The 72,089-nt window shown below is 36.1% G+C and overlaps 3 non-coding genes across 3 annotated transcripts; all 3 read left to right on the plus strand.

Annotated features, from left to right (window-relative positions):
• The first annotated feature begins 26,318 nt into the window (after window positions 1-26,318).
• Window positions 26,319-26,401, plus strand: Trnal-cag (transfer RNA leucine (anticodon CAG)). The gene has a single exon. It is a non-coding gene; the product is annotated as a tRNA-Leu (tRNA).
• A 223-nt stretch (window positions 26,402-26,624) lies between these two features.
• Trnal-cag (transfer RNA leucine (anticodon CAG)) lies at window positions 26,625-26,707 on the plus strand. Its single transcript has one exon. It is a non-coding gene; the product is annotated as a tRNA-Leu (tRNA).
• Window positions 26,708-34,743: 8,036 nt separating this feature from the next.
• On the plus strand, window positions 34,744-34,826 carry Trnal-cag (transfer RNA leucine (anticodon CAG)). Its single transcript has one exon. It is a non-coding gene; the product is annotated as a tRNA-Leu (tRNA).
• Window positions 34,827-72,089: the final 37,263 nt, after the last annotated feature.

Consider the following 72,089-nt stretch of genomic DNA (forward strand, 5'->3'; position numbering starts at 1 on the left):
TCAAAAAAATTGTTTATGGTAATTATAACCAAAAATTTAAATGTTACGAAAAAAAATTTTTTAACCGACATTTATGTATATGACTAACAATTCGTCGTACCCAAAAAAATTAAAAGCTTAATCATCTATGTTGTAAGTATAAGTCTATCTTTGCAGCCACCTCTTTCTTTTCTTCTTAAAAATCTTGAAATTTGAAAAAAAATATTAAAAACAAATTATGAAAATAAAATATTCAAAACTACAATCTACATTTTTTATTGGATAGGACGGAAAAGCTCCTATTGAAAACATGTATTTAGTTTTCTCTTAGACCGACAATTAGCCAAAAATGGTTTGAGTTCCTTATATCTTCGCAAGCTCCCTTCTGTTTGAGCACCATTACAAAATATCAAATATGAAACGACTTAAAACAAAATATGAAAAAAAAAGATAAATTTTTTTAGCGGAAAGTGCGAAAATAAATTTCTGTAAATTGAAAAATTTAAAACAAAAAAATTGTGGTTAAATGTAAATCTTGAAAAGTGTAAAAACATCCTATAGAAGAAAGAAAACTTGGACAAAAACTACTGGGTAAGACTCCGTCAGAAAATATGAGATTTGCAAGTGGTCTTTCGATTTCTTTGAAACTTTGGGAAATATTAGTTCTAGGTAAGATACATTCGAGCCTAAAAGGATTTTGAAAAATTTTCAAAATTGAGTTCACTACGCCATGTTGAAAATCGGGACCGTGTTTTTTTCAAAAATCAATATTTCTTGAACCGTTGGATGGATTTCAATGCAATTTACAGACAATATAGAAACAAATAAGTAGTTTAAATTAGTATTATGTTAAAAAAAAAATTTCGAAATTTTGACCAAAAAAAAGTCAAAAAAATTTTTTTAATCAATTTTTAGTTGATTTGGCCAGTTTTTTAGATTTTCTGTTATACACGTAACGATTCCTTATGATTTAACCTTTATTTTGAAAAAAAAAAATTTATGGTGTCTATAATAGTTCTCGAGATATTGCGATTTTAGTGGAAGCGCGCACCGTGAAGTTCGCGGTTACGCAGCGCGGGAGTAGAAAAACGCGCACAGACCTGCAGCAGTCTGCTCCAGTCACTTCATACAGGAACACATAACGCAGCGCGAACCGTGCGTGACTTTTTTTTGGTCAAAATTTCGAAATTTTTTTTTTAACATAATACTAATTTAAACTACTTATTTGTTTCTATATTGTCTGTAAATTGCATTGAAATCCATCCAACGGTTCAAAAAATATTGATTTTTGAAAAAAAACACGGTCCCGATTTTCAACATGGCGTAGATGACTCAATTTTAAAAATTTTTCAAAATCCTTTTAGGCTCGAATGTATCTTACCTAGAACTAATATTTCCCAAAGTTTCAAAAAAATCGAAAGACCACTTGCAAATCTCATATTTTCTGACGGAGTCTTACCCTACTCAAAAAAAATTTTACCATAAAATTGTTTTCGAATTTTCTTTTGAGGTAAACTTTTGTAGCAGAAAGTGCCACAGAAATCCTATAGGAGAAAAAGAAGACTTTTTTGCGAAAAACAAATTTAATTTCTTTTTTTGCACATATTTGGTCTTCTCTTGCAACAACAATTATTTGACTTACACTTCAAAGAAAAAAGTCTTGCCCAATAAAACCAAATTTAGAACACCTGTGTCTTGGTAAGAACCCTTTCGTTTGAGTACAATTAAAAAATAGCAAATATGCAAAGATTAAAAAAAATTTGAATTTTGTTTATAATAAAATTTTTTAGCGGAAAGGGTGAAAATAAATTTCTGTATACTAAAACGGACTTACCTACACAAAAAACCAAAAATTTCAACGCTTATTTCTTGACAATACATCTATACTCGTATCAGATACAATATTCGAAGCGCTAGATGAGAACCCAATCACCCAAATTGGTAGCTCATTCAAATTTTGGGGTATCTAGAGTACACCGATGATGCTAACATTCAGATATGCAGACCGCCATCGACAAACTCAGTGCCTAATCCAGAAAATTCAGCTTCAACTTTAATAAAGCGAAGACAAAAACAATTAGCATGCATGGAAGTAATTAAACTAGCCTGTGCATGTATAAGTAATGTTCTACAAGAGATAGATAACTTTGAATATCTAGCAAGGAGTGTCGGCGTTGACGAAGGAACTGCAATTGATATTGAACTATGTCTCTGAAAGGCCAAAAATGTGTTAGCACAACTGGCTAAACTGTGAAGAACAAACTCAATACACTTGCCCACGAAATTGAAATTGAAATTTGAAAAGGTCTAGCCAAAGAGGACCAAGAGATTTGGTGGCTCCTAGAACACTCAGGCTAAAAAGCCCATTGTAGTTAAAGCTCTGGAAAGGGGGTGGATAGACGAGGAGGGAAGGAGAATAGTATCAAAGAAAGAGACAGGAAAGAATAGAGACAGAGATAGAGATAGTTAGTCTTGTGAGAATTTTCCAGATTCTTTGGCAAATCTGTAAATATCCTCCAGTTTTAGAGAACGAATATTACTCATTCTCATGATATCGGAACCAAAGTTCGTAGCCGTGCTCTAGCAAAGGCAGGACACTCACAGAGAAAGTCCTCAGTGCTATCCGCCTCCTCCAAGCATGACAGGCATACCGGGTCCTCGATGATTCCAATGGTGGTCATATGCTGACCCCATGGGTTGTGTCCTATAATGATACCGACCATCAACCGAATGTCTTTGCTTCTAAGTTTTAGTAGAAGGTTTGACAGTTCTCTGTTCGGACTTGTAACAAAACACTTTGCAGTTCTGCAGCGTTCTAGACCGGACCATCGTTCTTTATGCATATTGCCGCTGATCCAGTTCATGATTCCTGCGGAACTGATTCCGATTTTTGGCCCTGGCCCCTGTGGGGGCACCGCTGATCCACGCTTGGCCAATTCGTCGGCGATTTCGTTTCCTTGAACACCGGAGTGTCCCGGAACCCATATAAGTGCAAGCCTGTTTTGTCTTGCGACAGAATTGAGCTTCTTCTTACATTCTTGAACAATCTTTGAGGTTTGCTTCGCGTTCTCCAGGGCCTTCAGTGCAGCCGGACTGTCTCTGAAAACTCCAATCTGTTTCCCGCTCCATCTCTTCTCGATTATCTCTTCGGCTACTTTCAGGATGGCGAAAACTTCCGTTTGAAAAACAGTTGCCATTTCCCCCATAGCATAGTGATACTTATTACTATCGTTTAAGTACCATCCAGCTCCAGACCCTATTACATTCTTGGACCCATAGGTAAAGAAAATATCCGTCAAACCTCCCTACTCGCATTCTGGATTGCTCCATTGTTCACGCAATGAAAATTTGACATCAAATTTCCTTCCACTTGCCCACATAAATCCAGGTTTTTAAGATTTACATCAAATCGATTTTATTGTACGAATGTGTGACCTGGTCAACCACAAAGGCAAACTTAAAGACGCTACAAACTGTTTTTAATAGTTCCTCAGGAATATTCAGCAAATATGGTGGTTAACGAGGATCTCGAAAGAACACTTATAGCAGAGCTCTCAGGAATTGCCAGTAAAGGTAGAGAGCAAAAAGAGAAATTATGGGTGGCTGGGTCATATATTAAGAAAGAGCAATGATGTGGTGCCGCCTGCAGTGTTAAATGGAATCCACAAGGACAAAGAAGAAGAAGGCGTCCGAAGACAAAGACGCGCAGAACCATTATCAGCGAAACTAATATATCAATGAATCAATTCAGATGTCTAGCAAAACACAGGGAAGACTGGAAACTTTATGTAAAACAAATTTGTGAAATTAGAATTTAGTAATTTGTGATATTTAATTCTAAATTACGAGCGTTTCATAATAAAAAAGTAGCAGTTTCTTTGCAATCAGTTTTACCTTTAATTATAGAGAAATAAAAAGATCATATAAAAGTGTTTGCTAACCAATTTTCCTAATTTGTTTTGATATTCTTTATAGAAAAGTACGAAAAGAAACCTTAATAAAACTTGAAAATATTTATTTTCTTTACTTTTAGACTTACATATAAAATATTTGACTTATAATTCAAGCAAAAAAGACTTACAATAAGAAAATCAAATTTTTCAACCCTCAAATAGGCAACCACCTTTGAGCATAATTAGAATAAACATAAAAATATAGAAATTTAAAACAGGAAACTACAATACAAAGTTTACCAATTAAAATTTTTTGATATTTTCTTTTATATTTTGAATCGAAAAGTACAAAAATGTCCTCTTTTTTTGACGGGAAGTTGGATAAATCACTACTACGTGTGTGGTGATTCCACTAAAAATGTTGCTCCTTTTCTCTTGGATGTCCTATTGAAAACAATTGGTTTATTTCAGCTTAAACCGAAATTGCTGGACTTGTAATTCGAAGAAAAAAGATTTGCTCAAAAATCCCAAACTTTGCACCCCTATATCTTGTAAAGCACGCTGTTCTTTGAGCATAAATAAAAAAAATTGTAAAATTAAAAAAAAAATGTTGTAAAATTTTTACCGAACAAATTTTTCACATTTAGATTTTAAGAAAAATATTCCAAATCATGTTTGCTGAATAAATTTTTCAAATTTTGTTTTTAATTTTTCTTTAAGAAAAAATACGACACAAATCTTATTTTCTTTTCTAGTATACCGATAATTATTTTGCTTAAAGAATAAAACGGTCACGAAAAAATTTAAATTTTTAATCTCCATTTATTAGGCACAACTCAATATTTTCGCCTCCTCGTCCACGCTGTTCTTTGAGCATAATTAAAAAATATTTTAAAATTAAGAAAAAAATGTTTGTAAAATTTTTGCTGGACAAATTTTTCACATTTAGATGTTAAGAAAAAATGTAAAAACATGTCTGCATGATTCAATTATACAACGTTAAGTAAAGTTTGACAACTGATTTCGGATGCTACTTAATCCATTGATGCAATTTGGAAGCAAGGGAAAAAAGGGCATAAGTTTATCCCCTTTCTGAAAATGTAGTAAAAAATTGAAAAAGGTCGTTGCAAGCTATAGAATAATTTTATGTTATTTTATAAGTGGTACTTAATTATTTATATTTTTAACTTAACTATTCCCATGGATTTGTGTCATATACCTATACATATATGTATTTTGACCATGCATCGGGTTGGAATCTATATGTGCCACTTGTAAATCTACACTGAAGTAATAAATAAAACAACTTGAGAATAGTGGAAACTCTTAACGAGGAAAACCCAAAGTTACAAGTATAGAATCTGTGTTAAAAAAAGATAAATTTATGTATACGCAGAAACACAAGTAGACGCCCCAAGCATTGCATACTTTACTTACAATTATCTTATCGAATGCTCATTGTCAACTAAATGAGGGGCTGTCTCAGGCTCATTCCAACAATGCAAAATTTCGATAGGCATCGGAAGAGCATCACTATACAATTTAGCCCTTTTCCGATCTGGTCCGATCTCGAAATCTTTTGCCGAAAAGTGATACATGCAAACTTTTTCGCCTGGCTTCAACGAAGTGCTGCATGATTTTACCCAATTTTTTCTTTTCACTTCGTCTTTGGGAACATGAACAAACTTAACTTTCTCTTTTGTCGACGTTTTGTGGCACAAAACACAGCTTAGTTTTGGCATATTTCGTCTGTTAAACGATTCAATCCAAAAATTAATAGTAAAGAAAACACAGGCATTTTTGATAAAATCTTCCCCGAAAATTGTTAAGAAAAATGTAGTGTTTTGAGCGTTTTCCTTTATTGTACTTTAAATATAAACAAAGTATTCTTAAAATCTCAATTTTATTAATTTACTTAAAATCTTAAGCTATTAAAAATAAAGCACTTCAAGAAATCTTTTTTCCGTTTATTTTCTTATTCTTTGGCATTTTTTTTTTTATAATTTACTTAAATGATTACTAAATATATTAAGCCGATAAAGCAATGTTTTTTTTTTTGAAATGTCAAACTGCTAAAAACTTTGTAGACCAGAAATATTAATAGCAACCCTCGTGGTCAAAAGATGCTAAGTGTCAGTGTTATTTTTTGTCACAGAAATCATGCTTACGTGGATAAATGCGTGTTATTTAAAACTGGGTTCTTTTTTTTTGATGAAACGCAAAGTATTGGTGGCAGCAACGGGCTCTAATCACACCTGTGTATATCAATTTTAAGCAGTTATTAACAAAAAATCAGATTGATAATCTGCAACGAAAGACGTACCCAAATGTGGGTATGTGGCAGCTATTTATCAAAAATCCCAAAACTTCAAATGCAATTAATGCAATGTAATTTTCAAAATGATTTTCACAGAACGTTCAATAGAATTGAAAGATGCGAAAGTCGAAGCAAAATGGAATAGGCAAAATAGTATTGCCTGCTAACTTTTTCAGCAAAAGTTTTAATTTCTACGCTTTTGAGTACTTTTTCTTTAGAATTTGCTCTGAAATAAAAAGTAGCTTTTCCAAGAGGACAACACGGATTTATTAAGTAGCTTCAAGATGGCTAACACAGGGTGAAAATTAGGCTACTTACATCACCTTTAATTATTGCTTCATGCATGTTTGCTGAACAAATTTTTCAAATTTTGTTTTTAATTTTTTTATCGGAATGTCGTATTTTCCATTCCATTTACTGGACACAACTCAATATTTTCGCCTCCTCATTTTGCAGAATGCTGAGACTTTATAGTAGAGTTTCTTCACCCATTTTCAACAGTTCCCACGACAGTCGATTCTACATAACCGGAACGACCCGGATTTATATCAGGCCAAGGACTGTCACGTCGGCAGCATTCCCCGTATATGTATGCGGAATGTTTATGCTGCTCAACAACAACCACAAAATGTCATCAAAATCGAAGAGATGAAGCTTTCAGGCACGTACGCCTGACGTGTTTTGTCCCACATACTTACTCGTACAATAATTTAAAATTCAATACTGTTGATTGCCTGCAAATTTACTGCTCGACTATGTTTATTAAACACAAAAATAGCAATGCCAGACAATAAATAAATAAATACCTCGATAAAAAGCCAAAGTATATTTGCAAAGTTATAAATGAGCCTCTTTGTCACTTATAAGTATGTGTGTATGTATGTACCTATACATACAGACAAATATAAAGGAGGCCAGTATTTCCATTTAATAACACTTTCCGAACAATTAAAGCTGAAAATGCATACATACATACATATACATTTAATGCTATAAATATACTTACATCTACGTATGTGTTTGTGTCCATAGATTTACTCACATAACGGCAAACCTTGACATGTGTACACGTACTATGTGGCAACTCACATTGGCATGTTATTTGTGTGGTTGCTTGCCACGCCGGCTAGCAAAGTAGCAATTGCATTTCACCAACAAAAGTAGACAGATATAGTATATTCGGAAATGACCATATGCAGAGTGGTTCACATGCACAGACCGCCTCTCGATATTGTTGCATGCTGCAAATGTCAAATGCAGTAGCATAACCACAGTTTTACCAAACATATGCGGAAGGCTTTCACATGCCACAACACACTTTTTATTAGAATTTTCGGCATGCGGACTTGAAGTACGCATACATATCTATATGTGTGTAAGTATACTTTTACGTATCTGCACTTATACATATCTATATTTCCGATCATGTGTAACAATAACTACTTTACCACAATTACAGTAATAAAGGCAAAAAACAGAGCACATTTTCGTAACAACACTTAACCAGACGGTGTGGTAATGTCATTCAAGTTGAATAGCAAGCAATAACAAATTTATTATATGTAGACATAAATATATACTCTACTTATATACGGAATGTATAAAGAGTTAGGTATGTACGAGTACTAAATAATTTACTAAAATACCTACAGTTTGCAATTTGTATTCACTATTATTTCTGCTTAGTGATGTGCCATATATTTTTGTTTTTGTTGCTGTGGTAGTATTAATTGTTACTTAACTAGCTGCTTTCATTATTATCCAGTAACTAGTTTTCTAGCTTAAATATACATACATTTTGGTGATGCTGTTACATGCAGACAAAGTGCTGCTGGATTGCGACCTACAGGTCGTATGAGTGACATGTGAAAATTTACAAAATTTAATTATTGTTTAGGGCACGCCTGGTGAGCGCGTGTGTTTGTGCATGGCTATTATCAAATTAGGCCTAGGCTTGATGCCCACTGTGGACCTGAAACAGTAAGACTTATTATATAATTGAGTAGAATTTTTTCCCCTATTATAAAAGCCAAGCCCAGTCCCATGGCTGGCAATGGAAAATAGGCGAGTACATTTTGCCTAGAAAAAGCTTCTCAAATAAAGAATCTGCTCTTCAGAGGTGGCCTAAAACTGTTATATCAGAGCATTTAGCACAAACTGACTAATATATACTTATATTATATATACAGTTATTATATTCTCTGTAGCTTGCATTTCCTGTTGCTGACATGTAATTTCAAGAACGAGCTAGTATAAGCATCTATCTTAATAAACACACAATTACAGTTATATGCAGCACATTTTGTTGTCTTGACCTAGGCTTTGGCCACTACATAACATATCTGAATGATTCAAATGGAGTGTAGATGAAGGGTGTGGACATTTCAATAGATAATACAAAAATTAAAATTATTTAGTGATTGAAAATTAGTGTTGAGGGTAAAATAATAATAATTATTGAGAGTTTAATAATAATAATAATTGAGACATGCATATATTTCTCCACTACGGAACGAAGGTGAACAAGAAAAGGGTTTACCACTAATTAAAATAATTTTAAATAAATACTTTAGCATGTAAAAGAAATTTTATAAGACCCACCTAGATGTTGTTTTAAAATGAATTATGTACAAACTTAAATTCTTTCAGGTTTTATTATTTTTACTCAATTATATGTGAAAAATTACATTATTTAAGTGTCCATCATGATCACGCGTACATTTACAATCTGCCAAGCATTCGATTGTTGAGAACTTCAAGATATTGATGTTGCAGGTTGTTGAGCAACACTTTGCGCTACAGGAGCCATATTCTTAACAGAATGTTAAGTTTTTGTCAGTCAGTCCTTTTTTATTTTCCACAGAACCAGTTCCTTGAAATTTTTTGAACAACTTTTGAATTGTCGACTCATTCCTACGCTCATTTCCATAAAAAAATTATGAATTTTGCGATATCATCCATTTTCCTAACAAGTTTCAATAAGTTGTATGCGTAGTTCTATCATGTAAAATTATGCATCTGTCTACAGGGTCCGACACCCAAAGTGTAACTAACTTCAGACCGCTCGCCCTTGTATTAGCTGTCTGTTAGTTGGCTAAATGACAGTCCGCAGTATTGTTTACAAGCGCGCGGAAGCATTTTGCCGAGAGTAAACGTGAAAAAAGAAAATCAAGAATGAATTTCAAGCATAAAAGTGTGATTGCATTATATTATATTTGGCTGACAAGTCAGAAGCAGCGATTGTTCGTGAGCTCGAACACTTTAAACTAAATAAAGTTTTTATTTATCGCACCAATACTCCTTACAATGGAACTGGTAGCATCACGAAACGTCATGCTGGTGGTCATCAGAAGACGGCAACGTCACGTAAAATGGTTCAAAAAGTGAAAAAGAGACTTGAGCGAAATCCCCAATAAGTACCAATCAAGATCCAAAAGTCGCATGATCTCACACCAAAGCAGCAACAGGTCAGACTTTAGAGAGCGAAGGAATTGCTTCGCTAAGCCGAAATCGGTCAATTTCCAAATATTGTGTTTTCTGACGAGAAAGTTTTTTAACTTAAGCAATTCGTAAACTCTCAAAACGCTAGGGTTTATTTTTCTGACCATTCATGCAAGAATTTGAGTCATCAATTGACTACCAGGAGGCAGTACCCCCCACAGGTAATAGGTTGAGCTGTTGTAACCTCAGATGGGCGCTCTCCAATCGTTTTCATCGTGTCTGGTGTCAAGGTAAATGCGAATTACTATCAGAAAAGTATTCTGGAGGTTGCTTTGAAGACGTGGGCAGACAAACATTTCAGTGTAAAACCATGAACGTTTCAACACTCCTCAACACCGTCTCACAAAGCTCGAGTGAACCAAGAATGGCTAAAAAACAACGTTCCGAACTTCATACCGACCACGCAATGGCTCTCTAATTCCTCAGACGCGAGTCTAATGGATTATTCTCTTGGGGATATTTTAGAGAGCAAGGTCCATACTAAAAGATTCATCAGTGTCGAGGCGCTGCACAAATTCCATTGTCTACGAGTGAGCCAAATACCTGCAAGTCACATTTGGCTGGCTTGCGATTCGTTTTTGGACCGTCTTAAGGTCATAGTCAAGCCAAAAGGTGCTCATATTGAGCAAAAGTAAATTGATTCTTAATTTTGTATTATTTTCACACATTTTTTACTTTGAATTGAATAAAAGTAAATTTACAAACTAAATTTATGGCCTTTTTAATTGGTTACACTTCGAGTGCCGGACCCTGTACTTGATATGTGACAAAGATGACAAAAAAGGTACCGTTTATGAATTATTCTTTACTGAAATCAAGGCGTCACTTTTGATAGATCCTTTATATTTCAACTTAGTTTTAATTAATTTATTTGTAAGTGAAGTTTAGCAATGCGCAAATTAAAAACCCAAAAGCAAACTGGTTTTTCTGAGGGTCTCCTTATCAAACCCGATAGCACAGGGTGAAATGAAAAGGTTGGAAAAATGATGTTCAACTTTCCACAAATAACTATTCAATTAAAAGAAAACGCAACAACAAACTTGTTGTACAAAACTTATAGTATATAATAATAAAAAAATTATAATATTTACCAGCATTTTGATGGTATCTCCGGAGGGTTTCTCATGCACAGATTTACTTGGCTATGTTGGGAATTATCTTTTACTCTAGGCGGATTTCTACGTTTCGTCAACTATTTAAAGGCAAGAAAAATGGTGTTTTAAAGCAATTAATGAGCGCTCACGAATATATCTGTGTAGCACAAACTTAACAAAGCCTACGCTTCGCAGTAATATTTCAAAAATTGGGATTACAAAATCGATCAAAAAAAATATGAACCTGTGACACTTGAAGAGTAGTCAAAGATGTGATATTTTGGAGGCTAATACACAACTATGTTCATTTCTAAATGTATTATACCAGCAACGACGTGCCATGCGCTGCTCTGCCTCTAAGGCAAATTATATCCGAATGATTAGCCATTTTTGATTTGTTGCAGTTTGAACACCATTTTTATGACTTTTTAACATATTTTCGTTCATAAGCACACCTCTTCTGTAGGTTTATGGAATGGAACTTAGTAAAGATTAAAATCAAAATTAAAAAAATGTTAGCTGTACCGTCTAAGAAGATTAAATCGCCACTTATTCATGAATGTCTCACTACCATCTTACGAACCAGAAATCACGATTTTACCGGGCTGAACCAGAACAAAGCCGCTCGCCCGGCGTAGCAAACTACACTGCTAGTCTTAGGTTAGACGCACCATCTTTTTTTTAAACAAAATCAATTATTTATTATCATGCGTGTTCTAATTGTCCAAAATGCTTTTCTTATCAAAGTGCGAATCTTGATCGAAAAAAAAAATGCTGACAGCTGGTTGACTTGCGAAAAAATAACTGTACATTCGGAGATTATAGAAATTTCTATGGCAATCACACGTGTTTTCGGTTGGTCATTAAATTAGACGCAGCTTAAATTTCTTCGTATTGCGTGGACAAGTGTAAACTTTCGTATTGAAAAAATATCAAAAATAAACAAATAAAGTGTTTTCGAGCTACATTTGAAGAAAAAAATGGAAAAAGCTGCTGTTATGAGCTTATTGGAACGTCAAAAAGTAGACTTTTTTCATTCGCAAGGACTGTCCAATCGGAACATTGCCAAACAAATAAATCGCAGCTCCAGAACTGTTGACAGATATTTGAAGGATCCAGAGGCATATGGAAATAACTTCAAATGGAAAAAAAGGCACTATCAAAACAAGCAGTACGCCAAATTGTTAGAATTGCTTGGAATTCGACTAAATCTGCTGCTAAGATCAAGGAATTGACCAGAGTAAAAGCAAGCCTATCAACTGTTCAGCGTACGATCAGAAATGCAGAACACCTGAAGCGTCTAAAAATCAAGAAAAAACCCCCTTTGAATGCAATACGCAAAGAAAACCGGCTTCAATTCGCGAAAGAATACATGGCGTGGACTGTCCAATCTGACACTCGACTAAATGATTGGCATTCAGTTGTATTTACTGATGAAAAACGTTTTAATTTAGATGGCCCTGATGGATTTCAATATTATTATCACGATTTGCGGAAAGATGAGCTATATTTAAGTCGCCACCATAGCCGAGAAGGGGGAATAATGGTGTGGGGTGCTATCAGGTTTTATGGAACAATTGAGTTGATTTTTATAGATCAAAAGATGAACGGCGATCGCTTCAAAACATTGTTGGAGTCCGTATTTCCAAAATTAAAAGATCTCTTTGGACCAACTCCTTGGATTTTTCAACAAGACAATGCTCCCATTCATAACTCTCGAGTAGTACAATCTTTTATTTCGAGTCAAAACGTTAATATCCTGACCGGCCACCATATTCTCCAGATCTTAACGTAATTGAAAGTGTTTGGGGCTGGCTAACATGGAAAGTATACGAAGGAGGAAAGCAATACGAAGATAAGGAAACATTAACTGCAGATATTAAACGTGCTTGGAGCGAGATTTCCTTGAACTATATAGATTCCTTGTAACATTCTCTGAAGGACCGGATTTATGAAGTTATTACTAACAAAGGAGGCAGTACTCATTACTGAAATTATTTTTTTTTTATTTCAAATAAATCAAATAGTAATTTAAGTTAAAATTCAAATACTTTTCTTATAAAAATTAAAAGGCCAAAGTGCGTCTATTCTAATGACCAAGAAAAATTCGCCTTATTTTGAGTAGCTTTAAGAAAATGTTTGAAAAACACAATTTTGTTAAATATGTATAATCATTTGAATATTATATTTAAAGTATCATTAAATAAGAAATGTTTTCGCATATCAACTTCTTTTCTATCGTCCTTAAATAAATCAGATCAATTTGCTTTGCACTTGGCAAGGACGGTCCTTTTTTTGCAGCAGTAAAAATTCGTGGAACCCATCATTCTGATTTCTTCGTATATCCAAGATGATCCCTAAATATTTACGGTATGAATATGGCATTCACAGTCATTTTCTCATCAATAAATTCCTTTATCAATCTTAGATTTTTGACACCCGTGCGACCTATACGAGAATTGTTTTTCATAGATCTTGTCTAACATCTTTGAAATCACTTTGACGACGTGGTTTCCATGTTTCCAAATATTTTTAAAATAGTTCCCATATGCAGTGATTAGCTATAAACCCAGAAAACTTAATCTACCCGTTCACTTATGGCAGATTAGCTGCGAAATTGCCAATCAAGACTGCTTTGAAAGGTTTTTCTGCTTAAATATTAGTTTGGTGGAATATTTTAGTGGTTTTGGTGAGTTTAATTATTATTAACGATATGAAGAAGAGACAATATGAAGGAATGGCTACTAATAGACAATTGTATGAAATCCGTAAACGACGTCTACTGAAGTTGCAAAAAATTATGGCAGCAATTCAACTCGATATTACATTTTAGAATAAGCAATAACATTCCAAGAAATTTGTGGGCATACCCTTTTTCTATAATATGAATACATAATTAATAATATTTAGCAAAAATTTTATTACAATTATGTCTACAAACCTGTTTTCTTTAAAGGCATTGATTTTATTTAGTTTTTACTTTTACGTTTCTCCGTACATTCGTAATAATAATTATCGACAACACAAAAAATAGAGGGTTGTAGAGTAAGAGGTGTCTTTAAAATATAGGATTTTTTATGACTTCTCATTTCTGGAGAGAAATTTTGTACGGGTAGCCGCACTTTATAATTAGGTATTGAGAGTTAAGCTCGAAAACCGGTGCACCTATTTGTGAACCTATAATTAAGCAGTTATGATATATTTTCCCAGATTTCAGTTTATATAAGAAATAGTAAACTATAATTCTTAAGATATTTCATACGTCCAGAATTTTCAAAAAAAAATTGGGTTTTTTACAGATTATTTTTCTTTATAGTTTTAGGCGTATTTCTGTAGAAGTCGATTGTAAAAATTGCCCATAGATAAAAAGTTATAGTAGAAAATGTGCTCGAGGAGAGTTTGAGCCGCACAGGTAGCCGTTCTTCGCTTGAGGCAGCTGGCCATTACTTTCGGACCCTCTCAGCCTATCGATTCTTTTGTTATTCTATGGTAAAGTATGTATAGGGTCGATATGCTAAGGTTTATCAAACTAAAGGTTAGTTTTTTTTTATCATTCGAAGCGAACAGTTGTGTGTCTTATTTGAGATTTTCGATGTTTACGTCCTAGAAAGAAGAAGCCTTCTCAGAGATCAGATAGAGAGTGTAACAAAATAGACTAGTTCGGCTGCAAGAAAATTATCAGGACAATTACATGAGGTTTCATTCGAACCAACGTTCTCATACTGGGTTGCCCATATTCGACGGACCCATTTTTTTTTTTTTTTAAATCAAAGAAAAACACAATTTTTTGATGTTGAAGATAATAATCATTTTATTTGGTTCAAGTAGATTTGTTGACATCACTTTTTGAACTTGATATCTCTCAAATGGCCGCCTTGAGCCTGTACGGCGCGCCGCGGCGTATTGTGCCCGTTTTGCAGCATTTTCCATAGTTTTAGCTAACATTTCGGCTGGAATAGCGGCTTTTTCCTCACGGATGTTGTTCTTGAGCTCTTCTATGGTCTCTGGCCTTTGATTTTAAATATCCCCACAAGAAGAAGTCAGGTGGCGTTAAATCGGGCGAACGCGGTGGCCAGTCAAAATCGCCATTTTTCGACATTAAACGACGAGGAAACAATTTCTGTGTGTGGTGGAGCGCCGTCTTGTTGAAACCATAACTGCCTCATATGCTTTCGACGAATAATTGGCATCACAAAAGTGGTTATCATATCGCGATAACGCTCCTTTTCGAAGAAAAACGGCCCAATAATCGTTTTCGCACTAACGCCGCACCAAAAAGTGACTTTTTCGTCGTAAAGCGGTACCTCTTGAATTTCGTGAGGATTTCAGTGGCGTAAATACGGCAATTTTGCTTGTTTACCGTCCCGTTCAATAGGAAATGAGCCTCATCGGACATGATGATTTTGTTCCAAAATTGCTCGTCATCTTCAGCCATTTCGATGAGTCTTTGGGCCCATTCCAATCGACGAGGCTTGTAAGCAGGCAACAATCTTGTCGATAATTGCAAACCAATGCGGATAATTCGTTATAAAGTGGTCCGAGCAATGCCCAACTGCTGAGAACGGCGATTTCGGGATGTCCTTGGCGACGTCTCAACACTGGCCCGTACAAGAGCAATATTCTCATCCGATCGCCTTGGTCGGTTTTGATTTGGCCTCTTTGGACTAGAAAGAGCATCACCAGCTGAAAACCTTTCGAACAAACGTTTAACGGTGTTCTTAGAAGGCGCACTTTTCACATTATTTAATTTTTTATACACACTTTGAGTTTTCACAATTGACTTCTTTTGTTGAATGTAAATTTCAACAATTTGGGAGCGCTCGCGTGGCGTGTACTGTTCCATGATAAAAATCTGCTTGGACTAACGCATCCAACGCGGTATGTCATTAAGCGATCTGACGTCTCTGTCAAAAGATATAGGGTTGCCAGATGGGTCCGTCGAATATGGGTCCTGTACTGTATTTTACAGCTCACTGCGGTTTTTACGGCTATTTCGGAGTGTGTGGTCTGATGTACATGTGGTGGCAATGTTAAATTTTTAAAAGCAAGTCCGCGCGGACTTGGATTCAAATTAAATGTTTTTTTGTACAGCGTGTGACGCGAACATCAATAGTATTTTTTCATTGCTTTTAATAAACACTGCATACGAGATAAATCGACGCTTCACATTAGCTTCCCGAATGTTAGGAAAAAGATTAAAGACAATGCAGCTTTTTTGTGGTGTCATGGATTTAGCATTATGTATCGCACAATTATGAAAAATATTGAAGAAGCCTCAGCAACCATTGCTAAAGCATCTATGAAAGTTGCTGCTGAAGAAGAGGTTCAAAAACCTACCAATCAAGATAAATTACAATTATCTAAGGATGGAATTATTGTATCCGGAGAAGACACTTCGATGAAGAGAGGATTTTCTTTGTTTTTCGGAGTCACAACATTAATTGGTTATTTCTCGGGAAAAGTTGTCGACAGTTTTGTAAAAGCAGATATTGCAAAGAGTGCGAAATTCACGAAAAGCACAAAAGAAAATGGGAAAAAGGGAAAATGGAGCCAGATAGTGCTGTGAAAATATTTCGGAGATCATAAGAAAACTATAGGGTTAAATATGAATATGACTGATGATACAAAAACTTTTTCTAAAATCACGAATGCTCAGCCGTATCAAGACCTCGAAGTACGTCCATGTCCAAAAACGTATAGGTAAGCGTCTGCGCCAAGTCGTCAAACAGTAAAAAATCGACGTCAATCACGAAAGAAGAGAAACCAACGACTACGAAGGAAAATTCAAATAAATCGAATCAAATCGAACGAGTTAGTTTGGGAGGAAAAGGAAAATCAACTACCCAACTAATAGACGAGCTAACTATTTATTACGGTTTGGCAATTAGAAATAATGAAAAGATATATGAAAAATGCCATATGGGCGACATTTTACCATAAATCGTCAACGGACGAAAAACCTCAGCATTTTCATTGTCCATCTGGAGAAGAAAGTTGGTGTGATTGGCAGAGAGCAAAAGTCGCAGGTACGATTAATCAATACAGGCACAAAGCCTCTTTACCTGAAATTGTACTTCAGACAATAAAATCTATCTATGAATCATTAAGTGACGAACAATTACTTGAAAAGTGCTTAGGTGGATTCACACACAATGTTAATGAGAGTCTTAATTCGAAGATTTGTAAAACGTAGCAGAGGGTTTATTAAGAATGGAAAGTTTACTTGGAATAACAATTGGATATGAGGGGTACTACTACTTTTGTCTCGGAGAAATTTCGAACCGGCTAAAACACGCACGAATCAAGGCTATGAAAGCAACAAAAGAAGAGGCCAGAACATCTGGTCGACTGGAAAAAATAAACAACAACAATTGTTTACTGATCAGGAAGGCATACAATATGAAGCTGAAATAGAAGATTAGACGTAAGTAAACAAAATAAATTAAAAAATTAAGGCCTTGCTTTAAATGCGCGAGTTATGAGTTATGTTATTAATTATGTTATTATGTACCCTGTATTTATTAAGGTATTTACTAATGTATGTATGTATTATATAATTCACCGGCTTAACATAGCTGTACACATTCCTTCCAATATCTATGTACATAAAGGCATCGAGATCACGCCACTGTTGGCTGTCCGATTATAGTTATATGTTTCACAACTTCCCTTTTATGATTCATGTACTATGCTATATTAGTTAATGACATTAAATATGAATCGATGTAGTTTTGTTTTTTAAGTTGAGTTGAATGAATAAAGTCGTGAAAAAATAAAAATAAAATTTCTTTGAAATATAAAATTTCTTTGAAAAATAAAATTTTCTTTGAAAAATAAAAGAAAATTTAAGTCGCGCGACCTCGAGCGAAATGCAATTGAAAGTTTAAACTCGTTTTTCTCAAAACTACTTTTTTTTTTTTTTTTTTTTTTTTTAAAAACACCTATTGGTGTATTTATTATATAGCAATCTAGCACAAATACTAATAAGCTATTTGAATTTGACTTAATTTGATACGGTTAAAATTACAAAATACTTATCCTATGATATATGCACTTTTTGTTTCTGTAAATGTTTTGGTCACTACTTTTGTTTGTGACTGGTTTATTTATTATGTATTGTTTATAGATAGTTCACTATTTTTTACACAAGTTCAAATGGTTTCACTCGTTTTAATCTTCTGGTTAAGTCATCGTTTTCGAGGAGCTGGAGGGCCTCAATGTTGACATGTTGTTGAAGTCGTTGTTCATGACTTTGCGCAAACTTTTTGATAACGTTGTCGACAATTTCAACATCCAAATCCTTATGTAAATTGTCATTTCTGATGTACCACGGAGCATTAACAATAGCACGGAGCACTTTATTTTGAAATCGTTGAATGATCATTCTGTTGCTTTGACTGGTACATCCCCAGAGCTGAATACCATAAGTCCAGATTGGCTTAAGGACTTGCTGATACAAGAGCAGCTTGTTGTATGTTGACAAGGCAGAATGTCTACCCAATAGCCAGTACATCTTTCTGTACTTCATTTTCAATTCTTCTTGTTTTTTCTTGACATGCGGTTTCCACCTGAGTTTTGCGTCAAGGGTCATGCCAAGATATTTCGCTGAATTCTCGTACGGAATGATTTGTTGATTGATGTATACTGGTTTATGGTCGATTCTTTTATTAGTGAAGTCGACGTGCACAGATTTGGTTTCGTTGAGTTTTATACGCCATTTGACTGTCCAGCGCTGTATCTCAGTAATGGCTGTTTGTAATTTTTCTGTTGATTCAATGTTGTTTTCACCAGTGGCCATTATTGCAGTGTCATCAGCAAACGTAGCAACGGTATTATTTGTAAATGTAGGGATATCACTAGTGTATAGGAGATATAGGATTGGTCCTAGTACACTTCCTTGTGGTACTCCCGCTTGAATTTTTTTCAGGTCAGAATAGGTGTCTTCTTGTTTTATTCTGAAGTAACGTTCTGTTATGTATGATTTTAAAATTTTTGAGTATTGAGCAGGAAGAAGTATTTGTAATTTATGATTTAATCCTTCATGCCAAACCTTGTCAAAAGCTTGTGCAACATCCAGAAATATTGTCGAACAAACTTTTTTCTCTTCTATCGCCTTTTCAATTATGTCGGTGATTCGGTGTACCTGATCAATTGTAGAGTGCTGATTTCGGAAACCAAACTGATGATCAGGAATGTGGTGTTTCTCTTCGATAATTGGTTTTAACCTTTTCAAGAGAAGTTTCTCGAACAACTTTGACATAATCGGCAGCAATGATATTGGTCGATATGAGGTTGTTTCATGTGACGGCTTCCCTGGCTTTGGTATCATTATAACTTCGGCAACTTTCCAAAGTTGTGGAACATATTGTAACCGAAGTGATGCATTAATTATGTTGGTTATTTTCATTAACGCTTTTTTTGGAAGTTCTTTTAGTATTTGGCCAGTGATAAGATCAAAGCCAGGTGCTTTCTTAGGGTTGATATTACTCTTGATCTCTTTTTTGACTTCAGCCGGAGTGACGAATGGTATTATCCCGTCCATTTGTTCTGCAATGTATGGTAAGGGATTAATGTCATTAGCTGCATTTGGTTGAAATATGTTTTCAAGATGATTTGCAAATATTGTTGCTTTTTGCTCATTATTTCTGGCCCAGCTTCCATCCACATTTTTAATTGGAGGTGTTTGTATGATTGGTCTCTTTAGATTTTTTGTAGTCTTCCAAAGCGAATATTCAGTACTGGAGTCGTTAGTAAGCTCACGAAGAAAGTCACTTATAGAGTCATTTTTTAACTGTCTAATTTCATTTGTTAATTGTGATGTTAAATTATTCAGTATTGTTTTATCCCGCGGGTTTCTGGTTTGATGCCATTTTTTTCTCGCTTTTCTTTTTTCTGAAATAAGCTCTACTATTTCTTTAGGATAGCAATTGCCTTTCAGTTTTCTTTTGACTTCAGGTGTATTTTCCCATGCTGAATACTGTATATCGTTGACTAGTTTTTCCACCTCAAGGTCCAGTTGTTCTTCGGTTTGTAGTGGAACCGCTAGTTCAATTCTATTTTCCAATGTTATTCTAAAGCTTTCCCAGTCCGTTTTTTTGTTGACTAAAGTTGGATTTGTTGGCTTAGAAATTATAGTTTCGCTTAGTGTTAATACTATTGCCGAATGGTCTGAGTTTAACTCTAAGATTTCATCTATTTGCATATAATTACTTCCTAGGTTTTTGGTGACGAAAAAGTCTATTAGATCTGGAACTTTGTCAGGATCAGTGGGCCAGTAGGTGGGCTTCCCTGTAGAAATTACGTCACACTTGTATGTTTGTATAGCATTTAGCAATTCTTTTCCTTTTGTTGTTGTGAGTCTCGATCCCCAATGTGTGTGTTTAGCGTTATAATCACCACCTATGATGAATCGATTTCCAACAGCTCTGAATAGTTCAAAGTAACGTTCTTGTTTGATATTGTGTTTTGGGGAACTATATAAGCTAGCTATGGTAATATTTTGATTTTTAGTTTTAATGCTTAACATAGTTGCTTGTATATCTTCTGCTTGAAATTTGTTTTCTTCGTGATGATATATATTTTCTTTTATAATTATTGCACTTCCACCCTTTGCAGTATTTTCTGGGTGAATTGTGTGATATGTTTTATAACCTCGAAATTTAATGTACGATTGATTAGTTAGATGTGTTTCTGATATTAGGCACACATATACTTTATTTATGTCTAGGATTGCTTGTAACTCAGCTTGACGTTTAAGCAGTCCATTTGCATTCCATGACATAATTTTAATTGTATTGGCCATTATCTTCTTTTAGGTTTGGAAGTAGTTTTTTTGTTACTACTTTCCAATTTGATCACTCTCTCATTCATGTTTGAAAATGATTTTTCAAGTATAGTCATTTTGTTCAGAATGAGTTGTAGACTTTGGCTGATATTATTGTTTTGATTGTCAGTCACATTTTTTTCTGCTGTATTCAACTTAGTGACAGCAGCATATGACAATTTATTTTGTGTGCCCTTAATTTTATTTTCAGTTTGCATAACTGGGGCTTGCTTAAGGATAATTTTATTGGCTTTATTATTACTATTAGTTTTAGGTTTTTGGATCTTGCTGTTTCTCACTTTTTGCAACTCTTTTGCTACAATACATCTTCTGTAGTTGGCCGGATGATCTCCTCCGCAGTGAACACATTTTGGCGCTTGTTCTTTTGTTTTGTTGCATTCTTGTGTATGATGTCGACCAGCACATTTAACGCATCTAGCTGGTTTGCTGCAATATTTATTGGTATGCCCATATGTTTGGCAATTTTTGCATTGCGAGACAAGTTTAGTTCCCTTAATCGGCACAATTTCTACTTGACAGCCTAGTATATTTGTGATTTTGTATATTCTCTCCATATCTTCATTATTTTCAAAAAACAACATGAACATATTAAGAGGAGTTTTTTTCTTCCATGCTAGCTTATTTACTGCTGCCTTTATTTTATATCCTTTGCATATCAGATCTTTCATTATATTTTCTGGGTTGCAAGTGTGATGCAAATTTTTTGCCATAACTCTAATCACTCTAGTTTGTTTATTTTCATAAGAGTGGAATGAGTTTCCATTTCTTTTTAATGTTCCAACTACTATTCTGTATGCTTCAGAATCTATGCAATTGATTTTTACAGTTGTATCATTAATAATTTTTGTTTGAAATGCATCTGCATTTATTGTGGATATTAATTGATTGTAGAGAACTTCATATGATGTGATATCCTCCAGTATAATAGGTGGTGGCATCGGTTCTTTTTTATTTTCTTTGATATTAGTTTGGCTGTTTTTGTTTTTATTTTTGGGAGTGGCTGGAGAGGGTGTTGTATTCATTTTCCTTTTTTTGGTTTTATGCTTAACCCTTATCCACTCAGTTTCTTTAGCCAGCTCATCCTCATCTGTATGATACTCAATATTTTCCCCATTAACATGGGTTGGTGTACTTGGTCTTGATGAAGCAGGGGTTGCTGATCTTGTAGCAATCAAAAAGGGAGTACCTGGTCTCCCTTTTAATAGATTTGCCTTCAGTTCATCTATTTGTTTTTGTAAATCCGATGTGAAAGCATTCAATCGGATGATTTCATTGTTTGCAATTTGCCATCCATTGGTAGCATATTGCCATTGATTGTATAGTTGTTGTTCATTTTGGCTGCGCTGATCATTCTCTTGAAACAGCGCTTGGTTCTGCTGACTGAGTATATACTCATTTGGTGTATTCGTTATAATGTTATTGACACTCATAGATGGTGTATTAATAGTGGCTCGATTTTTGAACGAATTTCCACCGCCCGGTGGAGGTATTCTTTGCAAATTCATTTTTTTTTTTTTTTTTTTTTTTTTAAATGGCAACCCTATTCGATTTGGCGTCGGTAATGCAGATAGTATTAAGATTTCTATGTTTGATGCGGTTTTTTTTTTTGAATATTCGCAAATGTTTTCTCTATAGTTTATCGATACTTTTATTTTTTGCTACTTTTATTAAAAAATGTTATATGAAGGGTGGTTAAGTTTCAAGGACCTGTGATGATTTTGAATCAAATACAATTTTTCTAGGAAATTATTCTCATTTCTCTTTATTATGATAATACTGGTATGGCTCAATTACGTATGGAAAAAAATATCGGCCGAATGGCCGCCGCGGCCTCGGTGGCACACCTCCATCCGATGGTCCAAATTTTCGATGAAGCTGAGGCATAATTGAGATTTTATACCGTTAATGTGCCGAATTATCTCATCCTTTAGCTCTTGAATTGTACTTGGCTTATCGACATACACCTTTTCTTTCAAATAACCCCAAAGAAAGAAGTCCAACGGTGTCAAATCACATGATCTTGGCGGCCAATTGACATCGCCACGACGTGAGTTTATTCGGCCATCGAATTTTTCGCGCATTTTTTCGTTAGCTGTGTGACAAGTGGCACCGTCCTGTTGAAATCACATATTGTCCCCATCCATATCTTCCAAGTCGGGCCATAAAAAGTTCGTTATCATCTCACGATAGCGAACACTATTCATAGTAACTGCCTGACCGGCCTCATTTTGGAAAAAATACGGCCCAATGATGCCGCCGGCCTATAAACTTGGATTATCATTGGATTATCTTGGATTATGATTCGTCCAAATGTGGCATTCCTGCTTATTGACGATTCCACTGAGGTGAAAATGTGCCTCATCACTGAGGATGATTTTCTTCGAAAATTGGTCATTCACTGTTACCATTTTGTGCCACCATTCTGACCATTGACTACGCTTGAAATGGTCAAGAGGCTTTAGTTCTTGAGTCAATTGCACCTTCTACGCGTGTAAATGCAAGTCTTTATGCATAATGTTTATCAGCGACGAGCGTGAGAGGTGCAATTGTTGGGCACGACGACGAGTTGAGGTGGACAGCTCTTCAACGACACTATCGCGAACAGCAGCAATATTTTCTTCAGTACGAGCTGTACGAACATACACTGGTGTTTTCACATCTCCTACAGACCCGGTTTGCTCAAACATTTGCACAATTTTTCCGATTGTACGCACATTTGGACGATTAAATTGACCGAGAAACACACGAAGTGCGCGATATGCATTTTGGTTTGAACGCCCGTTTTCATAATAAGCCTGAATAACTTTAACGCGTTGCTCGATTGTGTATCTTTCAATGGCTCAAATTGAGTTAGTCTGAAATTGAAAAATTTCAAATGAAATGCAAAGAAACTTGACGTTTACGTGTGGTTGACATTCAACATCAGCCCTTGAAATTCAACCCCCCTTTGTAAAATGAAAGTGTGAAATGACGTAAAACGCATATTTTTTTTTAAATGTCGAAAATTGCAATTTTTTTCGAAATCCGAACTTATTTTACAAGATATTTTTTTACTTTTTACAGATCCATCAACATTTCAAGGAGAAATGGTGCAGACCGTGGAGCAACTTTTTTTTCATTGTACTTTGGGTCACGTGATTTTTTATATACATACTAATTTTTGTAAAGAAAAATTAAAATACATCCCTACTATATAATATTATAAATGTGAATGTAAGTTTGTTTGTTACGCTTTCACGCCAAAACTACTTAACCGATTATTACGAAACTTTGTACACATGTTTTCGGAGGTGATAGAAGTAACATAGGATACTTTATTGGTGGATAGGGTTCGAGATATAGGTCAAAACGTGGACCCAGGTAACCTTCGGATGTGTATGTACAATATGGGTATCAAATGGAAGCTGTTGGTGAATGCTTTAGTTCAGAGTATTCTTCATGCCGCTCCGTGACTAGGGTCTCGAGATAGAGACCAAAACGTTGGCCCTAGAATGTGTTTGTACAATATTGATATCAAATTGAAGCTGTTGGTGAATGCTTTTGTACAGAGTATTTTTCATGCCGTTCCGTGACTGGGGTCTCGAGATATAGGTCAAAACGTGGACCTGGGTAACCTTTGGTTGTGTATGTACAATATGGGTATCAAATGAAAGCTGTTGATAAGTGCTTTAATACGGGGTAATTTTGATACCTATTGATGACTAGGGTCTCGAAATAAATGCCAAAACGTGGACACGCCGTGCCTTCGAACCGAATTAAACCAAACTTACACACATTGTTAAGTAGGATGGTTTCCGTATAGTTTGGATACCTATTGGTAGATAGGGTCTCGAGATATAGGTCAAAACGTGGACCCGGGTAACTTTCGGATGTGTATGTACAATATGGGTATCAAATGAAAACTGTTAGTTAATGCTTTAGTTCAGAGTATTTTTCATGCCGCTCCGTGACTAGGGTCTCGAGATAGAGACCAAAACGTGGACCCTAGAGTGTGTTTGTACAATATGGATATCAAATTGAAGCTGTTGGTGAATGCTTTAGTACAGAGTATTTTTCATGCCGCTCCGTGACTGGGGTCTCGAGATATAGGCCAAAACGTGGACCCGGGCAACCTTTGGTTGTGTATGTACAATATGGGTATCAAATGAAAGCTGTTGATAAGTGCTTTAATACGGGGTAATTTTCATACCTATTGATGACTAGGGTCTCGAAATATATGCCAAAACGTGGACCCGCTGTGTCTTTGCACCGAATTAAACCAAAGTTACACACATTGTTAAGTAAGTATTGAAAATGGGTTTCGTAAAGTTTGGTTGTAATTCGGAACACCGGCAACGCGTACAGCGTTCTTTTGAACCAGTTATAATGACGTTTACTTTTTTAACGCTTGGGGCGGAACTGAACTGTCAAATTGACAGTGTGAGTTACAATGTGTCAATATTTTTTTCTGATTTGGACGCCATAAGGAAAAGATGTAAGTGCAAAGTGTAAAAATTCTTTGTGAATTTTTTTGGAGTGGATTTTGGAACAGTGAATAATTTCTTACGAAATTTGAGAATTTAATGTGAAATCCGAATGAAATTATGTGTTCGTGGAAAAAAAAAAATTTTTCGTTTTTTTTTTTTTTTGAAAAATATAAATGGATAATGATTAAAAAAGCTCCAATGCTTAATAAAACATATAAATTGAAACGAAAAATTCATGGATGATCAGGAAAAAAGACAATTGTTTCTTAGTTATTCATTTGCGTTGATTTGAAATTCAAAAACAATCTTCTTTTTTTCCTGATTTTCAATTTATATTTTATATTTACTCAAAAACAAATAGAAAAACAAAAAATATTGTTTATGCCAAAGCGCTTGAATAAAGAATAACGAAATAAATAACATCAAAACCATATCTTTTCTGTTCTAAACCATATCTATTCTATTTTAGCCGGGCCGGGTGTGCTAGTTTTTTTATAAAATGTAGTATGTAAATACTTTTTATATTTATTTCTATTGTTATACCTTCTAAAAACAGTTTTTCTTTTAGCGCTTTTTTGGCGCTGTTTAATGTAATTTTTATCAACTCTATCTCAGTAGCTTAGCACTACCGTGCCTCCATGTAATCAATATAGTGAAATATCTCAAATAAACTAAAATTGTTTGAATTGTGAACTGGTGGACTTATATCGCTATACATATATACAGGTGCAAGGGGAATCTATACAGGGTGATGTCGATTGTACAAATACAATAATTTGTTGGATTATTTTTTATATTATTCTTCCCTAAAGCAAAAAGAAGACAATAAAAGTTCACATACTCTCACTTTGACGATCCGACGCTTATCGGCTGATGATGCAATGCAGCAGTTTATAGACGCGCCTCGTGCTAGTACTCGTATACATATAAATAAAAATACGTTAGCAAAAAAAATTGAAAATTTCATAACGTTGTATGCCACACATTCTGAAGTCAAATATTTTTCTTTTCTTACGAAGGTTAAGTGCTTTTTTATGTAGTGAAATACTCCTGAACGCAAAAGTTTCTTTGTGCAGCTGTATATGAATTGTGATGTTTTTTTCAGCAATAAGTAATTCAATTATTTTTATTGTACTCGCATCCGCACACTTTTCACATTTTCACCAATTAAATATTTATGCTCATCGCTTCCAAGATAGCCGCCATGCACCAGTGTTGCCAAGCGTCAGGATGGCCGAGTGGTCTAAGGCGCTGCGTTCAGGTCGCAGTCTACTCTGTAGGCGTGGGTTCGAATCCCACTTCTGACAATAACAGATTTTTTAATAAAATAAAAATAAAAAATAATATAATAAAAACTACAAAGGAAATAATTTGGTAATGTGACATTTTATTGCCTACAATTTAGGGAAGTCGTTTTAATTATTATAAATATTTTATAATAATATAAATATATATTTTATAATAATTATTTAATATGCTGAGTTAAGAAATCGTTGATGTTTTCGGAAAGCTGAAAAAGTAGTGCCAGTAGTCAGGATGGCCGAGTGGTCTAAGGCGCTGCGTTCAGGTCGCAGTCTACTCTGTAGGCGTGGGTTCGAATCCCACTTCTGACAATGGCATATTTTTTGTAGAACACTATTTATTTGTAACAGCACTGCACAAATTGTTATTATATTTACATTTAGGCAGAGCTAGAGCTTTGGGTTGTCTAATGTCCTTAGAACGACACTTTATGATATACATACAGGGTTGGCCATATTAAACTGGCCCATTGAGTAACCCTATAACTTTTTACTGTAATTTGAAATCTAAGGTTTACGTCAACAAGCCAAAGACACTAGGCGCACTTAAGGCCAATATCCGACGGGAAATAGCCGCCATATCGGCCGAGACGCTGGCCAAAACTATGGAAAACGCCGAAAAACGGGCACATTACGCTATACGAGCTAAGGGCGACCACTTGCGCGATATCATATTCAAAAAGTGATGTAAACGAATCTCCTTGAACTAAATTAAATGTTTTTCACAATGAAACACAAAAAAATGTTTCTTTTTCCATATTTTTTAATAATCACATGGGTCAGTTTAATATGGCCAACCCTGTATATACACTTAGATAAGTATATGCCCCTTGGTAGGTAAATAGCTAAAGTAACATGCAAACAAGTTTTTAAGTTTCTGCAATACATTTTTTAAAGTATCTTGAGTAAAAAGTTGAGTCACTCTCTATACAAGAAATGCTTCTACTATTTTAAATTTTTCATATAACATGTGATATGCTTAATGCTTTTCTCTTAAGGCACCTTTCTGGTCTAGAGACGTGAAAATTGAAGGCTTTGAGAATTGAAGAAAAACAATCGGTATCACTTGAAAATCGTTTTTATTCATTAGATCAATGCTTTATTTACAAAAAAAAACATTTTTGTTTTTTCTATGACAATAATAAAATACAATTGCTTCCCCTGTCGTAACACATGCCACTGGCGTAACTGATTGGGCTGCTCAGGTACGTCTGAAACGAAAAATTCGGTCGATTATTCATCAGGGGATATGTCCCTATGGTGGGTTGCAGATTTACAAAAAAAAAATGTTTCTTTAGGTATTCTATCTGTTCATTGAAAAAACAGAAAAAAAGGATTATTTCACGTTTTCGCTCTTAAAAAAATAGAAAAATTGATTATAAAATTATAATTCTGCTACCCGGGAGAGCCACAAGTCTACTCAATAACATATTAAGAATTCAAATCAATCAGTTCAGTACTTTTTGAGAAATTACCAACGCCAACTCCGAAAAAAATGTTTCGAAAAAAAAAAAACGGATGACAAGCTTACCCCTGGGCGTCGTACTCCAAACCTGTCTCGTTTAAGAGGACTCTAACGTCTAAACTACAACGAATTTCAATATAAAACTTTGCAAGTATATTTTTGAAAGTATAAACTATCATAACATGAAAAAAAAAATTTTTTTTTTAATTATAGACCAGAAAAGTGCCTTAAGTCAATACGGCGGTCAAATGTCAAAAAAACATATGCGAAAGTGATATCTGTACTCTGGTTCTTGGGAAATTCTTAAAACCTGCGTTAAATACGAGTAACAAATTTTTAGAAATATTGTATTTTATAAAAATTGGTGTGAGCCATTTTTTATACCCTTTTTTAATTTTGAATGGCAGATACCAGTATCGTAACCATCCCAGAACTCCAAAGCAACAAATTTCAACGGAATCTGATTGATGTTTTTTACATTTTTGTATGTCAATAGTGTCCTCCTTTGAGATGTGATGAAAATTTAATAAAACTAAAAATCTAAATTTTGTTTCATTAAAAAGAGTGCGCCTGAAAATAGCTTCCAAAATGTTTGCCATTCTAAAATGGCTATCAATGTTAACTTAACAGTCTCTGTTAGGTCACCAAAGTTAACACCATATTGAAGAAAGTTTATTAACTCCAAAGCAACAGCAATTGTACGGTAATTTGGGCATTTATATGCAGTGCTTAACTTTAGTAATGTGAAATTCTACTTAGGCTTCGATGAAAATAAGTTATTACACTTAGAAGTGTGTAATTTTTCAAATATGTACAAAATTTAGGCGCAGAATGTAGTTTTGCTGGAAAAGTATTGTCCAGCAATTGAAGTGAAGTGAAATCAAGTGAAAATAAAATCTTCACAAAACTAGAACAAAGTACAGAAAAAATATATGTTCATTGCAAATATCACGTTTTGAAGATTAAAAAAGTTGAGATTTTAACACAAAATATAAAATTCTCTTCATAGTTAACTTATCTAAAGTTACACAGGCCGATGGCAAGAAGCTGTGAAGGAAGCAATGGTTCACCAAGAACTGTGACGCTAAGAAGAAGAAGAAGAATAAAGTTACACATTACTTTCAACTGTCAAATCAAATGGATATACATACATGAGTACATACAGATAATTACCTTTTAAAGTGGTTTATTGGTACAGAAGCCTCCGTCTTAAAAAAGGCTTAAAAATAATCGGATTTTAACACAAATTTGCTTACTTATGCTAATTTTGTAAAAAAAATCCGTGAAAAAATAGAATCCTTTCACAATTTCCCATACGAAACTCATAATTCGGGTAGTGGAAAATGTATTTATAGAAAAATGTAATTTAAAGTACATAGATTTGTATGTATAGGTATACATAGTTCGGTTTTATATAATGTTGTCTTAAATGGATATTAAAAAAAATCAAAAATTCTTTACTTCTTAATGTTATATGTGATTTCATAGTATGTATGTATAAGTATAGTTCGCAGTAGCTTTCACAATGAAATTTTATGAAATGCTCATCTTTGGAAACTTGGAATAGAAAAATGTTCCCGAACTTAGTAGGTTTGTCTAAGCCCAGCCGAGTTAATCTCGAAGAAAGTTGAACAGTTGAGCTAAACTACTCTTCTTTACTTTCCCATGAACCTCTGTTATTTTAATCAATACCATGTAAAATCGACACAGCTTTTAGGATACACTCCTCTAACATTTCTTAGCACTATCAGTGCTTACGTCTTTAAAGCCTTCACCCCCAATATCTCTGGCTAATTCAACTATATTTGCGTAGGAAACTAAAAAATATTTATTAAAAAAATTATATTTAATTATTATTATAAAATAAATTATAAAATTATAATTATTATTCCTTGGAACATCCTGAAAGTATACCCTATGATCAGAAAGAATCGGGAATGTTTAAATAGAACAAAACAGAGTTAAATTTCAGCAAATTTATTTTATCTCCTTGAAAATATGACCCGTCTGAAGCAACACACATGTGCCAACATTCAACCCAATCCTCCATGCACCCCTGGTAGGCCGACGAAGAGATGGCCTTCATCTTCTTCGTCGCATTCTTTTTGATCTCCTCTATCGACTGAAATCTCCTTCCACGAAGTAGTAACTTCAACTTGGGAAACAAAAAGAAGTCGGACGGGGCCATGTCAGGTGAATACGGTGCTTGCACGATGATATTTACTTGGTGTTTGGTCAAATAATCCAGCACAATTTGAGCTCGGTGCGATGGCGCGTTATCATCTTGCAAAATCCAAGAATCGTTTGCCTACATTTCCGGCCGTTTGCGACGTACAGTATCTCTCAAACGCTTTAAAACGGATATATAATATTCTTTTTTGACTGCCTGGCCCGATGGAAGGTACTCACTACGCCTTGGCAATCGGAGAAAACAGTCAATATCACCTTCCCGTTACTTTTTGATCATAGGGTCTGTTTCCTTGTCAGTGCTAAGAAACGAATTATTTGTTCAATGAAATATGAAAAAATATGAATGAATGGAGGGAGCCAGAAAGGACGGGTTTTCAGTCTCCGATTTTTCATAGCTGCGAGCCGGAAAGGCCTATTTTCTAGTTTCCCTTAATGCTTCCGTTTTCTCTCATGTCGATTATGCAAGATTTTTGGATTTTTTTTTCGGCTGTGATAGATGTCAATGGAAGGAGTTGAAAAGAATAAATTTCCAGTCTGCGATGTTCTCCGTAGCTAGTAGCCGGAAAGGCCTAGTTCCATATGAGTCAAGCTTCCTAGCTTTGTACAAAACTCAGAAAAGTTCGTCAGAATTTCCAACTTTTCAATCAGAGTTTTAATAAAACTTTTGTGTATACAGTTTTATAGCCCATGTAATACATTTTTTTTCACTTACGATGCTTTACCCCTTAAAAAACTGTGTTTTATCTGAAAGAAAATACACGATACCATCATAAAAAGAAATATTTAAATCAACGTAATTTTTAAAGCACTTCCAAGCAATTCTAAGGACAATAAAAGTGCATACTCAAAAGTTCTGATTGAGAAGTTAGAAATTTTGTGAAAAATTTTATGAAATTTTCTGAATTTCGTTCGAAGTTTGTTTGAAAACTATTTAAAATTAAATTAAAAAAAAAAAGTTAAATGTCAGAAAGTTTTATAAAAATTCTGATTAAGAAGTTGGAAATTTTATTATAAATTGTATGCAATTTTCTGAATTTCGTTCAAAGTTTCAAAGTTCAAAACTGTTTAAAATTTAGTTAAAAAAGTTAAATGCCATAAATTCATAATCAAATGGCGTGCGAGGGTTTTTTCGATTTTTTTGACGGGAAAAATGAGAAATTAAAAGAATTGTCAAGTACTACGAAATAACTGAACTGATTAATGTAGTAATATTAAATATGTCAGCCAGTTTGAGGGACGAGCGCTTGAATTTTCCTATTTCAATTTTAGATTTTACCCCATTAGAGCTTTTTTTACAGTTTATTCAACACATTCGCATATGCATAATTGATAATAATAATTTGCATTGACACATACCTACATATTTAAAAGCAATTTTGAGCTTTTTTTTTAATTATTTTTTTTTTATTAATTTTTTGTTTACTTCACTTTGTTTCAACATTTTGTTCAAATGCTTAAATCTAAAATCTATGCCTCATGTTTTGTAAAACTGTGAACCCTTTAACGGCAAACCAGTCTGTTCAGATGGAGTAATTTATTGGAAATGAAAGAATTTCAACATTAATCAATTCAATGCATATGTACAAAATATCATAAACTGCTTATGTACGACTATGAGTGAAATGTATTGCTACAGTTGGAATATAGATCAGTATGAAATCCTGCATGTTTATCTCTCTTATTTAATTTTAAATACCAAAGAAATATTCACTAAAAGCATTTAACATTTTTTGAAGAATGCCGCAGAATGGAAAAAATACTCTCTGGCCTATGAGTGCCTATGAGTCTGCGTACTGAAAAAGAATGTCATTGCTACCTAGCGCGCTTTATATCTATTTATTTATTTATTCATTTATTCATTCTTTCATCAATTAAAGTTCAACTCAAATATATTACTCTACTAAGCCTTTAATATAATACATGGTAAAAGAAAAGAATATATCTAAATTTTTACAAATTGGTCCTGTAATTAGGTAAATGGCACATATTGCTGAGTCTAAGGTTACAAGTAGGACTATTAAAAATTAGCTCCAGTAAGAAGTGGCATTTGATATAATACATGGCTATGTCCCTTATAAAGATTACCCATGAAATTTTTCTTCGCATTTCCAATATTGGCAATGCTAACAGAAGACTTTTTCTTTTATATGCAGGCAAACTACAAGGCCAACGAAGGGAATGAATGGCAATTCTAGTGAATCATTCTGAACCTTCTAAATTCTTGAAGATGAACCTTTATAGAATGGATGCCAGGAAATACTGCTATATTCGGGGTTTGATCTAACCAGAAAAAAATACAAATGCTTCAGCGTAGAAAAATCGTTAACTTCTTTAAATTTCTTACTACAAAACCGAACATAGATTTAGTCTTGGGAATCATAAAGTCTATGTATACGTTTAGAAAACGACATTTTGAGGTAAATATTATAGTCCAAGTCTTTCTTTTCATACATTTTTGTAAGGGTGGTAGTGCCCAACTTGTTATCGAAATCAATCGTAACTTTGAGTCTACTGAAGGACCAGCGCCAGCATTTACCGGCGTTAAGAGGTAAGGGATTATCATCACACCAAGCTTCCCATCTTGGTAAGCTCTCTTGAAGTCTTATGGAGTCAGCTATGTCCTCTATACGACTATAAATTTTTGAAGCCGATAATAAAAGTCAGTGTTATTCGGATGGAATATAAATTTTATTTTCACTTATTTTAATTCTTAGGATAAAATATATTTAAAAACATAAAATATTTGGGTAAAAATTGTATATATATTCATAGCTATATTAATATGTGGGACATATATCTAATTCTTTTAGTCAAATAATTTTTTTCTGAAAAAAATATTATTAATATCGATTAAAAATTTTTAGTTTACTTGTTATGTTAAAAATGTTTCAAAACCTTAAAAACCCTATACTATAATTTTCAACATTGTATAAATTTCAAAATATTTTAATATTTTTTGAAAATTGTTTGCAGTTTATTTCGTATTAAATGCAAGTTTACAAATAAAACAAAGTGCGTGTAGTGTAGTACACATAACAGAAGTGAAGCTTTCAAGGCAGACAAAGAAAGAGGGAGAGACCCGAGAGAGAGTGAAAGGGAGAAAGAATCTATATCTAAATAAATTCACAACATTTGCAGAGAATACAAATAGACAAAATTTACAAAACACGGAGAAGGGTCGACCGGTGTAGGTAAACGCCGGACACAGACCGTGGCAACAACGCGCACTACTTCGAGCGTTTATCACCCGCACAAACGCAGCCATTCCAGGACCGCTGCAATGGCACAAATTACCGCAAGGCAATACCAATAAATCCAACGCCAGAATGGATAGCACTTTATAGTACGCGCAAGCACTAGCCAGGAAACGGATATAAGCGCCAAAAAGTAGGCACCAAAAAACGCTAAAAAATTGCGACCCAAAAAAGCCCCAAACCATTGGCACCAAGGATATATTACGCCAAAAAGTAGGCACCAAAATATATTTCGCACAAGTTTGCACCAACAAACAAGCGCCAAAAATTAGGCAGTGTTATTTCTAACTAGAAATTACCAACCCCAAGGAAAAACTCAGGGGAAATCGCTTAAAGTGTATCTAAAATATATATAAGGTATAGCTCACTCTCCTTTTCCTCTACGTTATATCTTTTTTCTCTCTCGCGGAATGAAAATGCCCAAAACGTTGCATGGCCCTGACATTCTACTCTCCGTTCTCGCTCGTCCATCGACGCCTAAGAAGTTTCACTTAAAAAATTTTAGAAGAATTGACGAAGATATACAAAATACTCGATTTATCTTGCATATTATTCTTTTTGCATTTCGCACAAATATTTTAAACGAAATATAAAATAGATTATGCAAAAACAAACAATTTATTCACACACGAGCTTATCCACATCCCTCATACGCGCATACAAACCCTGCAAGGCAGCTGAGTATCAAATAAGTGCTTATAATATCACTCGCATTCATAACAAAAGTGCCTCGTAAAGTACTCATTTTTGTTCTAGCTTCGGGAAAAATCTGAGTACTTTTCACATGTGATATTCTATCTTCTCTCCTCTTATGGCGATTCCATATAAATATGTATGAACATAAATCAAAAATATATCTACATTGCTCTTAGTAAGCAAAATAAGTACGTTTTACGCTTACAATGTAATTCCTGCTGACTCACAAACACCTCGCTATATAAAGTTGGCTGTGGTGTCTTGTGGGGCATGTACTCGCATGGGTATGCTCACTAAACAATTGTATTTCATTATTATCGCCCACTTTTCATTAATCTATTCGTTTTGTCGCTTCGTCATTTACAATTCTTTCAGTGCATACGTCAGATATACACACAGATACATACATACACACATAAGTATGCGTTAGCACGCGTGCACTAAGCGCTAGCATACTGTCGTTGATTGGTTGGTTCGGTTGTTGATTATCTAAAATACTACACGAGCACGTACATCTACGACTAGCTGGTCGGTGTTGTGCCCAGATGCGGATACTTAGCTACTTACATACCTGGTTGACCATATGAACGCGCTGCGCATTAGAATTCTATACACGTTTTGTTTTGACTTCTTATTTTCAGACATTCGAAGCGAGAGCGAGTATATGACGTAATGAGCGATAAGCATATCGCAGCTAGTGCGCACCGCTCTGAAGTGTGCACTGGTGACTGATTTTTACAAGTGTCAGGATGGCCGAGTGGTCTAAGGCGCTGCGTTCAGGTCGCAGTCTACTCTGTAGGCGTGGGTTCGAATCCCACTTCTGACAAAGCTTTTTTTTGCACGATTTCTGTGGCATGTTTTCACTATTTTTATATATCATGCGGAGAGATACGCGCACTGTAATGAAAAGAAGATACTATTTTTTGAGGAAAAATAAAAAAGTTGTTTGGCAACTCAAGATTTACATGTATATTGTATAGAATTTGAAAGTAGTCATCAAAAATTAAATTTAAAAATCAAGTGCTTATGGCGGAGAAGTCTATGCTTCTGATTTCAATTTCTAACAGTCAGTTGTTGCGGCTTACTTCGCGCTTTACGAAAATTGTTTGGCCTTTATTAATTAGATTTTATACCGTTGAGAGCATTCATTGCCTATGTGTATATATTTCCCTTTTCTTTTCGGTGTGTCATCAAATCATATTTGGATTAGTGTATATACAGGGTGGTCCAAATAGTGATTTCTGTTTAAAAATTCAAAAAATGTGCAAAAATCCAATTTTTTCGTTGTGTTATTGGTCCATTCGAAAGAGCAAATATTCCTATTTCATTCAAGGGGCCGTCTCGGTTCGCTTCGCAGTAGCGCATTCTATTAATCAAGTTTTCCACGGTCTTGGTACTGGTTTCTCGCCCTATCTGACAAATCGCTTGCCCGTTTTTCGCCTTAAGGGTCTGAATCGTTAATGATTTGTTTGTAAAGCATTGAACGCTCACGGTTAGTGACGTTTCGAGCAACCTTTTCAAATAAAAATGGATTAATAATGTCATCACGGCAAAATCCGCCTCGAACTATTATCCTTTGACGATGCATTGGCCTTTTAACTATCACATACGTTTTTTCCAATACCAGATGAAGCAGTTCTTCCAAGGGCGTTGGAGTCTTAGCATAAATTTAGGGCTTGACGTAATCCCAAAAAAATATTCAGTAGGTATAAAGTCGCATGATCAGCACAGCCAATTGTTGAAGCCTCGCCGTGAGATGACCCTGTCGTAAAATTTCTCCTTCACAACTTTGATTTTTCATACATCAGTAGCTCTCCAAATTTCTTTAAATACAGGGTCCGACACTCGAAGAGTAAACAATTAAAAAGTCCATAAATTTAGTATGGAAAATTACTTTTATTCAATCCAATGGAAAACATGTGTGAAAATAATACGCAACTAAAAATCAATTTAGTTTTGCTCGTTAAGACCACCTTTTGACTATGGCCTTGAGACGGTTCAGAAGCGAATCGCAAACTGCCCGAATGTGACTTGCAGGTATTTTGGCCCACTCGCAGACAATAGCTTTTTTCAGCGCCTCAAGACTGGTGAATCTTTTAGTTCAGACCTTGCTCTCCAAAATGGCTCAAAGTGAATAATCCATCGGATACGCATCTGGTGAATTTGAGAGTCATTGTATGGTCGTTATGAAGTTGGGAACGGTGGTTTTTAGTGATTCTTGGTTCACTCGAGCTTTGTGAGATGATGCTGAGTCCTGCGGAAACGTCCATAGTTTGCCACCGAAATGTTTGTCTGCCCACGTGCAGTAACCTGCAAAGTAACCTCCAGAATACTTTCCCGATAACCGTGCATCAGCTGCGCGAGCGGTCTGAAATTGATTACCCTTCGAGTGATGGACCCTGTATATGTACTGGGCATAAAAAGTTCAAAATTTACACAGGTTTTTTTTTTAATTTTCTTTTTCGAAACTTCCAAACAATTCCTTTTTCCGTTTACTTTTATTTTCTCCGTCGATTCCATTTTCATATTGTTAAATCTTATTCGTGACTTTTTCAAGTCGTTGCCCATCGCAATCGGACAAATACCACTGATTTGCTTAATATGCAATTTTATTGCTTCGTTAACAAATAACAAAGAAGTGATAAAAAATATTGAAAACAAACTTTGCGAGTAATTCGATCAACTGAAAGTTGCATTTTCGTATTTGTACGCAAATATATAATTAGAACACCCTACACGTCTTCAGTGCGGCAACTTGCCTTGTGAGAAACAATTTTTTTCTATTGCAATTTTTTTTTTTTTTTAGAAACATTTTTCTTAACTTATAGGAAGAATACCAGGCAAACCACGGAGTGCTATTCTGCTGTGAAAAGCCTTTTTAAATATTTCTGTTGCAGTTCATACCGTTTAAGTTCACCAAAGTAGAAAATGTCGTACCACAAACACCGCCAAGCCAGTATCCGCACCCCAGTAACTTTTTATGAAACCATAAGCGGCAATTTTGCTGTATCAAAAGGTGCGCTTCGTCGCTAAAGATGATTTTTCGGCTAGTCAGCGAGCAAATCACTTTGTCTATTAACTTGGACCGAGGTATTGAGAGGAGGCATTGACTGTATCAGATTCTACTAGAAACTATTGCTCGCAGTGACGATACTCATAACAGATCTGTGGTGCTTTGGGGTATGCGTATTTGCTGATTGTGGGCCAAATCGGTCGTCTTGTCAAACCAGTTTGTCAACATTAACCTACCTCTATGAAAATCCGGGTATTATTAAAAGGTAATTTTGCTGGCCAGCTTTAGGACTGCATCTCAATATTTTCTCGACAACATCATAAAGTCTTATTGTTTTTCAGGGAGAAGTCTTTGCTATCCAGCAAGCATGCAGAATCCTCAAGGAATGTAGGAGCTAGGGAGGCATTAACATCTTTTCCGATAATCAAGCTGCGATCAAGGTTCGACGCCGCGGTGCAGATCTAAACTAGTCAACTCCTGTAAGGTGGAGATCAAATCTCTTGGGTGTGCGGGTAACATTTCTCTGATCTGGGTTTCAGGACATAGGAACTCAGAGGGAAATGAAATTGCTGATGAGTTCGCCAGGACAGGGTCGACTGCATTGTTCTCAGAAATCCGCTACCCGGTCATTGGTATCCCCCTGACTGTTGCTAAAGGGGAATTGCACAACTTATTTCTCATAAAAGCGCAGAACAGATGGAACTCCATTTCTACATCTGCTACTTCAAAAACCCCGTGGCCCCAGTACAAGACCCGAAAGACTCAGAAAATTCTGGGGACTCCTCGCCAGTCAATTTCCAAACTCGTAAATATGTTTATCGGTCATTGGACGATCGGCATTCACACAGAAATGTTAGGTTTACTATTTAATGCGCATTGCAGAAGCTGTGGGAAGCTCACATTGAAGGAGATTGTTGAGCACTTCCTCTGTAAATGTCCGGGCTTAACAGGTAGTTGACTAAGGTCACTAGGTTCTCCTTTCTTCAACAGTGTGGGACAGTACCCCAACCTAAATACCATCAACCTTCTCCATTACATCAACGACTGTGATTGGCTGTAGATATCTGCCCGTTGGAGGTCTCAAAATGGTACCAAAATGGCGCTTTAGTGCTACTTGGGGAATGCCAGACTGGTAGTTCAACCGTTTCACTTACCTACCTTATGGCATACTCACCTAGTAAACAGTTTTTCGAAAAATTTTTAATATGCAACATAGAAGCGATATGAAAAATATGAGCATCACAAAACCACCAAAAATACTTATTTATGTTTATTAACAATCAATGTATTTTAATAATTTTCTACAATGCAATATACAATTTTTAACACTCTTTCCTTATGGCACACTATAGCAAAGCGCTTTCTACATCTTTAACCTCAGTCAACCTCATATTTTGTTATCGAATAGTAGTATGCGTATAGTGTATAGCCTTCGCATCAGCGTATAGCGTACTCAAACTTTCACAGAAGTCATTGATATCTTTGACTTTTTGGTGCGCATCAGCAAAGAGAATAAAACGCTTGCAATTCTCCCTCAGTGGTTAAATCATACCAGGCACATGCACACACACACACACACAATTCTTACCATGCTTCTTTTCGCATTTATGCACGTTAGCAAATTAAACCCTATAAATATGCAACGAATAAGTTGGAATATCTTTTCACAGTGTTGTGGTTAATTTTATAGACGCATTTGCATCTTCCCCTTTTCGCCTATTCCACCATTACTCCATCCACGCTACGCACGCACCCGCTTTCGCAAGCGATTTCTTCATTGGCATTGTATGTATGTATGTGGTTTTATGTGTTGTGTTAGTGGAAAACTTTAGTTAGTGTGCAAAAACCGAAACAAAAACAAATGATAAGAACAACAAAACAAACAAACTATTACATTAACAATAGCAATGAAAAACAACATTAGCGCGTACAACAAAAATGTGAACGCTAAAAAGAGCGGAGTGTTAATATTTAACGAAGCTGAAAATCTCTTGTGAAATTACAGATTTACTCGGTTTTTTGTATTTCCTTTTCAGGCTTTTATATATTTTTCTTTTCTATTTCTTGCTTACTTTTTGAACTTTTGGCATTGTTTTCTTCTTGGCAGCTAATTAATGAATTGAATACTTCATTCTTTGCTAAAGCAAGAAAATCAGTGAACCCTTCTCATTTCTTATTAGCCAGCCCGTTTGCTTAACCATAAATTTGTGTTTGCTTGTAAACCTCTGATTATCGGTTGCTTAACAGTAGGGAGCATCAAGCTGATTGCAGCTTGAAATAACAAAACCAAAAAAGTTAACAATAAAGTAATGCATCGATCTAATTGCTGACTACTTACAAAAAGTTTTGATTTGAAAAGCGTACAGAAAGTTGGAGTTTTAGTAAGAAAACAAAAGACTAGACAATTTTACAAAAAAAAAAAAAAATTGAGAACCAGACTTATTTACGCCGAGAGATAATTAATTGCAACGTGCTTTCAACAAGGTTTTTTTACCTGTGTTTGCTTTTGTTCACCTACACCTAGGAAAGGGTTTGTATGTGCAAAGCGTTAAGAATATATTGAAATTTTTAAATTTTTAATTTTATTATTTAGAATTTATATGTACGAGGTGTGTTCAAAAAGTATCGCGAATTTTGTCGAAAATTATTTATTTATTCATTACTATCTATTTTGTCCCCTTGAAAGAAATCCCGACCGAACTTGGCGCGCTTTTTTCGGTATTGGTTCGTTCGGCAGCTTCCATTGAGATGATTGAGCTTTGGTTTCCACGTCATAACCATAAACCCACGATTCTTCACCAGTTATGATCCTCTGGAGCAAATTTGGGTCGTCGCGAACAGAGTCCAACATCTCATGAGCAATGTTCATGCGATGCTGCTTTTGGTCGAAATTGAGCAGTTTTGATACGAATTTTGCGGCGACCCGCCTCATGCCGAAATCATTGAAAAAAATCGAATGGCCGGAGCCAATCGATATGTCTAGGTCCTCAGCAACTTTTCTAACGGTGATTCGAGGATTGGCCAATACCATATTCTTCACTTCATCAATTTTTTCGTCTGTTGCTGAAGTGCTCGGGCGTTCGTCTTTCATATTTGCCCGGCCTTCTGAGAACACGTATCACCGATAAACGTTGCTTTGGTCCAAAGTAGCTTCTCCGTATGACACGGACAACATTCGGAATGTATCCGCGCACTTAATTTCGTTTTTCACACAAAATTTTATACAGGTTCTTTGATCCATCTTTTTGAATAAGTAAAAATCGAAGCAAAGCAGCTGTCACAATTAACTGAATATTCAAAATGGCCGAACTCGTCGGCATGAGTGAGAGACATGAGTACCAACATATCGCCACAAAAAAATCGAAATTCGAACTTTTTGAACACACCTCGTACGCGTGAGGCCCTATGTTCCATTCGGGACAAAAAGAATTGAGGTGATAACTATAATACCATTGAAATTTCGGTGTATTTGTATTCGTAATTTTTCTCCTCCTAAGCTACTTGACGCATTTGATGATTTGTTTTTGTTCGTATGGGATTAACTGGAGTTATTCTGGTTACTAGTTGCTTGGTGGTGTATCAGTGCTAGTTAGATGCGTTGCTATATTATTTCTGAAATCGCATACTTTGAAGGCAATACAATGAATTTTACTGAATTTTACTGAATTTATTGACAAATTATCTGTACTTTTTTAACAAAGTGTAACCTTCCTTTACTTATGCCTAAAATGAGCTTACTTAACTCAGCATACCCAGTTAATATTATTTAATAAAATAGCATTAATATCAAATATATTTTTGGATTGTAATGCGTTAAAGAAACCAAAATTTTCTAAAATATTTATAACCAGTAATCATTTATTTTACTATTAGTAAATATACAACTTCTTATAAGTTTTTCGGTCTCACAGACCAATACGAGGGTATGGAAAGGTTAAAAACCCATCACCACAAATTTCCCATATGGTGAAAAGATTTTTAAAGGTGTGCTATTTAACAAACCGTTATTCGACTCTGAGCGAATTTGACAAAATCAGCTGACGGCTTCTCCTTGATCACTTGGGATATGCGAAAAAATCAACCAATGACACTTCGTTGCCGTATGAACAACGACTGATTAGACGATTGTGTGAAATAATTACGCAAATGTCGGCTGGCGATAAAATTATGATACCGATATACGATAAAAAATCAACACAGTCTTCGCTCAAGCTACTTGATTGCTATCTGAAGGACGAGTGTGTGAATACATTGGCCTTTGCTCTATGGCGTATGAAGCAAGCGTAGATGAAGCAACTTGGCACCGTTGTAATAAAGCTACCTAAAACTACATTTGTTTGTAAAATAGTGAAATATACCAGTTTTATGAGGTATAACCAAGGCGGCTTCCCCAAACAATTACTTCACTTTTCGGGATTTTGACTAGTTTGAGGGGAAATTACATATTTGCAAATATTCAGTGAATGGCTTGGCAACAGTGGCGGATCCAGGATTTCATAAAGGGGGGGATCCGGGGTATTTTAGAAGGGTGTTTTTATTAAAAATCAATTTCGTGAATAAAATATGGCATTATTCGCGCTGCATGTCGTGACTAGCCGATGAAAAAACTAATAGCTCTAGATATCTTGTAAAAAAAATTCTAAAAATAGTAAAGGACTTTGATTCAAAATTACAAGAATAATTGGCGGTTTTTATACATCGTGCGACACCTTCATAAATAATTACGCCTATTTAAGATACAATATATTATAACATGTGTTGGAGCCAACTTGCAATTCAACCATGTATAGTTTAAGTACGAAAAAAATATCAACCCTGTTTGTAACTTCTTTACTTCTTCTTCTTGTATTAATGCTTACTGTGACTCAATTCACTCCAATAAAGTTCTTCAAACGAAACGGTCGTGTTTATATATAATATTATATATTTAATTGCGCTTTTCTCTAACAACATGTGTTGCTATATAACGGCAAGAAAGTTACCATGAAAGAGCCGTTGCAGCTTTTCCTTATCGTAACGGCGGCACCCTGTGTACTGTTAACTCGAAATTTTAAATAGCGCGCCAACGAAATCGCGATGACGGCGCCGAGTGATTTTTCCCTAAGTTTTTTTGGTGAATAACTAGGCTATCTTTAAACATGCATGAACATGCTTCTATTCTTTTGTTTCTTTCAACGAGCAGAATACATTGTGTCGAGCATTTGTTGACAAGTAGTTAATGTGATTGTTAATACGCCTCCTAACATGAAGAGAACATTATTTTCTTATTTCGAGCGCCTTGATCCAGAATCAGAACCAAAAATAAAAAAGAAGGAAAAACAGGTAAAGTTAAAAATTTGTATCCAAGAACAGTCAGTGTACAGTTGGTGCTCAAATTAATAGAATCACTATGAAAAATTCAAGTTTCAGCCATTTAACTGATAATAATCAAAGAATAGTCTATTTTTAATATGTTGTTTATTAAATTTCTATAATACGACAAAAACAATGTTCAAACCAGTCTTTTATTAAAAAAATATCAAAAAAAAATCAAAAAATCAATATTTTTCGTGAGCACCTCGTGCAGCAATTAAAACCGGAATCCTTTTGGGTATGCTTTCAACGCATTTTAAGCAGTTTGTTTTTATTTGGTCGTCATTTTTCCAAATATTTTGCAGTCTTTCGCTCAGTTGTTCTTTATTTGTAATATTATCTTTCGATATTTCTGTCTTTGTTGACTTTTAAAGGCTCTCAATTGGATTGAGGTCTGGTGAGTTTCCTGGCCAATTAAGAACCTGAATTTTTTGCTCTTCCAAAAAGCTGCTCACAAAAAGCCAAATATATCGAACGGTAATTTCGACAAAGCAATGATTGCTACAATGTTTCACATTATACAAAAAAGTAGCATTTCCTAACATTTTTGCAAACTACACGTTCCTCTACAGTATGATTCTAATAATTTGAGCACCCACTGTAAGTAAAAAGTTAACGTTTTTTGTACAAGATATTTTACTGTAAACAATCATTCTGTGTATACAAGTGTTTTCACTCCAAATCTTTTTAACTCGTGCATATTTTTATTATAACTCAACATGCAGAGCTTGATTAAGGAAATGTATCACTCTACGTAGTTGGCTTTTTACGTTCTTTACCTCTACGAAATATCATTTTTAGTTTCAAAATTCCAATATAATTTACAATATGAATGAAAGTAAAAATAAACTACAAATTCTGGATTTCTTACTTATTGTTTTAGATTGAAAACACAGAGAAGTCGAACCTTGAGGAAAATACAGTAGAACAAACTTTAGAACAATCTGTAAAACAATCAGCCGAAAAAAATACGTCAATACAAAACGAAATTCCACCCTCGTTCAAAAACGACATAGCTTCAGCCACAACGAAACTCTCGAGTAAAAAAAATGCAAATGAAATTCTAAACATCGTCAATGATTCGTGGGTACCACCAGCTAATTTTTCGTTTCCGAAATCAACCACAAAAAATTTATCGTTTCAAAGAAAATTCATAAAGATGTCCAAAATCGGCATTTCTTGACTATTTAACCACAAATTGCCAAAAGTCCTGACGTGCTGGAGCATTTTCAAGATCAAATTCGTTTTCAGCACAAAAAAAACTTCAAGAGACACTCGTAGCCGTTTTAGAAATTGGACAAAAATGAAATTACGCAGGCCTGTGTAATTATTCAAAATTTTTAATTGCGTCCGTCGTATTATAATTGTTTTTATTATAAAATAAATTAAAACTGGAAGAAAAATCTAATAAACTGCTAATGCATATAAAAAAATATTTTTTTTTTTAACTTGACTCATACAGAATTGAAACATAAAATTTTAGAGCATGATTACAATGGGGGGGGGGGGGGGGAGGGGCTCCGGACCCGAAACCCGCCCCCCCCCCGTGGATCCGCCACTGCTTGGCAATATTGCGATTTACAAGATTTAAGCTAAACAAACTAATAAAAATTATGTGTCGCGTGTTAAATTGTGAAAGCACAAATTAATATGAGGCCTCCCAATTATTATTTTTTTTTTTTGCGTTTTTATGCGGAAGACGCCGAAGCAAGAAAGTGTGTGTGTGCTTATAACTTCTTGACTTTGGTAGTTTTTATTGCTTTCGCCTACTCTTCCTCTTTGCAAACAAGCAATTCCCCTTTCTTTTGTTCATTTATGCATTGGCTCTGCTGCCACACTGTAAATTTGGAAGTCGCAGCCATGTATTTTATCATTCTTGTTGTTGCTTTCGCATGCAAATTTATCGACAAGTTAGTCGAGCCGAGAGATAGCGAGCAGAGAGATAGCGAGGAGAGAAGTGGCGAATAGAAGAAGCCTCATGTGAAATGATAGTGCAGAACTCGGCTCCAAGTGGAAGCCAAAATTTCTCTCACAATTTTCTTTTTCACCATAGCTAAATAGCAAACCTAGTAATCTATCATCCTTGAATTCCCAGTTTAACCTTTATGTACTTTGACGGAACTAACCGAGTGCATGGTGATTTTTTTTTAATATTATAAAGGGTTCTTCATCTGTCAAATCTTTTGTTTATTATTCAGTTGTTTATGCCAAATCACCATGGCAAGTTACACGATTGAACAGCATGTTCAAATGATAAAACTTTATTATCAAAATGAGTGTTCATTAACGCAAACGTTGCGCGCATTGCGCCCATTTTTCGGTAGACGTGGTGGCCCTTCCAATTTCTTATGGCCCATATTGAACCATATGGACCTAGACGACATGTGGTTCCAGCAGGACGGCGCTACGTGCCACATAGCCAACGCCATTTTATTGCATTTCAACATCTACCCGCCCTTATTGAAAACCCCCATATTTACTATTTTTTAAGTTACAGTTTTTATTATTATTATTATTTTTTTTTTTTTCAAATAACAAGTGCAATTCGTAAAAACTGGCTATGATTTTCTTTAATTTTTTTGCAAGCGATGTAGCACATTTTCTTCTACCAGAAATTCATTTTTTATATGAAATAAAGTTATGCACTTTGTTAGCATGTGAAGTGGGGTGCGAAATAAGAAACCGTACTTTAAGTGTTGTAGGGCATTCACTAAAATCTGAATTTTATTATAAATTCTTCTGAATCTGATTATAAATTCTTTTTAATTCATAGGTTAGCAATTTAAATCTTACACTTGTGTTTAACTTAACATCCGATCACTAGTAATCAGTAACTTACTCTTTGAAGACAAAATAAAAAATGTCCGTAGAAGTTTGCTTCCATTTGCTCACAATTGAATTAGTTGAACAGTTACCGAAATGCATTGTGTGAGAGCGAAACAGTTTTGACAGCGAAGGGGAATATGGGTAGAACGAAGGAGAATATACATAAATAGAGCGAAGCGGCAGTGCTCTGCTACGACGAAGTGGATTTGATTTTATGGATTTGGTTAAATCATAAACAATATTTACGAAAAATAACACAACAATTTTAACTCTAATTATAGTGAAGTAAAACAAAAATTTCTATGTACTCAGTTGTGCTCGCCAGTCTACAGCGATTGACCTGGAAATTTGTGGTGGTGAATTTTGAAACTTTCCATGCCCGAGATTTAACAATCTGTTTTTCAATTTTGCAATGCCTTTTTATAAGCGTAGTGTATTCCCCAACAAACAACAAAAAAGAACCATGTAACTCGATGCTCCAAACTTTGTACAAAATTCTCCATCATTTAACAAAATGAAAAAAAATTGTCATCATCAAAATTGTCAACTTCTTAATCAGAGTCTTTAGAAAACTTTGAGTATGCAAATTTTACTTTAGAATAAAAAAGTGTAACCTTAAATTACACTGGTTTACAGCCAAAATGCACCAGAGACGCCGTTATGAAATTCCTATGTAAAATCACCGTCTGATTCCGAAAATCAAGGTTATTTTTTATTCTATGGTAACGTTTTTGAGATATTTACGAATTACCGTTATTTCAAAAAAAAAAAAAATTCGGCTCACTTAATCATATATATCTCGAAAACGAATTGAGCGATTCCAAAACCGTTGAAAGCTTTTAAAAGGTAATAAAATTTGCTATAAACTGTGTGTAAAACACTTTTTGCTAGGCCCTGCAGATTTAAAGATAACGAGCTATCATAACGGATTTTTTTAATTTTTTTTGTAAAAATATAAAAAAATTTGTACTTTGAGAGAAAGGATCTCGAAAACTTTTTACTTTTTCGTATATTTTTTGTTTTCACTCTAAGCTCCGTTTTATTACAAAAAAAATAAACTTTGATTAAACAAAATCGATGAACTAATACAAAAGTTACAAGCATTCAAGTAAATATATCCATTTAATACTTAAGTACCCTACAAATAATACCATATGTACATATGATTCTGTCTTAACTCTATGATCTTATTTTATAATTGAAAAAGTTATGTGTCTTGTTTTGACGCTTATTTATAGAAGGATCGGTTTCTCTTATGAGAAACCAACAGTAATCACCCATCATAGCGACATCCCAGAATCCTTGATACCTACTTTCAATCATTTGCATTTGCTGGTGAAACCTTTCGCCATGCTCATCACTTTCGTCGCCAAGATTTTGCGGGAAAAAATTTAAATGGGAGTGCAGAAAATGAATTTTTAAAGACATATTTACTCCTGAAAGAAAATTAAAAAGGGAATTAGATAAATACATAAGTGACACATTAGCATATAATTTTCTTAGGCTGGATTAATCTTCCAATTCAGAACAAATTTTGGTGGTTCTTGTTTGTTCGGAGCAGGGCAATAAATTCAGATTAAGGGCTATATGTTCTCATGTAAATTTAAAAATTTGCTTTCAAACTTTTTGTTTAGTTTTAAAGTTAACTGAGAAAATGGTCTTATATGTGTTTTTTATTTACCCATTTCCGCATAGTTTTTGATTAAATCGTTTACTATCAGCTCGAAGTTAGGACTTTTGTGTTTGCCTAAAAAAGAAGTAACGACCTTTTCAAAAGAGTCCCACGCCGCTGCCTCCACTGGTGACAATAATTCTTTGAAATGGGTATTGGCCATTATTTTCCTTATTTGCGGCCCCACAAAAATCCCTTCCTTTATTTTTGCTTCTGAAATCTGTGGAAAGATTGTTTTCAAATAATGAAAAGCTTCGCCTTCTTTGTCCAAAGCCTTGACAAAGTTTTTGATAAGGCCGAGCTTGATGTGGAGCGGAGGTAGAATTATTTTTTCCTTCTTTATAAGTGGTGAGTATTTTATGTTATCCACCCCAACTTGAAACTCGATTCGTTCTGGCCAATCCTTTATGATGTAGTGGTCTTGACGTGCCCGGCTATCCCATTTGCATAGAAAGCAACAGTATTTTGTGTATCCAGATTGTAGACCACATAGCATTCCAACGACTTTTAGATCGGCACATATTTTCCAATCATGTTCTTCGTATTTAATTAATTTAAGCAATTTTTGCATTGTCTCATATGTTTCCTTCGTATTTACTGCATGCGCGATCGGGATAGATGGCTTTTGGTTGCCAATATGCAATAATACGGCCTTTAAACTTAATTTATTGGCGTCTATGAACAATCGCCACTCTTTTGAATCATATGGTTCACCAAACTGTTTAAATAGACCAGCAATGTTTTTGCAATAACAAATACTGTCCTTCTTCGTATAGTACTGGGAGAATTGTTCGTGACGAGTCCTATAATATGTTACCTTAACATCGGATGAAACAAATTTAAATTGTTGCATACGAGAGGCGTGTAGTTCGGCCTTTTCTTTTGACAATTCCAAATCCCTTATCCAATCATTGAGTTGTGCTTGTGACAAAGGGTTTCTTTCGTTTTCCGTTTGCAATTCAGTACAACATGATGCCGCGTAATCAGATACTGCTGTTGACAATGAAACTGGAGCCGGAACTAAAGTTAAATTTGATGCTGGCAATCTAGCTTCCGTTGAATTTAGTTCTGGTAATGACACTGTAGATACGCTCGCATAGGTTACTTTTCTTGACTTTCCAACCCCAAATACTTTTGTAGTACAAATATAGCAGTCCGTTGAATGGCAAGTTGGTTCCCTCCACTTCATTGGTGTAATAAATTTCATATGTCGTCTAAATAGATAGTTTAAGAAACTTGTCAGATATGCATTAAAAGAGAGCAAACTCCTAATTTTTATGATGTACCTTTTGGTTCCGGTTTCCGAAAATATCAATTCGACTCGACATGTGGTGCACACAGTATTCGGTGTCCATGGTTTTTCATTGTTTCTAGGCTCAATTCCATAACACTTATGGTATGCAAATTTCAAAGGATTTGAAAACACACGTCGCATCCTTTTAACGATAAACTCCCCGCAGATGAAACAGAACATATCTGGATCATTTTTACACTCAAATTCTCGCGCCCTTTTATTCATATTATATTTTTAAGCAAATGACGGATTATAAACTGCAATTAAAAAATGAACAGTATCCGGCGATCCTTGCAGAAATTATGAAGGAACGAGGCACATGTACTATTATTTATACTTACATAGATCACCTACCTATACAAAAAGGTTCCCTAGTTATACATAGAAAACACTACCTGCCTTAAACATATGATCTTGCTTGAAATGTGTCTGTGCTTGAGATAACGACACTAACAATTTTTTGTATCTAATAACCCTTCCAAAATCTACCTGAAACTAACTGATCTGCGAATACTAACACATATTACCAGTAGGGTACTTAACACGTTCCCTGTCCGCTGAGCCACATATGGTTCAGGAAACGTGCGCCTGATAAGCACTGATACGTTCCTGAGCCATATGTGTGTCAGCATAGAAAAAATTCCCTGAACCACATGTGTTTCATGAACATGCAGAAGCAAAAATGGACCATATGTGTTTCAGGTAGAAATACCCTACATCCGTTTTTTTTTTAGTTATTATTATTACTAAAGCTATCCTATGACTACAGAAAAAACCTTGTTGGACTTGACGGTCAATTTTGCATTTTTGTATTGGGACAGGGAACGTGTTAAGTATTAAATGGATATATTTACTTGAATGCTTGTAACTTTTGTATTAGTTCATCGATTTTGTTTAATCAAAGTTTATTTTTTTTGTAATAAAACGGAGCTTAGAGTGAAAACAAAAAATATACGAAAAAGTAAAAAGTTTTCGAGATCCTTTCTCTCAAAGTACAAATTTTTTTATATTTTTACAAAAAAAATTAAAAAAATCCGTTATGATAGCTCGTTATCTTTAAATCTGCAGGGCCTAGCAAAAAGTGTTTTACACACAGTTTATAGCAAATTTTATTACCTTTTAAAAGCTTTCAACGGTTTTGGAATCGCTCAATTCGTTTTCGAGATATATATGATTAAGTGAGCCGAATTTTTTTTTTTTTTGAAATAACGGTAATTCGTAAATATCTCAAAAACGTTACCATAGAATAAAAAATAACCTTGATTTTCGGAATCAGACGGTGATTTTACATAGGAATTTCATAACGGCGTCTCTGGTGCAGAAAAAAAGCTGAAATTTGTGATCCAGTGTTATTTTAGTTGCAAATTTGGTTTATTTTTCTTCACATTTGGGTCTAGTTTGTAAGCTAATTTATACTGTAGGCTATTAACCCTAATCCCATGTCGATGGGTCGTTCGCGTCTGGTGCTTATTTATACTTTATAACGCCAACAGAAAATTAGAAAAAATTCATAAGGTATCTTCTCAGCATTAACTAAAGATATCCGAAGAGATTTCTTGAAATTTATTTTATTTTAATAATATTTTATCTTAAACAAATGCTATGAAACATGCACCGTGCAGTAGTTGCATAAAAAATCATGACTTCTCAACGAATTGGCCGGGCACGAATACGAAATAAAATGAAATAAAAAAAAAAAAATCGCTAAAAAATTGTGTTGCTTTTTGAGAATATCCTTTGCATTTCGAGGTTCTTCTACAAGGTGGCGCAAAAGTAACCTTGCGATGTTTTTTGGCTGTAATTAAAAAAAAAAGAAAAACTTTGATTCTTCTTGTGGATTATTTTTATTTGGTCTTTTAATTTTTTTTACATCAAGTCGATAATATGATGTCATGTAAATGGCCGCCGCCACAGTTGATTGCCATTTGAGCCCTTTTTATGGCATTTTCCATCACTTTGGCCAAAACTTCCGGCGATAGGTCCTCACATTCTTGACGGATATTGTCTTTAAGAGCTGCAAGCCCCACAAAAAGAAGTCTGCAGCGGTCAAATCAGGCGATCTTGCTGGCTAGTGCAAATCGCCAAAACGGGAGATTAGGCGCCCGGGAAATGCATCCTTCAGCATATCGGTTATGGCACGTGCAGTGTGTGCCGTTGCACCGTCCTGTTGGAACCACATGTTTTCCAGTCCCAATTCATCAAGTTGCGGCAAAAAGAACTCGTTGATCATTGCTCTGTAACGCTCACCATTCACAGTAACCGTTTGGCCCGCGACGTCTTCGAAGAAAAAAGGTCCGATGACTCCTCCAGCGAAAACAGCACACCATACAGTGACTTTGAGCGGATGTAATGGCTCTTCGTGGGTTACACGTGGATTTTCAGTGCCTCAGAAGCGTAAATTTTGCTTATTTACGTACCCGCTAAGATGGAAATGGGCCTCATCACTCATGATTACTTTTGATGAAAAATCATCTTCCTCTTGGTGGTGATTAAAGATGGCTTAAGCGTATGTTAGACACGATTGGCGGTCAGCAGCTAACAGCTGATGCACCGTCTGGACTTTGTACGGAAACATCTTCAAATCTTGACTCGTACTCGCTGTAAAGACCGTCGACTGATACCCATTTGCGTGGCACGTCGTCTGGTCGATGTCGACAGCGCTTCCATGACATCCTCGGCTACAGCAGCAATATTCTCTGCAGAACGGCTACTCCGGGGTCTGCCACGCCTGGCAGCATCTCGTGTTGTGCCAGTGTAGCGTAACATTGTTTATTAACGTGTATTTCGCATATGTTTACTACACAAATGTCAAAACAGAACTGACAATAGGGGCCAATCGCAAAATTTATAGCATTTTCTGATAGGAGGATTACTTTAGCGCCACCTGTTATATGGAAGAAAATGGTGTTAAGCATTGCATATGCAAAAAAAATTGTCACAAATCAGCGAAAATTTTGCGCTACTTGAAACTTACACTTAGTTATACCAATATTGAATGAGCTATAAAATTGCATACATAAAAATTCTGAATAACAAAATGGAAATTCGTTACATTTTTGTGAATGTAATGCAAAGTTTGGAATAAAACACTAGTTGCAATTTGTCGCGCTCCTATTAATTTGAACTCAGCTTGAACTTGCTGCAAGAGTGTCATAATTCAAAAAAACCAAAATATCGAAATGAATGAAAAAAATCTGTTGATGAATTTTGCCTATTTAAAAAAAAAAACAAAAAATTGTGTGGCATTATGGTTACTCTTACAGCAATTGGGCGATATGTAGCCATAAAGGCCCGAGATAAACAATTTTATGCTTTCGAGTAAGATTTAAAACCTCTTGTATATGTAATGTAACCAACAAAAATTATTTCTTCCACACTGCACAGTTGCTAACTCGCTTAGTTTTTATTCAATTTTTTTATCGAACGCTTTATTCAAACTGCACCTGTATGCAACAGATTTCTCCTTAAATGCACACGTGCGAGTAGAACACTCACTGCCCTATGTACACGTACACACATACAACAATGTGCAGCAAAATAGACGAAAAGAATTTCCTGCGAACTCACTTACAATAAAGCTATGAATTCACCTTTACAAAGCTGTCGTTAGCAGGTGTTAGTCCGAGCTTTTCCACACATGTAACACTCGCACGAATGTTATGGGTGCTTGCATTTGTTGCTATTGTAGCCAGCATTCAGACAGCAGTCTGCACATGTGTTAGCAATTGTTATTGTTAAAATCATAACGATATTGAAGAAAAAATCAGTTACGCAAACCGCAAAATCGTTTGCGATTCGAATTAGTGGCAAAGCAAGCAAAATGTGGAAAAAACGCAAAAAGGCGTAAACTGGTAGCGCACAAAAGAACACGATTAAATTGGAAAACATATGAAAGCTGGAAAAAATAACGAAAAATCCACACCGCAATGTGTAACAGGGGGTTTGAGTGCAAACATCGCCTACGTTTGGGAAATATTTAGCATACCGAGTGGAGTCGATTTTCTGCTTTTTTATAATAATACTTTGGAGGCGCATAACCAACAGTCACTGATGTGTTTGTGCTTGGAATGTGAATATTAGTTATTGTTGTATATCCCGGTGTTTCGAAATATTAGTTATTTTGCTTTGAGATTGAGGCACTAGCTCCGTATTAAAAAAGATTTAGAAAATTAGAAAAATAAAAATTTTTTTTTTTAATATTTTATAGCTAGATTAATAACTTTTACAACATTTTCACGCGATAAGATTATATTCTACGATTGCATTTGAATACTTCGATATCAGGCTCATTTGGGTTCCCGCGTCATGGGTCACAGCGGTATAGCTGGAAACTGCTGGCTGATGAGCTGGCTAGACAGGAAACTTTGGAGACGGTTTCGTCACAGAATGCGAGCATTGGGGTTCCCTTTAGAACCTGTGGTCTGTTCCTGGAAAGATGGGCCTCACGTCAACTCAACGAGTGCTGGGCTAGTAGGCAAACGTGCAAAGTCACGAGATCCTTCTGGCCACGGGTAGATCGGGGGCCCTCGCTAACAAAGCCGCAACTTTCGAATTTGCTTACCAGACATTGTGCGTTAGCTCCCAAGGTCCCTTTTTCCCTCCCTTCTTCGTTCCCCTACATGGTATCGCAACGAACGAATTTTTCGAATATTTGTCCAAGGGGGCCATAAGCAAGGGCAGCCATTTAACCTAACCTGATCTTGCCAAATTGATTGAGTAATCTTTATTATTTTTCTGTAAAACCATTCATGAAATTTATTTTTTAAAGATAATCCATTTCAAATTTTCGCCGCAACCGCGCCGTAATTGGACCATCCGCGAAGACTAATTTTGAGTGACCCACTGGAGGACTTTGGTCGTTATCTTGTGAATAACTGTAGTGAAGTTGGCTTTCCATCCCTCAAACGAAGCTGGCTTATACACAAATCCTTCAGACTTTACATACCCCACAAATAAAATTCCTAACGTGTGAAATCAACAATCTTGGTAGTCAATCCACTGGTCCGAAACGAGAGTTAAATTGCTCACCGAAACGATGACTCAGTACCTCCATTGTTTTACGGACTGTATGGCAACTAGCGCCGTCCTGTTGGAACCAAATGTTGTGGAGATCTCAAGCTTCAGTTTCCGGCATCAAAAAGTCGTTTATCATAGCTCGACAGCATTCAGCATTCACTGTTACATAGGCCCAGCCTCGTCTTTGAAGAAATATGGGCCGATGATTCCTCCAGCCCAAAGGTCACACCAAACGGTTAGCAAACGTAAAATGAAATGTCAATGAATATTGAACAAAATTATGTTTTTAGTTTCACAGTAGTCACGCGTGATCTGTCAACAAACCCCTATAATACATATCTGTACTTTTAAGCAACACAGATCCTTGTCTTTTGCACTCGGATTCTGAAAGCAGCATCAATACCTCAAAGAACTCCAAACAAGTAAGAGTGAATAAAATATTAGATCCAGGACAAGATTCCGAGGATTTTTTCATTTCATTTCGATGGTGAAAATAACCTAGTCCAGATAAACCGATTTAGTTGAAATATGCCCAATGTTCTTCAATAATTTTTGCCCATTTGCTACTGGTAAACGAAATTGACTATAAAATTTTCACAACCATCATTTGAGGGTAGTTTCATTTCTTCAAAGAAATGTCTCACATACATTAAAAGGCGGCAATCGCTTTGTGCCAGTTCCGAACTACATGTCGAATGCGATAGGACTTATCATCCCAGCTTTCAGAGCTACTGGCGGATCGTTAAAAATCTATATGTGCGGTCTAACCTTGTCTTGATGCAAAACCCTCAGTCTTCGTACTCGTCAGTTCTTGCTGCTTTTGGTCGATCGACTGCTTTATTCTGGTCAGTTGTTGACAGGAGAGACCGCAGTTGATTGTTTGGTAGGATGAGAGCTTCTCACAATTCCATTCCAATCCCATGAGCCACATAGCAAAATCTGCTTAACCGTTAATTCGGACTTTAAGATTATTTGGGCCGCCTTGCCGCGATTTTACCACGTATGATCTACTTTTCATCGTCTATTACTATCCGCTTCAAAAATGGGCCAACTTGGTTACGTCTCAGCAAGGAATCGCAGAGTGCAATTCGATCTAAAAAGCCTTTTGTGTCAATTCGTGTGACACCCACACATTGGGCTTCTTCTAGAAACAGTCGCTTGAAATAGGTTTTCTACTAATGGAATAAGTGCTCACATGCCGGTCCGACTTCAAGATTGCGATGATTTTACCTATTAACATTTTTGACGATGGGTCTAATCTAACAGCGGGTGCTTTATCTTCGACTAGAATGGAATCGTTGGAGATACAGCTTTGCTGTATTTGAAATTTTTGTTTTTTTTGCCACCTGCTCAGATTTTTTCCTTTAGTTGTAGTAGCACTATATTCTGACCGAACTTGGGGATTTCTATGATTTTATCCATTTAATTTCAATTGTATCCATTTTCAATAAGTGTACCCTACCTTTGTCCATATTACTAGAACGAAAGCCACTACTTTACTGTTACTTTCGATACTATATTTGATCCATAAACATCACAAGTTTCTTTGGTCACCTGTTCCGGCTTTCAGCTTGGTCGAAGTGAAGCTGCATTTGGGAATGCTGGAAGAAGAACTTCTTGTGAAGCAAAGTGCCATCCTTAACACGTTCCCGCCGGCGCTGTTATTCATGGTCTTCGCCCACAGACGGCAATGTTTAAGTCTTTTCGCTCTATCGGAAGCGATTGCAGGTCATAAAACGAAATTTTTTCATAAGGGTTTTCGTTTATGGCATCTCATCTCATAGGTACCGTTTAATAAAGTACCATTGGTGGTACATGCCGCCTCATGAAGCAGACTTGTGCGAGCCACCGGTGGTACGCGCCGGCGTGAACGTGTTAACACTTCTAAAGAAAAATGTTTTAAATTTTATCCTGCACCGATATTAGCACCATCTACATTAATCGATGACTGACTGCTTGATGATTGAGTAGGAGGTGGCAGCTTCTCACAAATCACTTCCATAAGTCTCTCTCTTTCTCGTTGCAGAACAGTGCAATGTGTCTTCCAAACTGAGACGCCAGTAATAATGGAGATTGCAGTGCAACTTAGAAAGTGATGTAGGAAGTGATGTATTCATATTTAATAGCAACGACGATGTGATTATTGCTCTGCATTCACACTATTAACTTGAGCAGGATAGTTACCGATCTCTGATCTTTTGTTAGATTATGGCTAACCAGAAAAAAATATTCCACCTCATTTGGATCCATCGTCAATTGGGCGCGGTAGTTAACTGCATGGCAACTGAAGCTGAAAGGCAAGTTCTGCCTAGAAAAGTAGTGATTGGTAATAGTACAAGTGGTTATTGGTTATTAAGAGATGGGATCAGAGAACGACTTATCAAGTCAAGAGGTAAACTTAACTCAAATAAGATCTGACACAATCACGAAGCTTTTACTCGCTGAGGTGGGAAGATATCGGGTGATTTTTAAGAGCTTGAGAACTTAAAATGATAATCCAAAGAGAAATATTGTTGGTGACATGGTGCAATCCATCAGCGAAGTTTTTGACTACTTTTTCGAAATCTGAATAATAAATCCCAATCAGGAAAAATGTGACGCAAACGATGGTCATTTGGCTTCAATTCTTGCACGAGATGTATTTTATAGGCACGTAAGTTAAATAAAATTTTCCACATAGTCGTAGAACAAAGACCAACAAGTTGAGAATGATGTCGAATCGACATTTCGGCGCCTTTTTCAACGCTTCGCTCTTTGAACTTCGCGAACAGATTTATTTTATTTTATATTTTTTTTTTTTTAAAGTAATTTTCCAAAATTTGGCAGCTTTTTTCTGGCGTTAAACAATTCATGATGACTTGCCAAACCTTACTGAATAAAAATTTCAACACAGTTTGCCATTCTCAGCTGTCAAACCGTAGCTATCGATATCGATATTTTTCATCAGCTAAAAAAACACCCGATATATCAGACAGTCTAATGGAGAATCGCCTTTTGAAGAGACGGCTAGCACTATTTGCATTATTCTAAAAGATGCTCTGCGAGCTGCAATTAGACCGAGGGAAAAGCGATTCCTCAACTCTTTTGCAGCTGACCTGCATAATTCAGACGCTAGCTACGTTGCAAGTATCAGTGCTCAAATTTTCGGACTATCTTGATATAAAATTTTGACGAAAAATGACCGATGAAATTCATCTGGGGTACTACAAAGTGATTCTACAAAGGAGACAATAAATGTAAAATATCGATTTATAATGGGTCTCTAACTTTGGTTTACGAACTCCGTTGCCCCGAGCTATGCTTTGTTGTACTTAATTTCCTTGCAAAAAATGATCCATAATACTCACACTTTTCACGATATTCATCAATTTAACTTTGTGCATACTATTACTACTCTTATTAGAGGAAAGTTGGGAAGAACAACACCAGTTTGCGTATAATAAAAGAAAATCCACGAAAGGAACACTTCACTGTGTTGTAACTGAGATAAAGAAAGCTCTAAATTCTAGAGAAATTGCTTTATGTGCTTCCTTAGATATTAAAGGCGCCCTTGATAGCAGGAATTATTGCTCTATAGAAAGAGTCCTTCTTAATAAGAAAATCGATACACCGACTGTAGAGTGGGTGAAAACTATGCTTGGCAGCGAAATGATTAGCTCAACTCTAGGGCTGAAACTGTCTCAAATAAGGGCAATAAAAGGCTATCCACAAGAAGGTGTTTTGACACCACTTCTGTAGTCTTTATTCATTGGTGAGCACCTAATAAATTTACAAGAGATTCCATTGATTCTATTGGGTATGCTGAAGATCTTACGGCCATTGTGTCAAGCAAATTTGAAGGTACAATTTCCAACATCATGAACCAAGCGCTGAACCAAGCGTCTGATATAGACTAGTGTCGTGCTGAAGGTTATCTATTAATCCTAACAAGGCAAACAAGGCTCCTTTTAAAAACCAATTAAAGTTGGCTCACTTCGAAACGGTCGTATAAAAGGCCACTAAAGCCATGTGGGTCTGTTGAAGCCTATCTAGACTTTAAAATGATTCATTGAACGTATATAGTACCATGATGATAGGACCGATCATCATCTATGCCTCCCTAGTTTGGTGGCCGAAAGCCAAGGAAGTAACCACCAGACAACTACTTGGTAGCTTTTAAAAACAAGTATGTTTGGAAATAACTGATGCCATCTACAATTGTACCACTGTTGCTATGGAGGCGATAGTATGACTATCCTCATTGCATATTTTCTTTGAAAAATATGCAAATTTTACTTAGAAAAGATCTTCCTGACTTTGTTCATACAAAATCATAACAGCCATACCGGATCAGAACATAATTTGTTCGTTAACAATCTTATTTTTCACCGTAGGCTTGAAATCATAAACTCACACCACGATGAATCGAAACTGGGAGGGCCTTGGGTCGATTCCTGAAGTATCGAATGATTTACAGAGGGTTCAAAAGTAAATACTGAGGTCGGTGAAAATCTCCGAACAAATGGGCCTAGCTATATACTCGGACAGTCAAGCTGCCTTAAAAGCACTAGCTTCTCTGTCGGTGAAATCGAAGCTAGTATACGAATGCCTTAACAATCGAAATAAATAAATAAAATTGTACTTTGCTGGGTTCCGAGTCACTCTGGAATAAAAGGTAATAAAATTTCTGATGAACTCGCTAGGGCAGGGATGATGAAACCACAGAACATACGAGTATATTGTGCAACTGTATTGCCTTGGCGAAGACAAGACTGCACATCTTTCATTGAGATCAAATGAATCCGAATGAAATAAAGAATGCTCCTGTTCAAAATATTCTAAAATTTATCCACAAGGCGGAACATTTACTGAAAGAACTTGGCTTTCAACCAATTCCCAACCCAAGACAGGGAATTTCTAGGTTAAATAACAGATGGCGCTAAAGTAATCCTCCTATCAGAAAATGCTATAGATTTTGCGATTGGCCCCTAATGTCAGTTCTGTTTTGACATTTGTGTAGTAAACACATGCGAAATACACGTTAATAAACAATGTTACGCTACACTGCTCCAGAACGCGGAATATTGCTGACTATTTATTTGACCAATAATCGGTCGGTGGCTTTGGCACAACGTGAATTTCGTCGCAGATTTCCTCGCCGTCCAACGTCTACTGGTGAAACACTGCGACGCTTAGCCGCTCGCCTCGAAGAGACTGGCACAACACGAGATGCTGCCAGGCATGGCAGACCCCGGAGTAGCCGTTCTGCAGAGAATATTGCTGCTGTAGCCGAGGATGTCATGGAAGCGCCGTCGACATCGACCAGACGACGTGACACGCAAATGGGTATCAGTCGAATTTTGGTACGAGTACAAGATTTAAAGATGTTTCCGTACAAAGTCCAGACGGTGCATCAGTTGTTAGCTGCTGACCGCCAATCGCGTCTAACATACGCTCAAGCCATCCTTAATCACCACCAAGAGGAAGATGATTTTTCATCAAAAATAATCATGAGTGATGAGGCCCATTTCCATCTTAGCGGGTACGTAAATAAGCAAAATGTACGCTTCAGGGGCACTGAAAATCCGCGTGTAACCCACGAAGAGACATTCCACCCGCTCAAAGTCACTGTGTGGTGTGCTGTTTTCGCTGGAGGAGTCATCGGACCTTTTTTCTTCGAAGACGTCGCGGGCCAAACGGTTACTGTGAATGGTGAGCGTTACAGAGCAATGATCAACGAGCTCTTTTTGCCGCAACTTGATGAATTGGGATTGGAACACATGTGGTTCCAACAGGACGGTGCAACGGCACACACTGTACGTGCCACTACCGATATGCTGAAGGATGCATTTCCCGGACACCTAATCTCCCGTTTTGGCGATTTGCACTCCAAGATCGCCTGATTTGACCGCTCCAGACTTCTTTTTGTGGGGCTTGCAGCTCTTAAAGACAATATCCGTCAAGAATGTGAGGACCTATCGCCGGAAGTTTTGGCCAAAGTGATGGAAAATGCCATAAAAAGGGCTCAAAAGGCAATCAACTGCGGCGGCGGCCATTTACAAGACATCATATTCTCGACTTGATGTAAAAAAAATTAAAAGACCAAATAAAAATAATCCACAAGAAGAATCAAAGTTTTCCATTTTTTTTTTTAAATTACAGCCAAAAAACATCGCAAGGTTACTTTTGCGCCACCCTGATGTAATACATTCAATGATAGAAGGGCTTGTCAATAGGATGAGCATTAACTACTGTTAAAACATATGATAGAACACAAAAGATCCTTTAGGTCGAAGTGTCGTTATTATTATTAATATTATTATCTTTCCGCTTTGTGTGTCTTTCCGCTTTTAAATGTTTTGAATATTTTTTTAATCTAAGGCAATTGGGAAATTTTTGTAAGAAAAGTATTTTCAAACGAATTAATCCACTTACATATATATTGACACACAAAAATATAAAAAAGATTTATTTACACTCTTTGCGAAGATGTTTCGCTTAAAAATGCCATATCTCCGGAACATTCGGACTCAGGCACCTCAACCATAAACGAACTGTCAGTTTTCGCTCAATTTTAAATGGCATGTGCATTTTAAATAGCTGTGAAACAATGTTGCTGGCATATCGCGCGGTGTTTTCACGGCGTGAACTGAGTACTACTTTGCCTTGAGATACATATGAAATTTCACGCATTTTTCATGGCAATGCAATGTGTATGGGGTTTGACAGCCAATGTGCGTGAAACGCGAACTTAGTACTATTTTTCAGCAATGCCGTAGAGCCTTTGGCAAAACTTGGGGTCTGAAACCTGCTGTGGTCCTATGGATATACCCGGCACTTATCAGACCAATCATCACTTACGCTTCTGTGGTCTGGTGACGACGTAGTATGGTTAAGTCCACAATCCGAGAACTATACAGGCTGCAAGGTGAAGTATATTTATGCATTACGGGTGCCATGAGTACAACTTCTGGCGATGCCCTACATGCTATGCTTAATTTACTCCCCTTGGATCTTAAGATATAATAGGAAGCAATAAAAGCAATGTGTAGACTCCATAAATATGGTTTCTGGCACGAAGATGGAACTTCGGGACACAGAGAAATCTTTAAGTTGCTGTCGGAGCAGTATCCACTGTTTTTGGCACCTAAAGATGACCTGATACCCACAGTTTCATTTGGAAGGAAATTTGATGTCAGATTTCCATTGCGTGAGCATTGGAGCAATCCAGAATGCATGCAGGGAAGTTTGACGGATATTTTCTTTTCCGATGGGTCCAAGACTGAAATAGGGTCTGGAGCCGGATGGTACTTAAACGATAGTAATAAGTATCACTATGCTATGGGGGGAATGGCAACTGTTTTCCAAACAGAAGTTTTTGCCATCCTAAAAGTAGCCGAACGAAATTGCCGACGAATTGGCCAACCGTGGATCAGCGGTGCCCCACAGGGGCCAGAGCCAATAATCGGAATCAGTTCCGCAGGAATCATGAATTGGATCAGCGATTATGTAGGCAATCTACATAAAGAGCGATGGCCCGGTCTAGAACGCTGCAGAACTGCAAAGTGTTTTGTGACAAGTCCGAACAGAAAGCTGTCAAACTTTCTACTAAAACTTAGAAGGAAAGACATTCGGTTGATGGTCGGCATCATTACAGGACACAACCCATGGGGTCAGCACATGGCCACCATTGGAATCATCGAGGACCCGGTATGCCTGTCATGCTTGGAGGAGGCGGATAGCACTGAGCACTTTCTCTGTGAGTGTACTGCCTTTGCTAGAGCGCGACTACGAGTATTGGGTTCCGATGTCATGAGAATGAGTAACATTCGTTCTCTAAAACTGGAGGATATTTACAGATTTGCCAAAGAATCTGGAAAATTCTCACAGGACTAACTATCTCTATCTGTGTCTCTATTCTTTCATATCTCTTTCTCTGATACTTTTCTCCCTCCCTCCTTGACTATCTACCCCCTTTCCAGAGCTTTAAATACAATGGGCTTTTTAACCTGAGTGTTTTAGAAGCCACCAAATCTCCTGGTGCTCCTTGGCTCGACCTTTTGAAATTCATTCATAGTACTATTGATTGCATTGTGAATTTGGCGAGAAGCTCCACCGAAACTCAAACTGGTTTTTTATTATTATTAATATTCTTAAGTAAGCAAATAAATACAATGTCACAGCACTCACTAAACTTGGTATTGGGCACCCCGAAAATTCATATTTCGGGATTAACAGCACTGTTGTGTAAACATATTCACATTTTTTCCGTTAGAGCATACAAAGCGGAAGTGCCTTGCGGAAGTTGTGTGTGAACAGGAAAAGGAATAAAAACGCACATGCATAGGTAAACCGCAAACGCTGCGGTGTTGCTGAGCGCTTGAACGAGCTCCCTGAGAATGACGGCAGTTTTTTCTTGTCTTTGCAACCCAATGCACGCTTCTTGCTTCTAAAGCTCAAGCGAAGGCTTGTCAAATAATAAAATATAAGTATACTTATATGCAGGGTGTTAAAAAAAATAATGCAAAATTATAAAGAGACAAAAGAAGCATAAAAGTCTTAATAAGCATGGGTTCGCAAACTAATGGTTTTGGAGATGGCAACTTATTTGAGTTTCGATGTTGAGTAAAAGACTTGAAGAGCTTTTGGATCTCTTATTGATGGTGGGTACTTCAATTATGGTGGGTGCACCTGTGTTCACAATAATAGCAACGCAACGAATTTCTAAGTTTTGACTATTTATTCATATTTATTTTATTTTTTCAGGAAAATATAGTTCATACTGCAAGAAAAACAATATAAAACAAAAATTAAAATTTTGTACAAAATTAAAAAAAATTGAAAATTTTTTTGATAAAAAATTAAAAAAAAAAATTCTACCAAAATAAAAAATTTTTTAGTAAAAACTTATTAAAAAATTTTAAGAATGCAGTTCTATAGATCATTAAGTTTTTTTTTTTTTTTGACGGCCCTATGCGTTTTCTTCCATGTAATGAATGCTCGTAATTCTTTTATCTGCAGAAAATACTCAAGACTGCCAGCAAAAAACAAATTATCCTAACTCAACGCGTGTTAAGCTGGAACAATATTGAATGGTCTGCAAAACTGCATACTTGAAATATTTCCAGTGTGCTCTGAATAAACATTTTTAATTGATGAAAACTTGTTGAATTTTTTTAAATTTTCCACAAAGTTTGAAAGTATTTGTTGTAGCATCTATACCATAAAGGTGAATATCTGTACATTGTCCGCGCATCACTACGAAACGACAACACCAAATGATGTAAAAATTTGTATACATTCATATTTTCACCCAATAAAGGTTATAGGCATGTTTTTATGATGGAACTCCCTTCCCACAGCCCCCAGGCCGCGCCACCACTCTCATTCGTCACTAATAATCGAATATTTGCTAAAATTTAATCTAAAAAATCTTAGTTTTTCCTATTTTCCACTATTTATAGAAGACTCTAGACTTAATAATCCGCATAAGCTGGTCAACTATGACCCGAATGCAAAGTTCAAAAACGGTTTGAGATAGAAAATTAATAAAAATAATTTTGCTTGATATTATTCTGATTGGTTGTTTTGATTTTATTCAACGAGGCATAGCAACGGGTGCCGGGTATTGTAATATTATGGTTATTAATAAAAAATTATTTTCTATGAAATTATTGTTTGTAATTCTTTTATACATATCCTAAATCCCTCAAAACTACTCCTACGCGAGCGGGGCCGCGGGGTAAAGCTAGTAAACTATATTTTTATAAAAAATTAAAACAAAACATTTGATAAAAATAATAAATAGACGAAACTTTTCAATATGACGCGCTACTATTATTGCAAACACAGGTGTACATATATGAAAATCTCAAAAATGTATCCACACTCGACACTATTTTTTTAAAGATTTTTGTTTTGTTTGAGGCGGTTAAAATGCCAAATGCATCATCAATGCTGCTATCTCCGGCGACTAAAAAACACCTCCTCATTTGGAACCGTCGCCCACCCTGTAGTTAAGAGTTTCATTCCGTCTTCCTCGATACAAGGTCTATGATTGTGTGCCTGCGTCTTGGACCCGTCGTTTTATCCATAGATGATCTCCCACGTTTCCTCACTTAGTATTGACTTCACCGAAGTTCCTGCTGTACCGTGTAGTAACGTCTTTTATTAGCCCACCCGCCCATTTTTTAGGATAAGTAGTAAGCATAAAGATTAGAAATTCAATAAAATACTATTTTTGATGAACAGTGTCTCACATTCTTTAAGAAATTTCAATACATCATTTGCATACCTTTTGATTATGTTAGGCAGAAAGGTCTTAAACTGAACGTACTCAGAAGTAATACAGGTCCGTTGTTGTGTAAAGATTTCCGAAGGCTTATCCTTTATGCCTTTAAACCATGCAAATTCCATCCGTACCAACCAACGAGACTATTGCTAAACTGCTTAAACATCTTTGAAGAAGTAGTTACCCAGAAAAATTAAAGCGCATTCTTCGAAGTCAGGGAGTTCTCGTAATATAGTTCGGAATTTATTTTACCTTTTCTTCATACGGAAACTGTTATGCGAGCATCTGAACCTCGCGGTTGTTGCACATAAAATACTACCCATAAATTTTTGGCGAATACAGCTGGAGTAACATTCCTTAGCCACATATAAATCCGTATTATTCCGGTAATATCCGGAACAAACCTCCCGTTGTTATTCCAAAGCGCAGCTATACGGCTTTTGAATGTCTCGTTAAGTTTCATGTTGCTCGTTCATTCACTGTAGATAAAAATGAATGCCATACTCTGCGATGGTCCAGATTAGTCCAACTGCAGTTAGTATCTAAGAAACCGCTAAGAAAAGAAGAACCTTATATGTTTGAATGCACTACATGCCCTCGAACACTACTAAATCTTCAACGGATTGAATCTTGTTTGTAGGAGTCTCCGGCATTCTTCGACACTTGAAGCTTCTGCCGACTTCATGGCTATAGCAGATGGAGTTCCGCGGAAGCCACGCTGCAGGCTACCGGGCGGATCACAGATTACGGATAGTAATACGGCCAAATAAACAGTCCCAGACAAACAGCGAGGGGGGGATAATAGGTCGATAATTCCCACTGACAACGCGAACAAATGCCTCCTTCAAATAAGCATTCTGCTCTGATTCCACATCGCAGCGTCTGTCTTCATGTGAGGAGCGGCTTAAACAACGTCTGTCTCATAGCATGCGGTTCTCTCTTGGAAATGCTATTCCTCGCAAACCATACTCAAAGCTAAAAGCAAGCTATACAAACCATGATGAATGATTATCAAATATGTCGCCAAGTTACATATATTGAAACAAACCAGGTTTTTTGATAAGTCGTCCTACTTTCAGAATAACGAAAAGTTTAAGTAATACGCATTGCAATAAATACGAACTTAGCAAAGTGCCTCCTGCAACACCATTAAAACTATTCTGGAGATCAAGCGAAAAATAACTGTTTACCAATTATGAAGCAGTGTACTTTCTCGGATCGCAGGAGACAGAAGTATGACTGGGATTGAACTACCGATCATATTCGCAAGGGAGTCTGTGGCCTCGTTACTAATAAAACCCGAGCTCATCTTTGCTATGGGACACGGGCATTCTCACTAGCCCCTGCTGACTGCGTAGTCATCTGCTGGGGATTGGCATATGGTCCACTGACTCTTGTCATTTCTGCGAGCAATCCGCGGAGGCTCCAATACACATTCTGCTTAAATGCAGAGCTATAGCGCAGGGAAGCTTGAGACATCTCGGCCAATTGCAGGCAAAAGAAAGGTAAATAAGCTCCAACCCAGCCCTATCTTAAGTTTAGTAAAAGAACTGAATCTGGATGAGGTACTTTAATGGGCAGAGGGCGCAAAGGACCATGAGGTCGAAGTGCCAACCACAAATCAAATCTAAGGCTTTTTAAGTCCCATCCTATTGTGTGACGCAGTGAAGTGACCCCAAGTATTTGAGGGAAATACTTTATGGAAACTCATGACAACATAAGCTTTGGTGGCGTTGAATACCGCAGAAGGTGGGCGTTTTTTTAGCAACCTAGACTAAACGCACCAACTCTGAAAGTATTTGGGGTGATATGGAGGGTTACCAAAAAACTCGTTCCAGTTACTATTTTTAATTTTTTTTTAAACGTTTGTTTATTTATACCGGAACGACTGGATTTATATCCGACCCAGGACTGAAGCTTCAGCAGCATTTCCCATATATGTATAGACTTTTTTTTTGATGGTTGAGGTAGTGGTGTGGCCACTAAACCAGGAGAGAACACACCTTTTCCGGTACTGCTTTCTATATTACTTCGGGAGAGCCCAGAATGGCATCCGTAAAGGACCCACGTCTGGGTCCACCATATTTGTAGCCAACTTTCATGCGATAAGCTCGTCATCTTGTATCTCTATCAGTGTGGCTTCGCTTTGTTGCGCTGTGTCGAGGTCATTCTCTTTTTTTCGTAGTACGTTCTCGATGCGGGTATATCTTTACTGCGTTCCAGCTGTCCTCGCGTTCGAGCATTTTGCTGATTATGTTGTTCTGCGCGATGTAGCCATTCTGCTCCCTCAGAACACTTCTTTTCGCGAGCCATCTATTACAACTAAAAACATATGTTCAGCGTCATCGCTCAGTGCTTCCAATACATGCACTTAGAATCGGTTACCTTGCCCATGCGGTATAGGTAGCTCCAGAAGTATCAGTGGCCCGAGAGATACTGAGTTAAGAAGTAGTGCACTTCCCTGAAGTTCCTTTGGGCCCATTTGTAAATTGATCGAATAAGCTTCGCCGTCCTTTTGTCACTCGGTTCAGGGCTTTGCCCTATTTTATGTATAGGGAACAAGAACAAGAACAACAACAACTATTTTTTTAAATAATTTCGAGTATAGTTTCCATACAAAATTTGTTGTATGATGTCCAAAATTATTTCCGCCTGATTTAGACCTTTTCTCACCTAATTTCATATAATCGAAACACTAAGTACCGCTAGCAAATTTTTTCAGAATTGTTCGAAGATTTCTTTTACATCAACCCGACCCAGCAAACGTTGGTAGAGCCATAACAGAAATTTAATAAGATAAATAGAGCTATTTTCTGGATTATACATCGCTAGCAAAAAATGTTTTAGACTTTACTGAAGGTATTTAGTAACCCATAAATGTATGCATTGGACATAAAAAGTTCGTTTCCCCCGATTATCATTTTTGTTTTTCTGCTCACACAAATATTTTTTGCATGTTAATGCATCGGCGTTGCAGCTTCTACTTAAAAGAAGTACATACAGCAAAAATAAAATAAAAAAACAACAACAGTAAGAATGTTGGCAGCAGCATGTGCAACATTGTGGCAAGCTTGTCAAGTTGCAAATGAGTTTGAACAGCAAAATTTCCATTTCTCTAAGGATTTACGTATCAAATTTTTTCCATCTCTTGCTTTTTTTATCTAATCTATTTTTTCCATTGCATGTTGCTGTTCAAAATATTTTCTTCTACCACACATGTCCCACTTGCAATACTCTAAATCCTTTCTCTACGAATTTCATTATTTTTTTTTTTTTAATTCTTATCTTCTATGCTTCTTCTTCGTATTCATCTTGCCATCACATATTTTGCAATTGTAACAAGCTTCTTTGTATGGGTTCCCTATTTCCTTACCTACTAAATCCCTTGCACAGCAGTAAATTCGAAAATGCGCTCTTTCTTCTAGAAAGAAAAACTCTGTCAGACAGTCAGTCAGTGTGCAAAATAACATACGTTCGGACAAACGTATACATATGTATATGCATGTGTAGGTATGTTTATGCCTGCATGTTTACATGTTTTGTACTATTCGTGTCACATTTGTGAGTTCTTTCTTTTGCATTCAGAGCATTTTCTCTAATTTGCTGCTGACAATTTAGTGAAGCTTTAAGTTTGTAAGCAAAGGTGAAAAGCGTTGGGGTGCAAATCCCATCCATTTTGGTAGCGAATCAGTTTTTAAAGAAAGCATGGTAACTTTTTTTTTTATTATAATTTAAGCTGGTTCAGAAGCAAATTTGATTCTTTTAAACTACTTTTAAATAATTTTTTATTTCTCTTAGTTAGTAGTTAATGTTATTATTTTAATAAATATTTTTTTAATTTTTATTTTTTTTAATTTTTAATTTTTTTATTTATATAATATAAAAATATTCTCCGACTTTAATCGCGAATATTTGTCCCATGAGACAAAGAAATGCCATTCTGCTTCTACTGGGTGGTTTTTTAGATGCGTGAGAACTATCGATATCGATAACTATGGTTTGACAGCTGAGAATGGCATTTTTATACAATAAGGTTCGGCAAGTCATTATTAAACATTCAACTCCAGAATAAAGCTTCCAAATGGTGGAAATTTACTTTGAAAAAAAAAAAAAATTTCGCGAACTTCATAGAGCACCGGCGCGATCATCGGTTCTTATTTCTTTGGAAACGAGGAAGGAGCTGCAATTGCAAATGGCGTGCACTTTCAAGCCATACTGACTGAATTTGTGTGTCCAGAATTTATTCAGCTGAACATCGTCGGCATGTGGTTACAAGAAGACGGTGCAACTAGCCATACAGCGCATTTAGCAGTCCATTTATTGCAAAATCAATTTGGTGACAACTTTCTCTCCAGAAGTTCGTGCGATTTAGCACGATTTCTTTTCGTATTATCATTTTAAGTTCCCAAGCGCTTAAAAAACACCCGATATTTCGAAGTTTAATTTTTTTTTAGTTTTATACTGAGATGCAGAGCTGTGAGGAAAATAAAATTTTATTTTAATTTATACAAAGGTGGCGCAAAATTAATCCTCCAATTTTGTTTATGAATAAATAAAAAAAGTTGATTTTAAGTGATGGAAATCTTTATTTTGACCTCTCATTTTGGCCTCCAGTAGGTATACTGCAGCTGCCTAATTCACAGGTGCCAATTATGATTGACGTACGATGCCAATTGCAAAAATGAATTCATTTAATGTACAAAATATTTATTTTTAATAGTACCATTTTACATGTCCAACTTAATTCTAAATCTTATAATAAAAATAACCACTACTTATACTACCGAAGCTCGCTGCGCTACCAACGCCCGCTGCACTACTGAAGCTCGCTGCGCTGCCCTACTGCTTGCGTTAGATAAGAATTAACGCAGGACTACGATTAATTGCTGACTCAGGCCACGCGCAGGTTTTTCGTGTGGCTTTTAGTCAGTGGCTGTTTGTAAGACGATTGTGCGCAATATTTTGTGTGACTTTAGTTGGTGACTTTATTTGGTGGCTACTTGAAAAACGATCACGCTTCTTAGGCCACGCGCAAATCTTTGGTGAGAGTTTAGTTGTGCGATATTCTCACGTAGTTGCAAAGTCTGGCTAAGCATTTTGTGTTAACTTACACTTTAAAATAGCAACATATCTACTGAAAATCATTTGTTTTAGTAGCCTTATGGCACTATCACCGAGTCAATGGTTAGATAAGCCATTGCCCATTGTAATGTCACGTGGAGAACTTGTCTGTATCTGTCCTAAAGCCGACTTAGATCTTCCATTACATTAAAAAATTGTATTCGTATGTATAAAGAAATTCCAGCAAGCATAAGAACGACTGGTGACTGATTTACAATGCATTAATATTTATTAGAGGTAAAATATCCTCCCTCTGTTGAACTGTACAAATTGCAAAAATAATATAAAAGTGGAAACCCTAGTTGAGGAGTATGGAAGCGACGCCCCGATACCTAATTATTGCAGAGCGCAAACGCTTCTTTAAAAAGAGCAGAGAAAGCGTTTCTAAAGAACAACTGAGCTATTCAACTGCGCCTCCTATACCGAATATAGTCGGGCAAGTGAAATTTAAAATTGTCTGACTGAAATTTAAGTTTGCCTGGGCCAATCCGCACAAAGTGAATCCTCAAATTTTCGCTAACCCAATTACGAAATCAAGTCTCTTTATATTCAATCAAGCGTGAGTGTATCTATATTGCGTAAGAGCCAATTTATCTACCTCAAATGGATATTCTTTGCAGGGTTGCCAGGCAAGTTGTGCTAGATATTGAAGGACATTATTATTTAGGTAGTTTTTGATAAATTTTGATGGGGTATTATGTCCAAAGCTTTACCGTTTTCGAGATATTCGACTTAAAAGATTATTTCAAAAAATTATTGTTTTTATGATTGAATATCCACTTTTTCTTAAATGTTAGTGCCTGATTTGTTTTTTTCTGAATTTAGTTAAAAATATATCATTTAAAACAATCATCAATGAAATTTTAGTTAAAGACTTATAAATTTTGAGTATTCGATTCGCGTATTTCCTACTTCACAACATTAAAAAAAAATATTTGATGAAAACAATTCTGCAAATTATTTCAAAAACTAAAAGAAGTAAGCCGTGGGCAGATTGTGAGCTCAACTTCTTCTTATTCTTGATTGGCGCGCTAACCGCTTAAGCGATTGTGGCCGAGTTTAACACAGCTTGACAGTCGTTTTATTTTCATGCTAACCCGACGCAAGCTGGACACACAAAGTGAAGCCAAGTCCTTCTCCACCTGATTTTTCCAATGCAGATGAGGCTTTCTTCTGTCCTTGATACCACCGGCTAGTCCCGCATCGAATTCTTTCAGAGCCGGAGAGTTTTGAGGGCTCAACTATTGGAGGGTCAAATTCCATGAAAGAGAAAAGTACCTAACTAAAACAAAAAGTTGAACAATTTAAACTCTTTTATTCATTATAATTCATTTTCGACCCAACCGCTTTTACTCCTGGTCTAACTTGACCCAATTAATAATATCCAATAATAGAGCGACTTTCCCGGCAACCCTGTATACGCCAAATATACACTTTGAAAAGTGGTTAGTTTTAAAGCAACTTTTTATGCAACTAGGGGCTATGCTAACAGGCCGACTGCTTATCATGTTAGTTCTTATGAGGTTAAGCCACTATAAAAACTAGCAAAAAATGTTTTTTTTTTTTACTTGAAAGATGCCTTAATATCTGAAAAAAGGTTCACTCAATAGAAAAAATTGAGGAAAAATGGCTAAATACTTCTAATTTGTTCGATGCTTACCGTATCAAAGACTTTGAGAGCGTTTTTATGGAAACTATATTTTTTAACTCGGCCGTATTTATAACTCCAACAATTAAAATTTTAAATTTATATTCCCAATTACCGTTTGCATGGAAGTACGGATAGATTTCTTGCGATGTAATGTTTTTCTTATAAATAACTTTTAATTTTTTTTGGAAAATTTTAAGTATTTAAAAAAACCAATACTCGGAACAAATTTGTTTTGGCCGCCATACATTATATCCACGTCACCGCCGTCTGGAGCAATGATAAGCTACCCCCGTCCTGAACAAAAGGCATCATAGTGAAGCTGCCAAAGAAAGGTGACCTGCGTGACTCCGGCAACTGGTGAGGAATTACACTACTTAAAACCATCTACAAAATTGTAGCCGTAATCATATAAAGCAGGCTCAAAGATCTCGAACGCTCCTTAAGAGACGAGCAATCTGGTTTTCGCCCTCACCGAAGCTGTGTTGACCAAGCCATAGTAGAACAATCAGTTAAGTGGCGCTCCGCACTCTACATCCTGTTCTTCGAATTCAAGAAGGCATATGATACAATTAAACGAGACTCCACATGGCTAACGTTATGTAGAAAGAGAGCCCCCGACAAGATAATCCGCCTCATCAGAGCCTTTTACGAGATTTCCGAACTGGCAGTGCTTCACAAAGGCGATATCAGCAATCCATTCACTACCAACGCAGGCATAAGGCAAGGTTGTCCCCTGTCGCCCCTTCTCTTCGCCGCCGTTCTTGATGATGTCATGAGCCAACTGACCCTGCACAAAAAAGGCATGGTATGGAGGGCATGGACTTCGCCGATGACATCTGCCTCCTCTCTCACAAACTCTCTGACATGCGAAGCCGGACAGACTATTCACACTGGCGCGCATTGTCGGACTGGAGGTCAACATCGCCAAGACCAAGACCATAAGAGTTAACCACAATAACGCAAGACAGATATTGGTTGACGGATGGCCGGGGGATTTTTTTGAAATCTTCTGCTACCTCGGCTACATCATCGCGGCAGATGGTGGGACAGATGAAGATGTCAGCTGCAGGCTAAACAAAGTCAGGGCGACATTCGAGCGAATGCATACAATATGGGGGATTGTTGTACGAAAGAAAATACGGCTGGTCTCTAACACCATCACACATAGGCTAAAATCCTTCATCAACAAACGCCCCTGCATCATCTGCAGAATATTCTGACCACACACCATCAGTAACGAGGCACTAGAGGAACCCATTCTTAGGCAAATCAAACGCAGAAAGTGGCGATGGATAAGTCACAGATTGAGAAAGCCACCAGATAGCATCACGAGAATGGCACTGGACTGGAATCTGGAAGAGTCTTTTCGAGGTCCTATGCTCCCGAGAGGAGTTGAACAAGGAAAAACAAAAAAACATTCAAAAACCTCTTGGCCGAAAATTCTGTAAAAACCCGTTAAACAAGTTGGTAACGAGGATGTGGCAACAAAATGGTGTGGAAGTGCTAGTTGGAACCTGAACGAGTCACCACTTAAACCAACCAACCAATGATGACGAACCTCATTGTTCCACTGGAAGAAAATGCCAAAATATGCGTAACAAGACCAATTGAGAATTAGATTCCGTAAAAAAAGCTGTGCAAACATCATCTCTTCTAATATATTTGGAAAAAGAGAATAATATTTACAATTTATGACGTAGACTTCATTATTCCCCTGGAAAAAAATCCCAAAATATGCTTAACAAGACTAATTAAGAAAACATAGAAAATTATATCCCGTTGTGCTTACTTATATATTTTCTAATATTTTAGAAGTCGATTGAAGGTGAAAAAATCTGATTTCTTTGACTTTGTGAAGCAAAGTCCACCTTAAA

This window comes from Anastrepha obliqua, chromosome 1, assembly GCF_027943255.1.
Source record: "Anastrepha obliqua isolate idAnaObli1 chromosome 1, idAnaObli1_1.0, whole genome shotgun sequence".
NCBI classification, from domain to species: Eukaryota; Metazoa; Arthropoda; class Insecta; order Diptera; family Tephritidae; genus Anastrepha; species Anastrepha obliqua.